Raw genomic sequence first — 66581 nt, 5'->3', positions numbered from 1 at the left:
TAGGGTTAGGGTGAGGGTTAGGGTTAGCGTTAGGTTTAGGTTGAGGGCTAGGGTGAGGGTGAGAGTTAGGGTGAGGGTGAGCTTTAGGGTGAGGGTGAGGGTGAGGGTGAGGTTTAGGGTTAGGGTGTGGGTGAGGATTACTGTTAGTGTTAGGGTGAGGGTTAGATTGAGGGCTAGGGTAGGGTGAGGGTTAGGGTGAGGGTGAGGGTTCGGGTGAGGGTAAGGGTTAGGGTGAGGGTGAGGTTTTGGGTTAGTGTTAGGGTTAGAGGGAGGGTTAGGGTGAGGGTTAGGTTTAGGGTTAGGGTTAGGGTGAGAGTTAGGTATAGGGTGATGTTTCGCGTGAGGGTGAGTGTTAGGTTGAGGGTGAGGGTTCAGCAGAGGGTGAGATTTAGGGTGTAGGTGAGGGTAAGTGTGACGGTAAGGGTTAGTGTGAGGGTGAGGTTAGGGGTGAGGGTGAGGATTAGGGGTAAGGTTAGGGTGAGGGTTAGTGTTAGGGTTAGGGTTACGGAGACAGTTAGGGAGAGGGGTAGGGTTATTGTTAGGGGTAGGGTGAGGGTGAGGGTTAGGTTTAGGGTGAGGGTTAGCGTTAGTGTGAGGGTTAGGGTTAGGATTAGGTTTAGGGTGAGGGTAAGGGTTAGGGTGAGGGTTAGGGTGAGGGTGAGGCTGAGATTTAGGGTTTGGGTTAGGGTGAGTTTTAGGGTGAGGTTTAGGGTTAGTGTTAGGTTTAGGGTTAGGGTGAGGTGAGGGTGAGGGTTAGGGTTAGGCTGAGGGTGAGGATGAGGTTGAGGGAAAGGTTTAGTGTTTGGGTGAGTGTTAGGGATTCAGTGAGTGTTAGGGTGAGGTGAGGGTTAGGGTGAGGTTGAGGGTTAGGTTTAAGGTTAGGGTGAGGTTAACGGTTAGGGTTAGGGTGAGAGGTAAGGACAGGAGTAGTGGTTGTGTAAGAGTGAGGGTTAGGGTTCTTGTTAGGGTTAGGGTTAGGCTGAGGATTAGGGTGATGGTTAGATGAGGGTTTGGGTTAGGGTGAGGGTTAGGGTTAGGGTAAGGGTTAGGCTTAGCGTTAGGGTGAGTGCTAGGGTGAGCGTTAGTGTTAGGTTGAGGGTGCGCTTCAGGGTGTTAGGGTGAGGGTTAGGTTTAGGGTTAGGTTGAGGGTTAGTGTCAGTGTGATATTTCGGCTGAGGGTGTGGGTTAGGGTGAGGGTTAGGGTGAGGGCTAGGGTTAGGTTTAGGGTGAGGGTTAGGGTTAGTGTGAGGTTAACTGTTAGGGTTAGGGGGAGGGTTAGTGTTAGGGATAGGGTTAAGGTTAGGGTGATGTTTAGGGTGAGGGTTAAGGTTAGGTCGAGGGTGAGGGTTAGGGTGAGGGTGAGGGATAGGCGGAGGGTGAGTATGAGGGTGAGGGTTAGTTTTATGGTGAGGCTTAGGGTAAGTGGTAGGGCGAGGGTGAGGGGTAGGGTGAGGGTGAGGGTTAGTTTTAGGGTTAGTGTGAGGGTGAGTTTGAGGGTTAGGGTTAGGTTTAAGGTTAGGGTTAGTGTTAGGATTAGGCTGACGGTGAGGGTTAGGGTTAGGATTAGGGTTAGGGTGAGGGTGAGGGTGAGTATGAGGGTTAGGGTTAGGGTAAGGATTAGGGTTACGGTGATGTTTATGGTGAGAGTGAGGGTTAAGGTGAGGGTTAGGGTTAGGATTATGGTTAGGGTGAGGCCTAGGGTTAGGTTGAGGGTTAGGGTTAGGGTGAAGGGTAGGGTTAGGGTTAAGGTTAGGGTGAGGGTTAGGGTGAGGGTTAGGGTTAGGGTTAAGGTGAGGATTAGGGTTATTGTGAGGGTTACGGTTAGGTTTAGTGTTAGCGTGAGGGTTAGGGTGAGAAATATTTTTAGGGTTAGGCTGAGGGTTAGGGTTATTGTGAGGGTTAGGGTTAGGTTTAGGGTTAGCAGTAGGGTGAGGCTGAGGGGTAGGGTTAGGGTTAGGTTTAGGGTTAGGGTTACGGTTAGGCTGAGGGTGAGGGTTAGGTTTAGGGTTAGGGTTATGGTTAGTGTGAGAGTGAGGATCAGGTTGAGGGCGAGGATGAGGGTTGGGGTTAGGGTTAGGGTTAGGATGAGGGTGTGGTTGAGGGTTAGGGTTAGGATTAGGGATAGGTTGAGGGTTAGGCTGAGGGTGAGGGTTAGTTTTAGGGTGAGGCTTAGGATGAGTGCTAGGGAGAGGGTGAGGGGTAAGGTGAGGGTGATGGGTAGGGTTAGGATTAGTGTTAGTGTTATGGTTAGGTTGAGGTTGAGGGTTAGGGTGAGGGTTAGGCTCCCCCTAAAGACTCGGGTTAGGGTTAGGCTGAGGGTTAATTTTAGTGTGAGGTTTAGTGTTAGGGTTAGCGTGAGGGTTAGAGTCAGGGGTAGGCTTAGGGTTAGGGTTAGGGTGAGGGCTAGGGTGAGGGTAAGGGATAGAGTTAGGTTTAGGGGTAGGGTTAGGGTAAGGGTTACTGTGAGTGTTAGGGTTAGGGTTAGGGTTAGGGTGAGGTAAAGGTTTAAGTAGAGGTTTAGGGTGAGGGTGAGGGTTAAGGTTAGCGTTAGAGTTAGGGTGAGGGTTAGGTTGAAGGTTAGGGTGAGGGGTAGGGTTAGGGTAAGTGTGAGGGATAGGGTTATTGTGAGTGTTAGGGTTAACGTTGGGGTGAGGGGTAGAGTTAGGGGTATTGTTAGGGTTAGGGTGAGGGTTAGGGTTAAGGTGAGGGTATGGGTGAGGGTTAGGGTTAGGGTTAGGGCAATAGTTATAGTTAGGGTTAGGGTTAGAGTGAGGGTTAGGGTTAGTGTTAGGGTGAGGGTGAGGGTTAGGTTTAGCATTAGGGTTAGGTTGAGGGCTAGGCTGAGGGTGAGAGTGAGGGTGAGGGTGAACTAAAGGGTGAGGGTGAGGGTTCGGGTGAGGGTTATGGTTAGGTTCTGGGTGAGGGTTATGGTTAGCGTTAGGGTGAGGGTTAGGTTCAGGGGTAGGGTAGGGTGAAGGTTAGGGTGAGGGTGAGGGTGAGGGTGATCGTGAGTGTTAAGGTGTGAGTGAGGGTTAGGGTGAGGGTGAGGATTAGGGTGAGAGTTAGGTTTAGGGTGAGGGTTAGGCTTACAGTTAGGGTTAGGGTAAGGGTAAGGATTAGGGTGAGGGTGAGGTTTAGGTTATGGTTAGGGTTAGGGTGAGGGTGAGGTTTAGGGTTAGGGTGAGAGTTAGGATTAGGGTTAGGGTAGGGGTGAGGTTGAGGGTTAGGGGTAAGTTTAAATTAGGATTAGGTTTAGAGTTAGAGACTGTTAGGGAGAGGGGTAGGGTTAGTGTTAGGGTTAGGGTGAGGGTTAGGTTTAGGGTGAGGGTTAAGGTTAGTGTGAGGGTTATGGTTAGGATTAGGTTTAGGGTGAGGGTAAGGGTTAGGGTGAGGGTGAGGGTGAGAGTTGGGGTTTGGTTTAGGGTTTGTGTTACGTTTAGGGTTAGGGTGAGGTGAGGGTAAGGGTTAGGGTATGAGCTAGGGTGAGGATGAGCGTTAGGGTTAGGGTGAGGGTGAGGGTTAGGGTGAGGGTTAGGGTTAGGGTTTGGGTTAGGGTTAGGGTTAGGGTGAGGATGAAGGCGAGGTTGAAGATTAGGGTTAGGGTTAGGGATAAGTTTAAGTTTAGGGTGAGGGTGAGGTTGAGGGTTAGGGCTAGGATTAGGGTTAGGGTTAGGGTCAGGGTGAGGGTGAGGTTGAAGTTTAGGGTTAGGGTTAGGGTTATGTTTAAGTTTAGGGTGAGGGTGAGGTTGAGGTTTAGGGCTAGGGTTAGGGTTAGGTTTAGGGTGAGGGTGAGGTTGAAGGTTAGTGTTAGGGTTAGGTTTAATTTTAGGGTGAGGGTGAGGTTGAGGATTAGGCTTAGGGTTAGGTTGAGGGTTAGGGTTAGGCTGAGGTTGAGGATGAGGGTCAGGATGAGGGTTAGGGTGTGGGTGAGGGTTAGGGTTCGGGTGAGGGTTCGGGTGAGGTTGAGTGTTTGGGTTAGGTTTAGGGTAAGTTTGAGGGTTAGGGTCAGGGTGAGGGTGAGGGTTAGTGTGAGGCGTAGCATTAGGTTTAGGGTTATGGTGAGGGTGGGGATGAGGGTTAGGGTTAGGATTAGGTTTAGGGTTAGGGTTAGGCTGAGGGTGAGGATGAGGGTGAGGGAGAGGTTTAGGGTGTTGGTGAGGTTTATGGTGACAGTGAGGGTTAGGGTGATGTGAGGGTTAGGGTGAGGGTGTGTGTTAGGGTTAAGTTTAGGGTGAGGTTAAGGGTTAGAGTGAGGGTGAGGGTTAGGGCAGAGGTAGGGCTTGTGTTAGGGTTAAGGTGAGGGTTAGGGTATGGGTTAGGCTGAGGATTTGGGTGATGGTGAGATGAGGGTTAGGGTTAGGGTGAGGGTTAGGGTTAGGGTGAGGGTTAGGCTTAGAGTTAGGGTGAGTGCTAGGGTGAATGTTAGGTTGAGTGTGCGTGTGAGGGTTAGTGTTAGAGTGAGGGTTCGGTTTAGGGTTAGGGTGAGGGTTAGTGTTAGGGTGATGTTTAGGGTGAGGGTTAGGTTTAGGGTGAGGGTTAGGGTGAGGGCTAGGTTTAGGGTTAGGGTGAGGGTTTGAGTTAGTGCTAGGTTTAGGGTTAGGATTAGGGTGAGGGTTAGGGTTAGGGTAAGGGTGATATTTAGGGTGAGGGTTTGGGTTAGGTCCAGGGTGAGGGTTAGGGTTAGGGTTAGGGTGAGGGTGAGGGCGAGGGTGATGTTTGGGGTTAGGGTTGGGGTTAGGTTGAGGGTGAGTCTGAGTGTTAGTTTTAGGATTAGGGTTAGGCTGAGTGTGAGGATGAGGGTGAGGGTTAGGGTAAGGGTGAGGGTTAGAGTTAGGTTTAGGTGTAGGTTTAGGGTTAGTGTTACTCTCAGGTTTAGGGTTAGTGTTAGGGTTAGAGTGAGGGTTAGGGTGAGGGTGAGGGTGTGGGGTAGGGTTAGGGTTAGGGTTATTGTGAGGGTTAGGGTTAGGGTTAGGGTTAGGGTGAGGGTTAGGGTGAGGGGTATTTTTAGGGTTCGGGTGAGGGTTAGGGTTAGGGTGAGGGTGAGGGTTAGGGCTAGTGGTAGGGTGAGGGTGAGGGGTAGGTTAGGGTTAGGGTGAGGGTTAGTGTTAGTGTGAGCTTTAGGGTTAGGTTTAGCGTTAGGGTGAGGGTTAGGTTGAGGGGTAGAGTATGGTTAGGGTGAGGGTTAGGGTTGGTGTGAAGTTTAGGGTTAGGGTTAGCGTTAGGGTGAGGGTGTAGTTTAGGGTTAGGGTTAGTGTGAGGTTTGGGGATTGTGTGACGTTTAAGGTTAGGGTTATTTTTAGGGTTAGGATGAGGGTAAGAGTTAGGGTGAGAGCTAGGGTTAAGATGAAGTTTCACATTAGGGTGAGGGTTAGTGTGAGGGTGAGGGTTCAAGAGACGGTGAAGTTTAGGGTGTGGGTAAGGGTTTGGGTGAGGGTTAGGGTGAGGTTTAGGGTTAGTGTTAGGGTTAGGGTTAGGGTGAGGGTTAGGGTTAGGGTTAAGTTTACAGTTATGGTGAGGGTGAGGGTTAGGTTTGGGGTGAGGGATAAGTTTAGGGTTAGCGTGAGGGTGAGGGTTAGGCTTAGGATCAATGTTAGCGTTAGGGTTAGGCTCAGGGTGAGGGTTAGGCTGAGGGTTAGGCTTAGGTTTAGGGTTAGGGTGAGGGCTAAGGTGAGGGTAAGAGTTAGTGTGTGGGTGAGGTTTAGTGTTAGGATTAGGGTTAGGGTTAGGGTTAGGCTAAGGGGAAGGGGGAGCGTTATGTTTAGGGTTAGGGTGAGAGCTAGTGTGAGTGTGAGAGTTAGTGTGAGTGTGAGGTTGAGGGTTAGGTTTAGGATTAGGGTTAGGTTTAGGGTTAGGCTGAGGGTGAGGGTTAGGCTTAGGTTTTGGGTGAGGGTGAGGGTGAGGTTTAGGGTTAGGTTGTGGATTATGGTTACAGTGATGTTTAGGGTGAGAGTGAGGGTTAGGGTGAGGGTTATGGTTAGGGTTAGTGTTAGCTAGTGAGAGCTAGAGTGAGGAAAATGGTTAGAGTTATGTTTAGGGGTAGGGTTAGGGTTAGGGTTACTGTGAGGGTTAGGGTTAGTGTTAGGGTTAGGGTGAGGTAAAGGATTAGCTTGAGGGTGAGTGTGAGCATGAGGGTTAGGTTAGCTTTAGGGTTAGGGTGAGGGTTAGCTTGAATGTTAGGGTCATGGGTAGTGTTAGGGTTAGTGTGAAGGTTAGGGTTATTGTGAGGGTTAAGGTTAGGGTGAGGGTGAGGTGTAGAGTGAGGGGCATTGTTAGGGTTAGGGTGAGAGTTAGGGTTAGGGAGAGGGTGAGGGTTAGGTTTAGGGTTAGGGTAATGGTTTGGGTTAGGGTTAGGGTTAGACTGAGGGTTAGGGAGAGGTTGAGAGTTAAGGTGAGGGTGAGCTTTAGTGTGAGGGTTCGGGTGAGGGTTACGGTTAGGGTGTGGGTGAGGGTTATGGTTAGCGTTTGGGTTAGGGTTAGGTTGAGGGGTCGGGTAGGGTGAGGGTTAGGGTGAGGTTGAGGGTTCGGGTGAGGGCGAGTGTTAAGGTGTGGGTGAGGATTAGGGTGAGGGTGTGGATTACGGTGTGGGTTAGGTTTATGGTGAAGGTGAGAGTTAGGGTGTGGGTGTGGGTGTGGGTGAGGGGTAATGTTAGGTTTAGGGTGAGTATTAGGATTAGTGTGAGGGTTAGGGTTAGGTTTAGGGTGAGGTTTAGGGTGAGGGTTAGGGTTAGGGTTAGGGTGAGTGTTAGGGTTGGTGTGAGGGTTAGGGTTAGGGTTAGGGTAATGGTAAGGGTTAGGGTGAGGGTGGGGATGAGGGTTGGGTTAAGATTAGGGTTAGGGTTAGGGTTAGGCTGAGGGTGAGGTTGAGGGTGAGCGAGAGGTTTAGGGTGTGGGTGAGGGTTAGGGTGACGGTGAGTGTTAGCGTGAGGTGAGGGTTAGGATGAGGTTGAGGGTTAGGTTAAAGATTAGGGTGAGGTTAAGGATTAGGGTTAGGGTGAGGGTTAGTGTTTGGGTGATGTTTAGGGTGAGGGTGAGGGTTGGGGTGAAGTTGAGAGTTCGGGTTCAGGTGAGGGTTAGAGTGTGGGTGAGGGTTAGGGTTAGGGTGAAGGTTAGGGTGAGGGTGAGTGTTAGGGTTAGGTTTAGTGTGAGGTTAAGGTTGAAGGTTAGGGCTAGGGTAAGCGTGAGGGTTTGAGTTGGGTTTAGGGGTAGGGTTAGGGTTACTGTCAGGGTTAGGGTTAGTGGTAGGGTTAGGGTGAGGTATAGGGTTAGGTTGAGGGTTAAGGTGAGGGTGAGAGTGTTAGCGTTAGAGTTAGGGTGAGGGTTAGGGTGAGGGGTAGGGTCAGGGTTAGGGTTATTGTGAGGGTTAGGGTTAGGGTGAGGGTTAGGGTGAGGGGTATTTTTAGGGTTAGGGTGAGGCTTAGGGTTAGGGTGAGGATTAGGGTGAAGGTGAGTGTTCGGGAGAGGGTGAAGTTAGGGTGTGGGTAAGGTTTACGGTTAGTGTTAGGGTTAGTGTTAGGGTGAGGGTTAGGGTTAGGGTTAAGTTTACGGTTAGGGTGAGGGTAAGGGTTAGGGTTGGGGTGAGGGATAAGGTTAGAGTTAGCTTGAAGGTGAGGGTTAGGCTTAGGATCAATGTTAGTGTTAGGGTTAGGCTGAGGGTGAGGGTTAATGTTAGGTTTAGGGTTAGGGTGAGGGCTAGGGTGAGGGTAAGAGTTAGTGTGAGGGTGAGGGTTAGGTTTAGGGTGAGGGTTAGGGTTAGTGTGAGGGTTAAGGTTAGGATTATGTTTAGGGTGAGGGTAAGGGTTAGGGTGAGGTTTAGGGTGAGGGTGAGGGGGAGATTTAGGGTTTGGGTTAGGCTGAGGTTTAGGGTGAGTTTTAGGGTTAGTATTAGGTTTAGGGTTTGTGTGAGGTGAGGGTGAGTGTTAGGGTTAGGGTTAGGGTGAGGGTTAGAGTTAGGCTGAGGGTGAGGGTTAGGGTTAGGGTGAGTGTGGGGATGAGGGTTAGGGTTAGGATTAGGATTAGGGTTAGGGTTAGGCTGAGGGTGAGGATGCGGGTGAGGGTGAGGTTTAGGGTGTGGCTGAGGGTTTGGGTGACAGTGAGTGTTAGGGTGAGTTGAGGGTTAAGGTGATGTTGAGGGTTAGGTTTATGGTTAGCGTGAGGTTAAGGGTTAGGGTTAGGGTGAGGGTTAGGGACAGGGGTAGTGTTTGTGTTAGGGTTAGGGTGAGGTTTAGGGACAGGGGTAGTGGTTGTGTTAGGGTTAGGGTGAGGTTTAGGGTTAGTGTTAGAGTTAGGGTTAGGCTGAGGATTAGGGTGATGTTAAATGAGGGTTAGGGTTAGGGTGAGGGTTAGGGTTAGGGTAAGGGTTAGGCTTAGAATTAGGGTGAGTGCTAGGGTGAGAGTTAGTTTTAAGTTGAGGGTGCATTTGAGGGTGTTATGGTGAGGGATAGGTTTAGGGTTAGGTTGAGGGTTAGTGTTACGGTGATGTTTCCGGCTGAGGTTGAGGGTTAGGGTGAGGGTTAGGGTGAGGGATAGGGTTAGGGTTAGCTGAGGGTTAGGGTTAGTGTGAGGTTAAGGGTTAGGGTTAGGAGGAGGGTTAGGGTTAGGGATAAGGGTTAAGGTTAGTGTGATGTTTAGGGTGAGGGTTAGGGTTAGGTCGAGGGTGAGGGTTAGGGTTAGGTTGAGGGTGAGGGTGAGGGCGAGCCTGAGGGTTGGGATTAGGGTTAGGGTTAGGGTAAAGGTTAGGCTTAGAGTTAGGGTTAGTGCTAGGGTGAGGTTTAGTGTGAGGTTGAGGGTGCGTGTGAGGGTTAGTGTTAGGGTGAGTGTTAGGTTTAGGGTTAGCTTGAGGGTTAGTGTTAAGGTGATGTTTAGGGTGAGGGTAAGGGTTAGGGTGAGCTATAGGGTTAGGGTTAGGGTGAGGGTTAGGGCTAGTGTGAGGTTTAGTGTTAGGGTTATGGGGAGGGGGAGGTTTAGGGTTAATGATAGGGTTAGGGTTAGGGTGATGTTTAGGGTGAGGGTTAGGGTTAGGTCGAGGGTGAGGTTTAGGGTTAGGGTGAGGGTGAGTTGGAGGGCGAGTGTGAGAGTTGGGGTTAGGGTAAGGGTTAGAATGAGGGCGAGGTTGAGGTTGAGGTTTAGGATTAGGGTTAGGGTGAGGGTTAGGTTGAGGGTGAGGATGAGGGTTAGGGTTAGTTTTATTGTGAGGCTTAGGGTGAGTGCTAGGGTGAGTGTGAGGGGTAGGGTGAGGGTGAGGGGTAGGGTTAGGATTAGTGTTAGGGTTATGGTTAGGTGAGGTTGAGGGTGTGGGTGACGGTTAGGGTGAGGGTTAGGGTGAGGGCTCGGGTTAGGGTTAGGGTGAGGGTTAGGTTTAGTGTGAGGTTTATTGTTAAGGTTATGGTGAGGGGTAGTGTGAGGGGTAGGGATAGGGTTAGAATGAGGGTAAGGGTTAGGGTTAGGTTCCAGGTGAGGGTTAGGGCTTGGGTGAGGGTTAGTTTTAGGGTTAGGGTGATTCTGATTATGAGAGTTAGGTTTAGCGTTAGGGTTAATTTGAGGGTGAAGTTGAGGGTTATGGTTAGGTTTAGGTTTAGGGTTAGGGTTAGGGCTAGGCTGACGTTGAGGGTTAGGGTTAGGGTTAGGGTGAGGGTGAGGGTGAGGGTGAGGGTGAGGGTTAGGGTAAGGATTAGAGTTACAGTGAGGTTTAGGGTGAGAGTGAGGGTTAAGGTGATGGTTAGGGTGAGGCCTAGGTTTAGGTTGAGGGTTAGGGTTAGGGTGAAGGTTAGCGTTAGCCTTAGGGTTAGGGTGAGGGTTAGGGTTAGGGTTAAGGTGAGGATTAGGGTTATTGTGAGGGTTAGGATTAGGTTGAGTGTTATCGTGAGGGTTAGGGTGAGGAATATTTTTAGCGTTAGGGTGAGGGTTTGGTTTATTGTGAGGGTTAGGGTTAGGTTTAGGGTTAGCAGTAGGGTGAGGGTGAGGGGTAGGTTTAGGGTTAGGGTTAGGGTTAGGTTTAGGCTGAGGGTGATGTTTAGGTTTAGGTTTAGGGTTAGGGTTAGGGTGAGGGTGAGGTTTAGGGCTAAGGTAAGGGGGAGGTTTAGAGTTACGTTTAGGGGTAGGGGTAGGGTTAGGGTTACTGTCAGGGTTAGGGTTAGGTTTAGGGTTAGGGTGAGTGTCAGTATGATAGTTAGGTTTAGCGTTAGGGTTAGTGTGAGGGTGAAGTTGAGGGTTAGGATTAGATTTAGGGTGAGGGGTACGGTAAGAGTTAGGCTGACGATTAGGGTTATTGTGAGGGTTAGGGTTAGGTTTAGGTTTAGGATGAGGGTTAGGGTAAGGGTTAAGGTTATTGTGAGGGTTAGGTTTAGGGTGAGGGTTAGGGTGAGGGGTATGTTTAGGGTTAGGTTTAGTGTTAGTATGAGGGATAGGGATAGTGGTAGGGTGAGGGTGAGTGTTAGGGTTAAGTTGAGTGTTAGGGTTAGGGTTAGGGTGAGGTTGAGGGTGAGGGCGAGGATGAGTGTTGGGGTTAGGGTTAAGGTTAGGATGAGGCTGTGGTTGAGGGTTAGGGTTAGGATTAGGGTTAGGTTTAGGGTTAGGCTCAGGGTGAGTGTTAGTTTTAGGGTGAGGCTTAGGGTGAGTGCTAGGGTGAGGGTGAGTGGTAGGGTTAGCATTAGTGTTATGGTTATGGTTAGGCTGAGGCTGAGGGTGAGGGTGAGGTTTAGGCTCACCCTAACGGCTCGGGTTAGGGTTAGGTTGAGGGTTAATTTTGGTGTGAGGTTTAGTGTTAGGGTTAAGTTGAGCGTTTGGGTGAGGGGTAGGCTTAGGGTTAGGGTTAGGGTGAGGGCTAGGGTGACGGTAAGGGTTAGAGTTAGGTTTAGGGGTAGGGTTAGGGTTAGGGTTACTGTGAGGTTTAGGGTTAGGGTTAGGGTTAGGGTGGGGTAAAGGTTTAGGTTCAGATTTAGGGTGATTGTGAGGGTTAGGGATAGCTTTAGAGTTAGGGTGAGGGTTAGGTTGAAGGTTAGGGTGAGGGGTATTGTTAGGGTTAGTGTGAGGGATAGGGTTATTGTGAGTGTTAGGCTTAGCATTAGGGTGAGGGGTAAGGTGAGGTGTATTGTTAGGGTTAGGGTGAGTGTTAGGGTTAAGGTGAGGGTGAGGGTTAGGTTTAGGGTTAGGGCAATGTTTAGGGTTAGTGTTAGGGTTAGGCTGAGGGTTAGGGAGAGAGTAGGGTTAGGGTTAGGGTTAGTGTGAGGGTTAGGGTTAGGGTGAGGTTTAGGTTTAGCATTAGGGGTAGGTTGAGGGCTAGGGTGAGGGTGAGAGTTCGGTTGATTGTGAGCTTTAGGGTGAGGGTGAGGTTTCGGGTGAGGGTTAGGGTTAGGGTTAAGTTTTGGATGAGGGTGAGGGGTAAGGTTAGGTTTAGGGTGAGTGTGAGGGTTAGTGTGAGGGTTATTGTTAGGGTTAGGGTTAGGTGAGGCTTAGGGTGAGGGGTAAGTTTAGGATTGGGGTGAGGGTTAGGGTTGGTGTGAGGGTTAGGGTTAGATTTTGGATTAGGGTTGGGGTTCGGGTGAGGAGGAGGGTGAGGTTGAAGATTAGGTTTAGGATTAGGGTTAGGGTTAGGGTTAGGGTTAGGGTGAGGTTGAAGGTTAGGGTTAGGGTTAGGATTAGGTTTAAGTTTAGGGTGAGGGTGAGGTTGAGGTTTAGGGTTAGGTTTAGGTTGAGGGTTAGGGTTAGGCTATGTTTGAGGGTGAGGGTGAGGGTTAGTGTTAGGTTGAGGTTTAGGCTGAGGGTTAGTGTTTGGGTGATGTTTAGGGTTAGGCTGAGGTTGCGGGTGAGGTTTCGGGACAGGGGTAGGGCTTGTGTTAGGGTTAAGTTGAGTGTTAGGGTTAGTGTTAGGGTTAGGGTTAGGCTGAGGTTTAGGGTGATGGTGAGATGAAGGTTAGGGTTCGGGTGAGGGTTAGGGTTAGGGTGATGTTTCGGGTGAGGGTTAGGTTTAGGGTGAAGGTTAGGGTGAGGGCTAGGGTTAGTGTTAGGGTGTGGGTTTGGGTTAGTGTGAGGTTTAGGGTTAGGGCTAGGGTGAGGGTTAGGGTTAGGGTTAGGGTAAGTGTGATGTTTAGGGTGAGGGTTAGGGTTAGGTTGAGGGTGAGGGTTAGGGTTAGGGTTAGGGTGAGGGTGATGGTGAAAGTGAGGTATGGGGTTAGGGTTAGGGTTAAGGTTGGGGTGAGTTTGAGGGTTAGGTTTAGGATTAGGTTTACGGTGAGGTTTAGGTTGAGGATTAGGGTTAGGGTGAGGGTTAGGGTGAGGGTGAGGATGAGGGTGAGGGTTAGTTTTAGGGTGAGGCTTAGGGTGAGTGCTAGGGTGAGGGTGATGGGTAGGGTGAGGGTGAGGGTTAGGGTTAGGATTAGTTTTAGGGTTATGGTTAGCCTCAGGTTGAGGGTGAGGGTGAGTGTTAGGGTGAGGTTTATGGTGAGGGCTCAGGTTAGGGTTAGAGTGACGGTTAGGTTTAGTGTGAGGTTTAGTGTTAGGGTTAGGGTGAGGGGTAAGGTTAGGGTTAGGATGAGGGTTAGGGCTAGGATGAGGGTGAGGGTTAGGGTTAGGTTCCAGGTGTGGGTTAGGGCTTGGGTGAGGGTTAGGTTTTGGGTTAGTGTGAGTGTGAGTGTGAGGGATAGGGTTAGCATTACGGTTAGTGTGAGGGTAAGGTTGAAGGTTAGGGTTAGGTTTCTGGTTAAGGTTAGGGTTAGGCTGAGGGTGAGGGTTAGGGTTAGGGTTAGGGTGATGGTGACGGTGAAGGTGACGGTTAGGGTTAGGATGAGAATTAGGGTTACGGTGATGTTTAGGGTGAGAGGGAGTGTTAGGGTGACGGATAGGGTTAGGGTTTGGGTTAGGGTGAGGGATAGGGTTAGGTTGAGGGTTACGTTTAGGGTGAGGATTAGCGTTATTGTGAGGGTTAGGTTTAAGTTTAGGGTTATGGTGAGGGTTAGAGTGAGGGGTATTTAGAGCGTTAGGGTGAGCGTTAGGGTTACTGTGAGGGTTAGGGTTACGTTTAGGGTTAGGTGTAGGGTGAGGGTGAGGGGTAAGGTTAGGGTTAGTGTTAGGGTTAAGCTGAGGGTGAGGGTTAGGGTTAGGGTAAGGGTGAGGGTTAGAGTTAGCTTTAGGTGTAGGTTTAGGGTTAGTGTTACTGTCAGGTTTAGGGTTAGTGTTAGGGTTAGGGTGAGGTATAGGTTTAGGTTGAGGTTTAGAGTGAGGGTGAGGTTTAGGGTTAGCATTACAGTTAGGGTGAGGGGTAAGGGTTAGGGTTAGGTTTATTGTGAGGGTTAGGTTTAGGTTTAGGGTTAGGGTGAGGGGTATTTTTAGGGTTCGGGTGAGGGTTAGGTTTAGGGTTAGGGTTCGGGTGAGGTTTAGGGCTAGTGGTAGGGTGAGGGTGAGGGGTAGGTTTAGGGTTAGGGTGAGGGTTAGTGTTAGTGTGAGCGTTAGGGTTAGGTTTAGCATTAGGGTGAGGGTTAGGTTGAGAGGTAGGGTAGGGTTAGGGTGAGGGTTAGGGTTGGTGTGAAGTTTAAGGTTAGGGTTAGCATTAGGGTGAGGGTAAAGTTTAGGGTTAGGGTAAGTGTGAGGTTTGGGGTTTGTCTGAGGGTTAGGGTTAGGGATATTTTTAGGGTTAGTGTGAGGGTAAGGTTTAGGTTGAAAGTTAGGGTTAGGATGATATTTCGCATTAGGGTGAGGGTTAGGTGAGAGTGAGGGTTCGGGAGAGGGTGACGTGTAGGGTGTGGGTAAGGGTTTGGGTGAGGGTTAGGATGAGGTTTAGGGTTAGTGTTAGGGTTTGGGTTAGGGTGATGGTTAGGTTTAGGGTTAAGTTTACGGTTATGGTGAGGGTGAGGGTTAGGGTTGGGGTGAGGGATAAGGTTAGGGTTAGCGTGAGAGTGAGGGTTAGGCTTAGGATCAATGTTAGGGTTAGGGTTAGGCTGAGGGTGAGGGTGAGGGTGAGGGTTAGGCTTAGGTTTAGGGTTAAGGTGAGGGCTAGGGTGAGAGTAAGAGTTAGTGTGAGGGTGAGGGTTAGGGTTAGGGTTAGGCTGAGGGGGAGGGGGAAGGGTTTTGTTTAGGTTTATGGTGAGGGCTAAGGTGAGTGTGAGAGTTAGTGTGAGTGTGAGGTTGAGGGTTATGTTTAGGATTAGGGTTATGTTTAGGGTTAGGCTGAGTGTGAGGGTGAGGGTTAGGGTTAGGGTTAGGGTGAGGTTGAGGGTGATGGTTAGGGTTAAGTTGTGGATTAGGGTTACAGTGATGTTTAGGGTGAGAGTGAGTGTTAGGGTGAGGGTTATGGTTAGGGTTAGTGTTAGCGTGAGAGCTATGGTGAGGGTAAGGTTTAGAGTTTGTTTTAGGGGTAGGGTTAGTGTTAGGGTTACTGTGAGGGTTAGGGTTAGGGTTAGAGTTAGCATGAGGTAAAGTATTAGCTTGACTGTTAGGGTGAGGGTGAGGGTTAGGTTAGCTTTAGGGTTCGTGTGAGGGTTAGGGTTAGGGTTAGTGTGAAGGTTAGGTTTATTGTGAGGGTTAGGGTTAGGGTGAGGGTGAGGTGTAGGGTGAGGGGCATTGTTAGGGTCAGGGTGAGAGTTAGGGTTAGGGTGAGGTTGAGGGTTAGGGTTAGGGTTAGGATAATGGTTAGGGTTAGGGTTAGGGTTAGGCTGAGGGTTAGGGAGAGGGTGAGAGTTACAGTGAGGGTGAGCTTTAGGGTGAGGTTTCGGGTGAGGGTTACAGTTAGGGTGTTGGTGAGGGTTATGGTTAGCGTTAGGATTAGGTTTAGGTTGAGGGGTCGGGTAGGGTGAGGGTTAGGGTGAGGGTGAGGGTTCAGGTGAGGGTGAGTGTTAAGGTGTAGGTGAAGGTTAGCGTGAGGGTGAGGATTAGGGTGAGGTTTAGGTTTAGTGTGAGGGTTAGGGTGTGGGTGTGGGTGTGGGTGTGGGTGAGGGGTAAGGTTAGGTTTAGGGTGAATGTTAGGATTAGTGTGAGGGTTAGGGTTAGGTTTAGGTTGAGGTTTAGGGTGAGGCGTAGGGTTAGGGTTAGGGTAAGTGTTAGGGTTGGTGTGAGGGTTAGGGTTAGGGTTAGGGTAATGGTAAGGGTTAGGGTGAGGGTGGGGATGAGGGTTGGTTTAGGATTAGGGTTAGGGTTAGGGTTAGGCTGAGGGTGAGGATGAGGGTGAGGGAGAGGTTTAGGGTGTGGGTGAGGGTTAGGGTGACGGTGAGTGTTAGCGTGAGGTGAGGGTTAGGGTGAGGTTGAGGGTTAGGTTTTACGTTACGGTGAGGTTAAGGATTAGGGTTAGGGTGAGGGTTAGGGACAGGGTTAGTGGTTGTGTTAGGGTTAGGGTGAGGGTTAGGGTTGGTGTTAGGGTTCGGGTTAGGCTGAGGATTAGGTTGATGGTTAGATGAGGGTTAGGGTTAGGGTGAGGGTTAGGGTTAGGGTAAGGGTTAGGTTTAGAGTTAGGGTGAGTACTAGTGTGAGGGTTAGTTTTAGGTTGAGGGTGAGCTTGAGGGTGTTAGGGTGAGGGTTAGGGTTAGGGTTAGTTTGAGGGTTAGTGTCAGGGTGATGTTTCCGGCTGAGGGTGAGGGTTAGGGTGAGGTTTAGGGTGAGGGCTAGGGTTAGGGTTAGGGTGAGGTTTAGGGTTAGTGTGAGGTTAAGCGTTAGGGTTAGGGGGAGGGTTGGGGTTAGGGATAGGGTTAAGGTTAGGGTGATGTTTAGGGTGAGGGTTAGGGTTTGGTCGAGGGTGAGGGTTAGGGTTAGGGTGAGGGTAAGGGTGAGGGTGAGGCTGAGGGTTGGGGTTAGATTTAGGGTTAGGGTGAGGGTTAGGCTGAGGGTTAGGATGAGTGTGAGGGTTAGTTTTAGGGTGAGGCTTAGGGTGAGTGCTAGGTTGAGGGTGAGGGGTAGGGTGAGGGTGAGGGGTAGGGTTAAGATTAGTGTTAGGGTTATGGTTAGGTGAGGTTGAGGGTGAGGGTGAGGGTTAGGGTGAGGGTTAGGGTGAGGGCTCGGGTTTGGGTTAGGGTGAGGATTAGGTTTAGTGTTAGGTTAGAATGAGGGTTAGGGTGAAGGGTAGGGTTAGGGTTAGGATGAGGGTGAGGGTTTAGGCTTGGGTGAGGTTTAGGTTTAGGGTTAGGGTGAGTGTGAATATGAGAGTTAGGGTTAGTGTTAGGGTTAGTGTTAGGTTGAAGTTGAGGGTTAGGGTTAGGTTTAGGGTTAGGGTTAGGGTTAGGTTTAGGCTGATGGTGAGGTTTAGGGTTAGGGTTACGGTTAGAGTTAGGGTGAGGGTGAGGGTGAGCGTTAGGGTTAGGGTAAGGATTAGGGTTATGGTGATGTTTAGGGTGAGAGTGAGGGTTAAGGTGAGGGTTAGGGTTAGGGTGCGGCCTAGGGTTAGGTTGAGGGTTAGGGTTAGGGTGAAGTTTAGGGTTAGCCTTAGGGTTAGGGTGAGGGTTAGGCTTAGGTTTAAGGTGAGGATTAGGGTTATTGTGAGGGTTAAGTTTAGTGTTAGCTTGAGGGATAGAGTGAGGAATATTTTTAGGGTTAGGATGAGCGTTAGGTTTATTGTGAGGGTTAGGGTTAGGTTTAGGGTTTGTGGTAGGGTGAGAGTGAGTGGTAGGGTTAGGATTAGGCTTAGGGTTAGGGTTAGGCTGAGGGTGAGGGTTAGGTTTAGCCTTAGGGTTAGGGTGAGGGTGAGGGTGAGGTTTAGTTCTAGGGTAAGGGGGAGGATTAGAGTTACGTTTAGTGTCGCTACAGCCTGGACCACCAAGGAAGATGCGACACCGAACTCTTCTCTCTGCAGTTTATTCAGGACCCTTGAGTAATCTTCTGACCCCAACCTCGGGGAGAATTCCCCACAGCATTAAGTACCCGCTGGGTAGCCAACCCTGATACGCCACGTGGGAACCACCAATAGGTCCAGGTATGCGGAAGCAAGCCAGATTCTTTGCCTTAGCCATATAAGGAGTTGTGTACCACAGAGAGCACTCGCCATCAGGAAGGCGGAGGGCAGAAGCCGGCGCCATCTTCCAGGTGTGGCCTCTCGCAGCTCTCTACTGTTCCCCCTTTTTTGTTTAAAGAACACAGATGAGAACAGAGGTCTGATCCCTGTTGTGCAATGCAAGGACTGCATACAAGCCTTCTCCCAGAGGGTGCCTTCTCTAGGGATGACTCAGCCTGTCCATTGATTCGTTTTTCACAAGGACGGGAAAAGGCGAATCGAACCCGTGTGCAATCAAACATGCTCTCCTCGAGGGCAAAACGCATGCCTCTCGACTGCAGTACTTTGGCTTTGCAATCTGTGTTCATTGTTTTAGGGTGGCAAGCCACGCTTGGGGGGACTGACCTGCTCCAATGCCTGTAAAGGCTTGGATAATCATGGCTGCACTGCGACGCTGAGAACCTCTAATTTGGCAAATGCACTGCAGACATACCAAGGAGGTTAACACCAGGAGGCCTGTCAGGGCTCCCAAACCCGCCCATTCCTTAAGATGATTCATAGCAGGGGATATCCATGAAGATAACCCCTCCACCAATCGGGCATCCACTCGGGTCGAGTTCACCATGACGATGGCACCCCTGAGCTGTTCCATCAGGCTGTCGAACTCCCCAGTTCAATTACCTAAAAGATAACTAGACAACTGTTTAGACAAATTTGCAGCATTTTTTGAATAGGTTTTTTTCCTGGGCCTGAACTCTGGGCCTGGGCGCTGTCCCTCAGCTCTTTAGCTCAAGGCCAGCGCTCTACCACTTGAGTCACAGCGTCACTTCCGGCTTTTTTCATTTTGCTTATATGGTGCTGAGGAATCGAACCCAGGGCCTCATGAATGCAAGGCAAGCGCTCTACCACTGAGCCACCTTCCCAGCCCCCCTCCTTAAGATGATTGGGTCATAGCATTAGGAGCATCCACAGGCACAGGCACCCAATGAGGCATGCGGGTAACTAAAGCATATTTAAACTTTGAGGCATTCCAGCATTGGGTATAAAAGCAGGTTTCATTACTGCACGAGGTAAGTTCTTCCATACTCACAATGAACAAAAATGGGGGATACACGCACACAGAGGTAGGCCTGTGAGTAACAGAAGATTTAGGTTTAACACTTTGGCCGACACAACCCGTAGCAGTTGCCACAACACCAGTCACGGTACCAGAACCCGAAGAGACTGTGATCAAGGAAACAGTTATGCATCATGTCGTACGGGCATCGGTCTCGGGAACACGGACAGGGTTCCCCATCTCGGTACTGTCTTCCTGGTTGCACTATCGCAAGGATGAGCAGGAAGACCATCACCCCCCGCATCTCGTGCCTCTTCACACTGGGCTTTTCTAGTGTTCAGGCACCCACACTGGATCTTGTTGGTCCTGAGGAAAAACACAAATAGAGCCTTGTGCCCATGTCAGCACGGGATCGGGCCCACGCCAGAGCCCTGTCAAGACATCCTTCCATTTTACCATCCCTTTTGCTGGGCCATAAGGTTCATTATGTCTATCTGCTGCGGATTGACTCTGAGCATCCAAATTTAAAAAATTAATAGTAAATAAAGCAAGAGAAAGTCTTTCCTTTGGGGTACGGCCATGGCCAATTCCCCCCTTTTGTTTTTGTAGGCACTCTTTTATTGTGCAGTGAGCACGTTCCACAATGCCTTGGATTTGGGGATTGTAGGACAAACCATGTATAAGTTGCACCTCCATTTGATGACAAAAGGAGGGAAACTGTTGTCCTGTGTACGCAGGTCCATTGTCAGTCTTAAGTTGATAAGGTTTTCCCCAGGCTGCCCAGGCCTCCAAACAATGGGCAATAACATTGCGTGCCTTTTCTCCAGCTGAGGGCGTGGCATGTATAACACCTGAGCAGGTGTCCACAGACACATGTACATATTTTTGGTGTCCAAACTCAGAGATGTGAGTCACATCCATCTGCCAAACTTTTAGCTGGAGCAAACCCCGGGGATTAACCCCAACACTAGGTGGATGCTGATAAATTACACATCGAGGACAGTCTAATATCACCTGTCTCACATCGGCTCAAGAAATTTGAAATTTTTGTTGTAGTGCTTTTGCATTAACATGAAATGTTTTATGAAAGGTTTTGGCTCTGTCTAAGACAGAGCTAATAAATACCCATTCTTGTCGGGTCCATTGATCCACTACATCATTTCCTTTGCCCAGGGGTCCTGGCAGGCCAGTATGAGCCCGAATATGCAAGGGATAAAAGCAGGATTTTCTCTGCCAAATCAACTGTTGTAATTGTTGAAATAATGGACCAACCGGACTGGAACTCTTAATAGGTCCGGCAACCTCTAAAACCTTGAGGGCATTAATAACATAAGCAGAATCAGATATTAAATTAAAAGGAAACGGGCATGCTTCAAAAACTTTTATAACAATTTTTAACTCTACCATCTGAGGAGCACCGGGCTGAAACTGGTGTTGTACCGGTCGTTGTGCCTCAACCATGTATAAACCACATCCCGTTTTTGAGCCATCAGTAAATACATTAGGGGCACTTACAATAGGTTGAGAAGTCGTTACCTTAGGAAAGATAATTGGGTGTTCCTTAAAAAAACCCAAAAGGAGATGTTTTGGAAAGTGGTTGTCTATTTGTCCAGTAAAGCTACACTGTAAAATAGCCCAATCATCTATAGTAGCACACAAGGTTTGAACTTGATGGCTGGTGTAAGGAACTATAATGATAGACGGGGCAATTCCAAAATACTGTAAGCATTGTTGAATTCCAGATAGTGCAACACCAGCCACAGCAGTAGGGTAATATTCAATGGACTTGGCCGGTGATATTTTCAGGTGAATCCAAAACAATGGGCCTTCTTGCCACAACAACCCAGTAGGTTGAGAAAAGGTAGGGAGTATACACAGGGTAATACTCTTGTCTTCCTGTATTCTCTGTAAGCAGGCATTTTGTAATCTCTCTTCTGCCTTATGTAAAGTCTCTCTTGCCTCTTTGGTTAACTGTCTAGGAGAATCCAAAGCGGAGTCTCCTTGTAACATAGCATAAAGAGGTCTCAACTCATAATTTGGTAGCTTTAAATAGCTTCTAACCCAATTAATATCTCCTAACAATTTTTGAAAATCATTTAAGGTTTTTAGATTATCTTTTCTCAACTCTACCTTTTGTGGAGTAACGCAATTTTTACATATTTTTGCTCCTAAGTAATCAATAACCTGGTCCTGCTGTACCTTTTCAGGAGCTATAAACAGTCCTCTGTGCTTTAGCATCTCAATCAAATCCACATATGCCTTTTCCAGCATATGTTTACTCTTTGCTGTTAGTAAAATATCATCCATATAATGAATGCACCTTAATTTGGGATATTTTTGTCTAAGAGGGGCAAGAGTTTCGTCCACATAAAGTTGGCACATAGCAGGACTATTGGCCATCCCCTGAGACAAAACTACCCACTCATATCTTTTATCTGGCTCCTCATGATTGCAGGAGGGAATAGTAAAAGCAAACCTCACACTGTCTTGATCATGTAGGGGAATGGAAAAAAAACAATCCTTTATATCAATCACAATAATGGGCCAAAAGGCCGGCAGGGAAGAAAGCAAAGGTAGGCCTCGTTGTACGGGGCCCATAATTTGCATCTGGTTATTGATGGCTCGTAAATCGTGTAACAAATGCCATTTTCCAGACTTCTTTTTAATAACAAAAATAGGTGTATTCCACGGGGATACTGATGGTTTAATGTGTCCTTGGGTTAACTGTTGTACTAATGTCCTGGCGGCAGTTAATTTTTCAGAGGAAAGTGGCCACTGAGGCACCCACACCCGCTCCTCCGTTTTCCAGGATATGGGAATCCCTCCCCCAGTGGCCCCTAGGAAAAACCCAAGCCCTGCCTGTGGTTTCTCTGGTACACTTTAATAGGCTCCTTGTCCCCTCGTAGAAATTTACCTAGTCCAAAACTGGGGTGATAACCCATACGCACCATCATGTCCTGTGATGCAGGGGAATAGTCATTACTTAATTTAAATCCCATTTCTTTCATAAGGTCTCTGCCCCATAAGGAAACCGGGAGTTCTAACACATAAGGCTGTATTATACCGGGATATCCTTCTTCATCACTCCAGTGTAGCTGTCTCGCACTCATGTCAGGGGCCTTAGCATATCCCAGACCTTGTAAGATTTGGGAGGACGCTTGTACAGGCCATCCCGATGGCCAATCTTTTCTGGCAATAATGCTCCTGTCTGCCCCAGTACCCAAAAGGCCCAAAATTTTCTTATTATCAACATTGAGTTCAAGAACTGGTCTTTGGTCCAAATCAAGAGACAGGAATGTTAAGTCTGTTCCTGTGGATCCAAACCCCCCCTTTCCTCTTAGCTTGGGCTGAGCCACAAAATGGTCATGTAAACTGGGTAAAATCAAAAGCTGAGCAATTCTATCTCCTGGGGAGATGGCTAAAATTCCTTTAGGAGATTCAACCATAATCTTTACAATTCCAGTATAGTCTGGGTCAATCATACTAGGATGCACCTTAAGGCCCCGCAGAATTGTGGATGACCTCCCTATCAACAATCCCACCGTGCCAGGCTCAAGGGGTCCTTGGAAGTCTGTGTCAACTAACTGGACCCCCATTCAGGGAGTTAATATGAGTCTGGTGGTGGCACGGAGGTCCAGTCCTGCTGAGCCCGCAGTGGCTCTCCACGGTCCTTGGGGTGCCAGAGGGTCGGCCACTGTTCTGGGTAGTAGCTCCTGTCCTGGTTCTCGACTGCCCCATGTATTTGCGGGCCCTGAGGGCGGGGGCCCCGCTGCCCGTTTTTTGAATGGGTTCTTTCCTCCTGGGCCTGCGTTAAGGTTCGACTGTTGATGTCTTTCACAGATCGTCATTCAACTGCCCAGTGCTTCCCCCTTTTACATCTAGGACATAGCCCAGGCTGCTTAGGCTGTTGTCCCTTTCCTGTTTCTATCACACTTCCTCTTTCAGGGAAACTACGCTTTATGTGTCCCATCTTGCCGCATCTAAAGCACGCACCTGAGCCTCCCCCTTTCTTCTGGGTTAATTGCACCACAGCAGCAGCTAATCCAGCATTAGTGGTCCGCCCAGCTCTCTGCAAACTTTCATCCATGCTTCTAGTCCTCTATTCTTATATGGGGTTATGGCGGCTCTGCATTCCTTAGTGCACTGCTTGTAAACAAGCTGTTTAATTAATGGCATGGCTGCATCTGGGTCACCAAAAATTCTGCCAGTGGCCTCGACCATATGGGCAACAAAGTCCGAAAACGGCTCCTTAGAGCCCTGGAGGATTTTGGTGAGATTGCCACTCACCTCGCCTTTATTTGGTAAGGCCTTCCATGCCTTTATGCCAGTTTTATTGATTTGTTCATAAACTTGAACCGGGTAGCCTATCTGCTGATTGGCGAATCTCCCCTGTCCAAGCAGCATATCTCTGTCCCAAGCTGGGTTTCCCGCAGCCTGATTGGCTGCAGCCTCTTCACTAGCAAATTCAATCAAAAAGGCCTTCCAATCTAAATACTGACCTGGGCTCAAACAAGCTCGTGCGAGCCCATTCCAATCACCGGGTGTCATGCAGTGTCTGTTTAGGGCTTTCACCTGGGCTACAGTAAAGGAGGCTGTGATTCCGTATGTCCGCACAGACTCAGCTAAAGATTTTATAACCTTAAAATCTAAGGGTTCATGATACCGCTGTCCCTGTGGATCCTGAAATATTGGACAGGCTAGATGTAACTCGCTTCTGACCGTTTTCCACACATCTGGGCTGAAAGAACAGCCAGGGCTGCCACTTCCGGGGTCCTCCGCAGAGAGCGGAGGGGCCGAAGGTGTGGCGCGGTACAGGGAGGGCATGCATTCATCTTTGTCTGGGTCCTCTCTCTCCTTCCCTTTCCTCCTCTTTCTTATCTTTGTTTTTTCTATTCGTTCTATGAGTGATTGTAGTTCCTGTAAGTCTGTAGACTCAGAGGTCTCTAGTTCGGCAAAATCGGGGTATAACCCCCCCCTCTCCTCCTTTTCGCTGTCTGCCCTTTCCGATCTTTCTTCCTGCAGCACTTCTAGGGCGGCCTGACCATTCTCTACCACCTCACTGCAACGCTGGTCCTCGAGACAGCCTCTTATCAGTTTCCATATTGGTCTCACCCCGCTCTTAAGCGTTCCTTGTTCAGAGGCAAAATCTAGGTCCCTCCCTAGTTTCTCCCAAGAGGCCACCGTGAGGCTTCCAGAGACAGCGAACCACGGGGCAATGATGTCACTTTCATCCAAAAATCTCTCTAAAGTACTCTTTTTTATTTTTAACTTTTTTGAGTGCAGTAGCTCATTGAGAGCCAAAAAAATTGGGTGCAAAGAAGAAGCGCCCATGTTTTAAACATTTAAAGCTGGTAAACAAACTTTTACTTTTACTTTTAGCTACTCTATTGACTAGCCCCGGGTTCTCGCTCTGTCTTTATCTACAGAGAAGAGCAAAAATCCTCCCCGCTCTTGACGCGGATTCCCCTTTTACCTGGGAACTTATCCCCTGCTCTTGTCGCGGATTCCCCTTTTACCTGGGAACTTATCCCCTGCTCTTGTCGCAGATTCCCCTTTTACCTGGAAACTTATCCCCCGCTCTTGTCGTGGATTCCCCTTTTACCTGGGGACTTACCAGTGCACCACCCTCACTGCAGAGAGTTCTGAGTCCTCATTGGGGTTATGGCTGAGTCCCCATACAGGCCACCACGTGTCACTACCGCCTCGACCACCAAGGAAGATGCGACACCGAACTCTTCTCTCTGCAGTTTATTCAGGACCTTTGAGTAATCTTCTGACCCCAACCCCAGGGAGAATTCCCCACAGCCTTAAGTACCCGCTGGGTAGCCAACCCTGATACTCCACATGGGAACCAACAATAGGTTCAGGTACGCGGAAGCAAGCCAGATTCTCTGCCTTAGCCATATAAGGAGCTGTTTACCACAGAGTGCACTCGCCATCGGGAATGCGGAGGGCAGAAGCCGGCGCCATCTTCCAGGTGCAGCCTCTTGCAGCTCTCTACAGTTTAGGGGTAGGGATAGGGTTAGTGTTAATGTCAGGGTTACGGTTAGGGTTAGGGTGAGGGTGAGGTGTAGGGTTAGGTTGAGGGTTAGGGTGAGGGTGAGGATTAGCATTAACGTTTGGGTAAGGGTGAGGGTTAGGTTGAGGGTTAGGGTGAGGGATAGGGTTAGGGTTAGGGTGACGGTTAGGGTAATTGTGAGGGTGATGGTTAGTGTGAGGGTTAAGGTGAGGGGTATTTTTAGGGTTAGGGTGAGGGTTAGGGTAATTGTGAGGGTTAGGGTTAGGGTGAGGGTTAAGGTGAGGGGTATTTTTAGGGTTAGGGTGAGGGTTAGGGTTAGGGTTAGGGTGAGGGTTAGGCTTAGAGTTAAGGTGAGTGCTAGGGTGAGGTTTAGTGTTATGTTGAGGGTGCACGTGAGGGTTAGTGTTAGGGTGAGGGTTAGGTTTAGGGTTAGGTTGAGGGTTAGTGTTAGGGTGATGTTTAGGGTGAGGGTGAGGGCTAGGGTTAGGGTTAGGGTGAGGGTTAGGGCTAGTGTGAGGTTTAGGGTTAGGGTTAGGGGGAGGGTTAGGGTGAGGAATAGGGTTAGGGTTAGGGTGATGTTTAGGGTGAGGGTTAGGGTTAGGTCGAAGGTGAGGGTTAGGGTTAGGATTAGGGTGAGGGTGAGGGTGAGGGCGAGGGTGAGGGTTGGGGTTAGGGTAAGGGTTAGGATGAAGGTGAGGTTGAGGTTTAGGGTTAGGATGAGGGTTAGAGTGAGGGTTAGGCTGAGGGTGAGGATGATGGTGAGGGTTAGTTTTATTGTGAGGCTTAGGGTGAGTGCTAGGGTGAGGGTGAGGGGTAGGGTGAGGGTGAGGGGTAGGGTTTGGATTAGTGTTAGGGTTATGGTTAGGTGAGGTTGAGGGTGTGGGTGACGGTTAGGGTGAGGGTTAGGGTTAGGGCTCGGGTTAGGGTTAGGGTGAGGGTCAGGTTTAGTGTGAGGTTTAGTTTTAGGGTTATGGTGAGGAGTAGTGTGAGGGGTAGGGATAGGGTTAGAATGAGGGTGAGGGTTAGGGTTAGGTTCCAGGTGAGGGTTAGGGCTTGGGTGAGGGTTAGGTTTAGGGTTAGGGTGAGTGTGAGTATGAGAGTTAAGTTTAGCGTTAGGGTTAGTGTGAGGGTGAGGTTGAGGGTTAGGGTTAGATTTAGGGTTAGGGTTAGGGTTAGGGTTAGGCTGACAGTGAGGGTTAGGGTTAGGGTTAGGGTTAAGGTGAGGGTGAGGGTGAGAGTGAGGGCTAATGTAAGGGTGATGTTTAGGGTGAGAGTGAGGGTTAAGGTGAGGGGTAGGGTTCGGGTTAGGGTTAGGGTGAGGCTTAGGGTTAGGTTAAGGGTTAGGGTTAGGGTGAAGGGTAGGGTTAGCGTTAGGGTTAGGGTGAGGGTTAGGGTGAGGGTCAGGGTTAGGGTTAAGGTGAGGATTAGGGTTATTGTGAGGGTTAGGGTTAGGTTTAGTGTTAGTGTGAGGGATAGGGTGAGGAATATTTTTAGGGTTAGGGTGAGGGTTAGGTTTATTGTGAGGGTTAGGGTTAGGTTTAGGGTTAGCGGTAGGGTGAGGGTGAGGGGTAGGGTTAGGGTTAGGTTTAGGGTTAGAGTTAGGCTGAGAGTGAGGGTTATGTTTAGGCTTATGGATAGGGTGAGGGTGAGGGTGAGGTTTAGGGCTAGGGTAAGGGGGAGACTTAGAGTTACGTTTAGGGGTAGGGTTAGGGTTATTGTTACTGTCAGGGTTACGGTTAGGGTTGGGGTTAGGGTGAGGTGAAGGTTTAGGTTGAGGGTTAGGGTGTGGGTTAGGGTTAGGTTTAGGCTTAGGGTTAGGGTGAGGGTGAGGGTGAGGTTTAGGGCTAGGGTAAGGGGGAGGATTAGAGTTACGCTTAGGGGTAGGGTTAGGGTTAGTGTTAATGTCAGGGTTACGTTTAGGGTTAGGGTTAGGGTGAGGTGAAGGGTTAGGTTGAGGGTTAGGGTGAGGGTGAGGGTTAGTGTTAACGTTTGGGTAAGGCTGAAGTTTAGGTTGAGGGTTAGTGTGAGGGGTAGGGTTAGGGTTAGGGTGGCGATTAGGGTTATTGTGAGGGTTAGGGTTAGGGTGACGGTTAGGGTGAGGGTTAGGGTGAGGGGTATTTTTAGGGTTAGGGTGAGGGTTAGGGTTATTGTGAGGGTTAGGGTTAGGGGGAGGGTTAGGGTGAGGGGTATTTTAGGGTTAGGGATAGGGTTAGGGTTAGGGTTAGGGTGAGGGTTAGGGTGAGGGGTATATTTAGGGTTAGCTTAGGGTTAGGGATAGTGTTAGAGTGAGGGTTAGGGCTAGTGGTAGGGTGAGGCTGAGGGGTAAGGTTAGGTCGAGGGTGAGGGTTAGTTTTAGGGTGAGGCTTAGGGTTAGTGCTAGCGTGAGGGTGAGGGGTAGGGTGAGGGTGAGGGGTAGGGTTAGGATTAGTGTTAGGGTTATGGTTAGGCTGAGGTTGAGGCTGAGTGTGAGGGTTAGGCTCACCTTAATGGCTCGGGTTAGGGTTAGGGTGAGGGTTAGGTTTAGTGTGAGGTTTAGTGTTAGGGTTAGGGTGAGGGTTAGGTTGAGGCGTAGGGTTAGGGTTAGGGTTAGGGTGAGGGCTAGGGTGAGGGTAAGGGTTAGATTTAGGTTTAGGGGTAGGGTTAGGGTTAGGGTTACTGTGAGGATTTGGGTTAGGGTTAGGGTTACGGTGAGGTAAAGGTTTAGGTTGAGGGTTAGCGTGAGGGTGAGTGTTAGGGTTAGCGTTAGAAGTAGGGTGAGGGTTAGGTTGAAGGTTAGGGTGAGGGGTACGGTTAGGGTTAGGTTGAAGGTTTGGGTTATTGTGAGCGTTAGTGTTAGGGTGAGGGGTATTTTTAGGGTTAGGGTGAGGGTTAGGATTAAGGTGAGGATGAGAGTGAGGGTTACGGTAAGGGTTAGGGCAATGGTTAGGGGTAGGTTTAGGGTTAGGCTGAGGGTTAGGGAGAGGGTAGGGTTAGGGTTAGGTTTAGTGTGAGGGTTAAGGTTCAGGTTAGGGTTAGGGTGAGGGTTAGGTTTAGCTTTAGGGTTAGATTGAGGGCTAGGCTGAGGGTGAGAGTTAGGGTGAGGGTGAGGTTTAGGGTGAGGGTGAGGGTGAGGGTGAGGGTTAGGGTTAGGGTGTGGGTGAGGGTTATGGTTAGCGTTAGTGTGAGTGTTAGGTTGAGGTGTAGGGTAGGGTGAGGGTTAGCGTGAGGGTGAGGTTTCAGGTGATGGTGAGTGTTAAGGTGTGGGTGAGGGTTAGGGTGAGGGTGAGGATTAGGGTGAGGGTTAGGTTTAGGGTGAGGGTTAGGGTTAGGGTTATGTTTTGGATGACGGTGAGGGTAAGGTTAGGTTTAGGGTGAGTGTTAGGGTTAGTGTGAGGGTTACTGTTAGGGTTAGGGTTAGGGTGAGTTTTAGGGTGAAAGATAGGGTTAAGGTTAATATGAGTGTTAGGGTTCAGGAGAGGGTGAGGGTTATGGTGTGTGTGAGGGTTAGTGTGACAGTTAAGTTTAGGGTGAGGGTGAGGGTAGGGGTGAGGGAGAGGGTAAGAGGTAAGGTTAGGGTGAGGGTTAGTGTTAGGGTTAGTGTTACGGATACAATTAGGGAGGGGGGTAGGGTTAGTGTTAGGGTTAGTGTGAGGGTGAGGGTTAGGTTTAGGGTGAGGTTTAGGGTTAGTGTGAGAGTTAGGGTTAGGATTAAGTTTAGGGTGAGGGTAAGGGTTAGGGTGAGGGTTACGGTGAGACTGAGGGTGAGATTTAGGATTTGGGATAGGGTGAGGGTTAGGGTGATGTTGAGGGTTAGTGTTAGGTTTAGGGTTAGGGTGAGGTGAGGGTGAGGGTTAGGGTTAGGTTTAGGGTGAGGGTGAGGGTTAGGGTTAGGGTGAGTGTTAGGGTTAGGGTGAGGGTGAGGTTTAGTGTGATGGTGAGGGTTAGGTTTAGGGTGAGGGTTAGGGTTAGAATTTGGGTTAGGGTTAGGGTTAGGGTGAGGGTGAGGGTGAGGTTGAAGGTTAGGGTTAGGGATATATTTAGGTTTAAGATTAGAGTGAGGGTGAGGTTGAGGGTTAGGGTTAGGGTGAGGGTTAGTGTTTGGGTGATGTTTAGGGTGAGGGTGAGGGTTGGGTGAGTTGAGGGTGAGGGTGAGGGTTCGGGTTAGGTTGTGGGTGAGGGTTAGGTTAGGGTGAGGGTTAAGGTGAAGTAGGGTTAGTGTTAGGTTTAGGGTTAGGGTGAGGTGAGGGTGAGGGTCAGGGTTAGGGTGAGGGTGAGTTTTAGGGTTATTGTCAGGTTTAGGGTTAGGGTGAGAGTTACGGTGAGGGATATTTTTAGGGTTAGGGTGAGGGTTAGGTTTAGGGTGATGTTTCACATGAGGGTGAGGGTTAGGGTGAAGGTGAGGGTTCACGAGGGGGTGAAGTTAGGGTGTGGGTAAGGGTTAAGGTGAGGGTTAGGGTGAGGGTTAGGGTTAGTGTTACGTGTGGGTGAGGGTTAGGGTGAGGTTGAGTGTTAGGGTTCAATTTAGTGTAAGGGTGAGGTTTAGGGTTAAGGCTAGGGTAAGGGTGAGGTTTTGAGTTAGGTTTAGGGTTAAGTTAAGGGTTAGGGTTACTGTTAGGGTTAGGGATAGGGGTAGCGTTAAGGTGAGGTATAGGGTTAGGTTGAGGGTTAGGGTTAGCGTTAGGGTTAGGGTGAGAGTTAGGGTGAGGGGTAGGGTTAGGGTTAGGCTGAAGGTTAGGGTTATTGTGAGGGTTAGGGGTAGGGTGAGGTTTAGGGTGAGGGGTATTTTTCGGGGTAGGGTGAGGGTTAGGGTTAGGGTGATGTTTTGCGTGAGGGTGAGGGTTAGGGTGAAGGTGAGTTTCAGGAGGGGGTGAAGTTAGGGTGTGGGTAAGGGTTAGGGTGAGTGTTAGGGTGAGGGTTTGGTTTAGTGTTAGGCTTAGGGTTAGGGTGAGGGTTAGGGTTAGGGTTAAGTTTAGGGTTAGGGTGAGGGTGAGGGTTTGGGTTAGTGTGAGGGATAGGGTTAGGGTTAGGATCAATGTTAGGGTTAGGGTTAGGCTGAGGGTGAGGGTGAGGGTGAGGTTTAGGGTTAAGATTAAGGTTCGGGTGAGGGCTAGGGAGAGGGTAAGAGTTAGTGTGAGGGTCAGGGTTAGGTAGGATTAGGGTTAGGGTTAGGCTGAGGGGGAGGGGGGATGGTTATGTTAAGGGTTAGGGTGAGGGCTAGGGTGAGTGTGAGAGTTAGTGTGAGGGTGAGGTGAGGGTTGGGTTTAGGATTAGGTTGAGGTTTAGGGTTGGGCTGAGGGTGAGGGTGAGGTTTAGGGTTAGGGGAAGGGTGAGGGTGAGGGTTCGGGTTCGGTTTAGGATTAGGGTGAGCTTTAGGGTTGGGCTGAGGATGAGGGTGAGGTTAGGGTTAGGGGAAGGGTGAGGGTGAGGGCTAGGGTTAGGGTGAGGATTAGCGATTCAGTGATGTTTAGGGTGAGAGTGAGGGTCAGGGTGAGGGTTAGGGTTAGGGTTAGGGTGAGGGTGAGGGCTAGGGTGAGGGTAAGGGTTAGAGTTAGGTTAAGGGGTAGGGTTAGATTTAGGGTTACTGTGAGGGTTAGGGTTTGGGTTAGGGTTATGGTTCGGTGAAGGGTTAGGTTGAGTGTTAGCGTGAGGGTGAGGGTTAGGGTTAGTGTTAGGGTTAGGGTGAAGGTTAGAGTGAAGGTTAGGTGAGGGATAAGGTTAAGGTTAGAGTGAGGGTTAGTGTTATTGTGAGGGTTAGGGTTAGGGTGAGGGTGAGGGGTAGGGTGAGGGGTATGGTTACGGTTAGGGTTAGGGTTAGTGTGAAGGTGAGGGTTAAGGTTAGGGCAATGGTTATGGTTAGGGTTAGGGTTAGGCTGAGCGTTAGGGAGAAGGTAGGGTTAGGGTTAGGGTTAGTGTGAGGGTTAGGGTTAGGGTTAGGGTGAGGGTTAGCGTTAGGGTTAGGTTGAGGGCTAGGGTGAGGGTGAGGGTTTGGGTGAGGGTGAATGTTAAGGTGTGGGTGAGGGTTTGGGTGAGGGTGAGGATTAGGGTGAGGGTTAGGTTTAGTGTGAATGTTAGGGTTTCGGTTAGGGTTAGGGTGAGAATGAGGGGTAAGGTTAGGTTTAAGACGAGTTTTAGGTTTAGTGTGAGGTTTAGGGTTTGGGTTAGGGTGAGGGTTAGGGTTGGTGTGAGGGTTACAGTTATGTTTAGGGTTAGGGTATGGGTAAGGGTTAGGGTGAGGGTGAGATTTAGGGTTAGGGTTAGGGTTAGGGTAAGGGTTAGGTTTAGGGTTAGGTTAAGGTTAGGATGAGGGTTAGGGTAAGGGTGAGTGTTAGGGTTAGGCTTAGGTTGAGAGTTAGGGTCAGGGTGATATTTCGCGTGAGGGTGAGTGTTAGGTTGAGGGTGAGGGTTCAGGAGAGGGTCAGATTTAGGATTAGGGGTAAGGTTAGGGTGAGGGTTAGTGTTAGGGTTAGGGTTACGGAGACGGTTAGGGAGAGGGGTAGGGTTAGTGTTAGGGTTAGGGTGAGGGTGACGGTTAGGTTTAGTGTGAGGGTTAGCGTTAGTTTGAGGGTTAGGGTTAGGATTAGGTTTGGGTGCCGTTAAGGGATAGGGTGAGTGTTAGGGTGAGGGTGAGGGTGAGATTTAGGGTTTGGTTAGGGTGAGGGTTAGGGTTAGGCTGAAGGTGAGGGTGAGGGTGAGGTTTAGTGTTAGCGTGAGGGTTAGGGTGAGGGTTAGTGTTTGGGTGATGTTTAGGGTGAGGGTGAGGGTTAGGGTGAGGTTGAGGTTTCGGGTGAGCGTGAGGGTTAGGGTGTGTGTTAGGGTAATGGTTAGGGTTAGGGTGAGGGTTAGGGTTTGGCGTAGGGTTAGGTTTAGTGTTAGGGTGAGGGTGGGGATGAGGGTTAGGGTTAGGATTAGGGTTAGGGTGAGGATTAGGCTGAGGGTGAGGATGAGGTTGAGGGAGAAGTTTAGGGTGTGGGTTTGGGTTAGGGTGAGGTGAGGGTTTGGGTGAGCGTGTGTGTTAGGGTTAAGGTTAGGGTGAGGTTAAGGGTTAGGGTGAGGGTGAGGGTTAGGGACAGGGGTAGGGCTTGTGTAATGGTGAGGGTGAGGGTTAGGGTTAGTGTTAGGGTTAGGTTTAGGCTGAGAATTAGGATGATGGTTAGATGAGTGTTAGTGTTAGGGTGAGCGTGAGGGTTAGGCTTAGACTTAGGGTGAGTGCTAGGGTGAGGGTGTTAGGTTGAGGGTGCGATTGAGGGTGTTAGGGTGAGGGTTAGGTTTAGGGTTCGCTTGAGGGTTAGTGTTACGGTGATGTTTCAGGTGATGGTGAGGGTTAGTGTGAGGGTTAGGGTTAGGGCTAGGTTTAGGGTTAGGGTGATTGTTAGGGTTAGTTTGAGGTGTAGGGTTAGGTTTGGGGGGAGGGATAGGGTTAGGGATAGGGATAAGGTTAGGGTAATATTTAGGGTGAGGGTTTGCGACGGACCAGCTCGGCTGGAGCACTGGGACCGACGGGACAGGGATCTCGGGATAGGTGGGCAAAGGAGTCGGCGAAGTGACAAACAGACACAGACTCAAAAGAGTTGCATCTGAGTGTATCTTTATTGAGGAGAATTAACATTTTTATACAGTGTGTGATTGTGACATAGATTCTTTGTTTATTTAAGCACGTAATCAATTTTTTAAAAGGCAAAGCATTGATGAATTACATGAAAATTAATGACTATCCCACCAACTGTTTAAGCTAAGTGGTGCGAAACAAGTCTAGCATATTGTTTAATAGAATACGTCATCTATTCAGCCTTTTTTATGTTTAATAATTAACAAACCTAAGACAGGGCTGTACTTACATTATACTCTTTTTAATTTTATCCAACTAATTTCATCTTTATAAGCTCCTGTATAAGGAAATGGTTCTTGGTTGGTTCAGGAAATATGTTACTAACTTTATATTTTGTGTGAAAACACCATCTATTCCCTATAATGTAAGTTGGACTAAACTTAATCATAACTGTTGGGAGAATCTTTCTTTTTCTTTTATAATCAGAGGTCCCTTCTTTTTAGAACTCTCTAAACTACTGGGATAACTCTTTCTAACTTAGTTTAGTTTATTGATTTTGTCTATTAGACATATCTAGAAATTTTAAGTCTTTATATCTACTATTTATGAGCTGTAAAACCACTTGTGAAATTGTAGGAGTTTTTGGAGGCAACGTCACATCAGATGATAGATTGATTGGGGGATTGCCCACATTTAATCTTTGGCCTTAGTCTTTATTACTTTAGAGAAGCCATCTCTATTGGACTGGAAAAATACAACATGCTCTGTTCACGGATCAATGGAAAAATAGCCAAAATGAGAATAAAGACAACGAATGTACAGCCAAGAAGAATATAGTAAGAATAAAGGTAGAGGCTATAAAGGTGTAGCCAAGTGTATGGGAAGCCTTGAACCAACACCCCCTTCCTGGGGGCATGCTTCCTTGAAGCTCTTTGTCCAACACAATCTTTCACGCAGACTCCGCAGAAGGTGGCGTGGCACCCATTGGTCACAGAAAGATGTCCACTCAGCTGGAAATACCAGGAACCACTGGAAATGAAGAAACTTAAGTGTTTGACCTTGTTTCTCTGGCCAGAGACTATTCATTGAACTTGCAGTCCCTTATTTTGTTGTCGAGGTCAAATCAGTCCATCTGTCCACCACAGGCAGCTTTATGGAAGTGCTCCGCCCACCTGCGCTGGCCTCTCTTTGCTGAACCCAGCTAAGGACTCCTTGCAGACACATCTTCATGGCTGCTTTGCTTGCTGTGATCTCTGTTCCTTTCCAAATGCTTGCTTCAGCAGCTTCCTCTCCATTGTGCCTCTCGGACTGGGTTCCCATAGTGGTTGGATACTGAGCTGCTTGTTAGAGGAGGAAACAAGAGTTGTACACAATGGCAGGCCTGAATTGGCCTGGAGGCAGGACAGACGCTCTCCCAGGTGGGACTTGTCAGGGCACGTGGCAAGGGTTAGGGTTAGGTCGAGGGTGAGGTTTAGGGTTAGGGTGAGGGTGAGGGTGAGTGCGAGGCTGAGAGTTGGGTTTAGGGTTAGGGTTAGGATGAGGGTGAGGTTGAGGTTTAGGGTTAGGATTAGGGCTAGGGTGAGGGTTAGGGTGAGGATGAGGAGGATGGTGAGGGTTAGTTTTAGGGTGAGGCTTAGGGTGAGTGCTAGGGTGAGGGTGAGGGGTAGGGTGAGGGTGAGGTATAGGGTTAGGATTAGTGTTAGGGTTATGGTTTGGCTGAGGCTGAGGGTGAGGGTGATGGTTAGGGTGAGGGTTAGGGTGAGGGCTCGGGTTAGGGTTAGGGTGAGGGTTAGGTTTAGTGTTAGGTTTAGTGTTAGAGTGAGGGTTAGGTTTAGTGTGAGGTTTAGAGTTAGGGTTAGGGTGAGTGTTAGGGTGAGGGGTAGGGTTAGGGTTAGGATGAGGGTGAGTGTTAGGATTAGTTTCCAGGTGAGGTTTAGGGCTTGGGTCAGGGTTAGATTTAGGGTTAGGGTGAGTGTGAGTATGAGGATTAGTGATAGGGTTAGTGTGAGGGTGAGGGTGAGGGTTAGGGTTAGGTTTAGGTTTAGGGTTAGGGTTAGGGTTAGGATGAGGGTGAGGGTTAGTGTTAGGGTTAGGGTGAGGGTGAGGGTTAAGATTACGGTAAGTATTAGAGTTAGGTTTAGGGTTAGGGTGAGGGTTTGGGTGAGGGGTATTTTTAGGGTTAGGTTGAGGGTTAGGGTTATTGTGAGAGTTAGAGTTAGGTTTTGGGTTAGGGTTTGCGTTAGGGTTAGGATGAGGGTGAGGGTTAAGGTTAGGGTAAGGATTAGGGTTAGGTTTAGGGTTAGGGTTAGGGTTAGGGTGAGGGTGAGGGTGAGGGTTAGGGTTAGGGTAAGGATTAAGGTTATAGTGATGTTTAGGGTGAGATTGAGTGTTAGAGTGAGGGTTAGGGTTAGGGTGAGGGGTAGGGTTAGCTTGAGAGTTAGGGTTAGGGTGAGGGTTAGGGTTAGGGTTAGGGTGAGGATTAGGTTTATTGTGAGGGTTAGGGTTTGGTTTAGGGTTAGGGTGATGGTTAGGGTGAGGGTTATTTTTAGGTTTAGGGTGAGTGTTAGGGTTAGGGTTAGGGTTAGGGTGAGGGTTAGGTCTAGTGGTTGGGTGAGGGTGAGGGGTACGGTTAGGGTTAGGGTGAGGGATAGGGTTAGTGTGAGGGTTAGGGTTAGGTTTCGCGTTAAGTTGAGGGTTAGGTTGAGGGGTAGAGTAGGGTTAGCGTGAGGGTTAGGTTTGGTGTGAAGGTTAGGGTTAGGGTTAGGGTTAGGCTGAGGGTAAAGTTTAGGGTAAGGATTAGTGTGAGGTTTGGGTTTTTAGGAGGGTTAGGGTTAGGGTTTTTGTTAGGGTTAGGGTGAGGTTAAGTTTAGGGTGATGTTTTGCGTGAGGGTGAGGACTGGGATGAGGGTGAAGGTTCGGGAGAGGGTGAAGGTTAGGGTTTGGGTAAGGGTTAGGGTGAGGGTTAGGGTTAGTGTTAGTGTTAGGGTTAGGGTTAAGTTTAGGGTTAGAGTCAGGGTGAGGGTTAGGATTAGTGTGAGGGATAGGGTTAGGGTTAGGACCAATGTTAGGGTTATGGTTAGGATGAGGATCAGGGTGAGGGTGAGGGTGAGGGTTATCTTAGGATCAATGTTAGGTTTAGGGTTAGGCTGAGGGTGAGGGGGTGAGGGTGAGGGTCAGGATTAGGATTAGGGTAAGTGTTAGTGTTAGGCTGAGGGGAAGGGGGGAGGGTTATGTTTAGGGTTAGGGTGAGGGCTAGGGTGAGGGTGAGAGTTAGTGTGAGGGTGAGGGTGTGGCTTAGGTTCAGGTTTAGGGTTAGATTTAGGGTTAGGCTGAGGGTGAGTCTGAGGGTTAGGGTTAGCGGTTGGGTGAGGGTGAGGGTGAGGGTTAGGGTGAGGGTGAGGATTAGGATTACAGTGATGTTTAGGGTGAGAGTGAGTGTTAGGGTGACGGTAAGGGTTAGGGTGAGGGCTAGGGTGAGGGTAAGGGTTAGAATTAGCTTTAGGGGTAGGGTTAGGGATAGTGTTACTGTGAGGGTTAGGGTTAGCATTAGGGTTAGGGTTAGGGTTAGGTTGAATGTTAGGGTGAGGGGTAGGGATAAGGTTAGAGTGAGGCTTAGGGGTATTTTGAGGGTTAGGGTTAGGGTGAGGGTGAGGGGTAGAGTGAGGGGTATTATTAGGTTTAGGGTGAGGGTGAGGTTTAGGGTTAGGGTGAGGGTTAGGGTTAGCGTTACGGTTAGGTTGAGGGCTAGGGTGAGCGTGAGACTTAGGTTTAGGTTGAGCTTTATGGTGAGGGTGAGGGTGAGGGTGAGGGTGAGGGTTAAGTTGTGGGTGAGGGTTAATGTTAGCGTTAGGGTGAGGGTTAGGTTGATGGGTAGGGTAGGGTGAGGGTTAGGGTGAGGGTGAGGGTTCAATTGGGGGTGAGGGTTATGGTGAGGGTGAGGATTAGGGTGAGGGTTAGGTTTAGTGTGAGTGTTAGGGTTTGAGTTAGGGTTAGGGTGAGGTTGGGGGTAAGGTTAGGTTTAGGATGAGTGTTAGGTTTAGGGATAGGATTACGGTGGGATTTAGGGTGAGGGTTAGTGTTAGGGTTAGTGTGAGGGTGAGGGATAAGGAGAGGGTGAGATTTAGGGTGTGGGTGAGGGCTAGTGTGACAGTAATGGTTCGGGTGAAGGGTAGGGTTAGAGTTAGGATGAGGATGAGTGTTAGGTTTAGGTTCCAGGTGAGGGTTAGGTTTAGGGTTAGGGTGAGTGTGAGTATGAGGGTTAGGGTTAGTGTTAGGGTTATAGTGATGGTGAGTTTGAGGGTTAGGGTTAGGTTAAGGTTTAGGATTAGGGTTAGGGTTAGGATGAGGGTGAGGGTTAGGGTTAGGGTTATGGTTAAGGTGAGGGTGAGGGTTAGGGTTAGGGTAAGGATTAGGGTTATAGTGATGTTTCGGGTTAGATTGAGGGTTAGGGTGAAGGTTAGGTTTAGGGTTAGGGTTAGGGTTAGGGTGAGTGCTAGGGTTAGCTTGAGGGTTAGGGTTAGGGTGAGGGTTAGGGTTATTGTGATGGTTATGGTTAGGTTTAGGGTTAGGGTGAGGGTTAGGGTGAGGGGTATTTTTAGGGTTAAGGTGAGGGTTAAGTTTATTGTGAGGGTTAGGGTTAGGGTGAGGGGTATTTTTAGGGTTAGGGTGAGGTTTAGGGTTAGGGTTAGGGTTAGAGTGATGGTTAGGACTAGTGGTAGGGTGAGGGTGAGGGGTAGGGTTAGGGTTAGGGTGAGGGTTAGGGTTAGTGTGAGGGTTCGGGTTAGGTTTAGCATTAGGGTGGGGGTTTGGTTGAGGGTAGAGTAGGGTTAGGGTGAGGGTTAGGGTTGGTGTGAAGGTTAGGGTTGGGTTTATGGTTAGGATGAGGGTAAGGTTTAGGGTTAGGGTTAGTGTGAGTTTTGGGGTTTAGTTTGAGGGTTAAGTTAGGGTTATTGCTAGGGTTAGGGTGAGGGTAAGGGTTAGGGTGAGTGTTAGGGTTAGGATGATGTTTCGCGTGAGGTAGAGGATTAGGGTGAGAGTGAGGTTTCGGGAGATGGTGAAGTTTAGGGTGTGGGTAAGGGTTAGGGTAAGGGTTAGGGTTAGTGGTAGGGTTAGGGTGAGGTTTATGGTTAGGGTTAAGTTTAGGGTTAGAGTCAAGGTGAGGGTTAGGATTAGTGTGAGGGATAGGGTTAGGGTTAGCGTGAAGGTGAGGGTTAGGCTTAGGATCAATGTTAGGGTTAGGGTTAGGCTGAGGGTGAGGTTGAGGGTGAGGGTTAGGGTTAGTTTTAGGGTTAGGTGAGGGCTACGGAGAGGGTAAGAGTTAGTGTGAGGGTGAGGGTTAGTGTTAGGATTAGGGTAAGGGTTAGGGTTAGGCTGAGGGAAAAGGGGGAGGATTATGTTTAGCATTAGGGTGAGGGCTAGGGTGAGGGTGAGAGTTAGTGTGAGGGTGAGGGTGAGGGTTAAGTTTAAGATTAGGGTTAGGTTTAGGGTTAGGCTGAGGGTAAGGGTGAGAGTTAGGGTTAGGGGTTGGGTGAGGGTGAAGGTTAGGGTTAGGGTTAGGGTGAGGGCTAGGGTGGGGGTAAGGGTTAGAGTTAGCTTTAGGGTTAGGGTTAGGGCTAGGGTTACTGTGAGGGTTAGGGTTAGGGTGAGGTAAAGGTTTAGGTTGAGGGTTAGGGTGAGTGTGAGGGTTAGGGTTAGGTTGAGGGCTAGGGTGAGGGTTAGGTTGAAGTTTAGGGTGAGGGGTAAGGATAGGGTTAGAGTGAGGGTTAGGGTTAGGGTGAGGGTTAGGGCTAAGGTTAGAGTTAGTGCAATGGTTAGGGTTAGGGTTAGGGTTAGGCTGACGGTTAGGGAGAGGGTAGGGTTAGGGTTAGTGTTAGTGTGAGGGTTAGGGTGAAGTTTATGGTTAGCGTTAGGGTTAGGTTGAGGGCTAGGGTGAGGGTGAGAGGGTGAGGGTGAGGTTTAGTGTGAGGGTGAGGGTTCAGGTGAGGGTTAGGTTTAGAGTGTGAGTGAGGGTTAGGGAAAGGGGTAGGGCTTGTGTTAGGTTTAGGGTGAGGGTTATGATTAGTGTCAGGGTTAAGGTTAGGCTGAGGATTAGGGTTATGGTGAGATGAGTGTTAGGGTTAGGGTGAGGGTTAGGGTTAGGTTGAGGGTTAGGCTTAGAGTTAGGGTGAGTGCTAGGGTGAGGGTTAGTGTTAGGTTGAGGGTGCGCATGAGGGTTAGTGTTAGGGTGAGGGTTAGGTTTAGGGTTAGGTTGAGGGTTAGTGTTAGGGTGATGTTTCTGGTGAGGGTGAGGGCCAAGGTTAGGGTTAGGGAGAGGGTTAGGGTTAGTGTGAGGTTTAGGTTTAGGGTTAGGGGGAGGGTAATGGTTAGGGATAGGGTTAGGTTTAGGGTGATGTTTAGGGTGAGGGTTATGGTGAGGTCGAGGGTGAGTGTTGGGGTTAGGGTGAGGGTGAGGGTGAGGGCGAGAGTGAGGGTTGGGGTTAGTGTTAGGGTTAGGATGAGGGTGAGGTTGAGGGTTAGGGTTAGGATTAGGGTTAGATTGAGGGTTAGGCTCAGGGTGAGGATGAGGGTGAGGGTTAGTTTTAGGGTAAGGCTTAGGGTGAGTGCTAGGATGAAGGTCAGGGGTAGAGTGAGGGTGAGGGGTATGGTTAGGATTAGTGTTAGGGTTATGGTTAGGCTGAGGTTGAGTGTGAGGGTGAGGGTTAGGGTGAGGGTTACAGTGATGGCTCGAGTTATGGTTAGGGTGAGGTTTAGGTTTAGTGTTAGGTTTAGTGTTAGGGTTAGGGTGAGGTTTAGGGTTAGGGATAGGATGAGGGTGAGGGTTAGGGTTAGGATCCAGGTGAGGGTTAGGGCTTGGGTGAGGGTTAGGTTTAGGTTTAGGGTGAGTGTGAGTATGAAGGTTACGGTTAACTTTAGGGTTAGTGTGAGGGTGAGGTTGAGGTTTATGGGTAGATTTAGGGTTAGGGTTAGGGTTAGGGTTAGGCTGAGGGTGAGGGTTAGGGTTAGGGTTAGGGTGAGGGAGAGGGTTAGGGATAGGGTTAAGGTAAGGATTAGGGTTAGGTTTAGGGTGACGGCTAGAGTTAGGTTGAGGGTTAGGTTTAGGGTTAGTGTTAGGGTTAGGGTGAGGGTTTGGGTGAGGGTTAGGGTTAGGTTTAGGGTGAGGATTAGGGTTATTGTGAGGGTTAGAGTTAGGTTTAGGGTTAGGGTGAGGGTTAGGTTGAGGGGTATTTTTAGGGTTAGGATGAGGGTTAGGGTTATTGTGAGGGTTAAGTTTAGGTTTAGGGTTAGGGGCATGGTGAGGGTGAGGGGTAGGGTTAGGGTTAGGTTTATGGTTAGGCTGAGGGTGAGTGTTAGGTTTAGGGTTAGGGTTAGGGTGAGGGTGAGGGTGAGGTTTAGGGCTAGGGTAAGGGTGAGGGTTTGAGTTACGTGTAGGGGGAGGGTTAGGGTTAGGCTTACTGTCAGAGTTAGTGTTAGGGTTAGTGTTAGGGTGAGGTATAGGGTGAGGGTGAGGGTGAGGGTTAGCGTAAGCGTTAGGGTTAGGGTGAGGGTTATGGTGAGGGTTAGGGTTAGAGGTTGGGTTAGGGTTAGGGTGAGGGTTAGGGGTTATTGTGAGGGTTAAGTTTAGGTTTTGGGTTAGGGTGAGGGTTAGGGTGTGGGGTATTTTTAGGTTTAGGGTGAGGGTTAGGCTTAGGGTTAGGGTTAGGATGAGGTTTAGGGCTAGTGGTAGGGTGAGGCTGAGGGGTAGGGTTAGGGTTAGGTTGAGGGTTAGGGTTAGTCTGAGGGTTAGGGTTAGGTGTAGCATTATGGTGAGGGTTACGTTGATGGGTAGGCTAGGGTTAGGGTGAGGGCTAGGGTTGATGTGAAGGTTAGCGTTAGGGTTAGGGTGAGGGTAAGGTTTCTGATTAGGGTTAGTGTGAGGTTTGGGGTTTGTGTGAGGGTTAGGTTTAGGGTTATTGTTAGGGTTAGGTTGGGGGTAAGGTTAAGGTGAGGGTTAGGGTTAGGGTGATGTTTCCCGTGAGGGTGAGGGAGAGGGTTAGGGTTAGGGTTAGGGAGAGGGTGAAGGTTAGGGTGTGGGTAAGGGTTAGGGTTAGGCTGAGGGTTAGGGTTAGGGTTAAGTTTAGGGTTAGGGTGAGGGTGAGGGTGAGGGTTAGCGTGAAGGATAGGGTTAGGGTTAGCGTGAGGGTGAAGGTTCGACTTAGGATCAATGTTAGGGTTGGGATTAGGCTGAGGGTGAGGGTTAGGGTTAGGTTTAGGGTTAGAGTGAGGGATATGGTGACAGTAAGAGTTAGTGTGAGGGTGAGTGTTAGGGTTAGGATTAGGGTTAGGGTTTGGGTTAGGCTGAGGAGGCGGGGGGGAGGCTTATGTTAAGGGTTAGGGTGAGTGATAGGGTGAGGGTGAGAGTTAGTGTGAGGTTGAGGGTGAGGGTTAGTTTTAGGAATAGTGTGAGGTTTAGGGTTGTGCTGAGGGTGAGGGTGAGGTTTAGGGTTAGGGGAAGGGTGAGGGTAAGGGTTAGGGTTAGGGTGAGGATTAGGGTTACAGTGGTGTTTAGGGTGAGAGTGAGAGGGTGAGGGTTAGATTTAGGGTTAGGGTGAGGGTGAGGCCTAGGGTGAGGGGAAGGGTTAGTGTTAGGTTTAGGGGTAGGGTTAGTATTAGGGTTACTGTGAGGTTTAGGGTTAGGGTTAGGGTGAGGTAAAGGGTTAGGTTGAGGGTTAGGGTGAGGGTGAGGCTTAGGGTTAGCGTTAGGGTTAGGGTGAGGGTTAGTTGGAAGGTTAGGGTGAGGGGTAGGGTTAGGGTTAGGGTGAGGGATAGGGTTATTGTGAGGGTTAGGGTTAGGTTGAGGCTGAGGGGTAGGGTGAGAGGTATTGTTAGGGTTAGGGTGAGGGTTCGGGTTAGGGTGAGTTTGAGGTTTAGGGTTAGGGTTAGGGCAATGGTTAGGGTTTGGGTTAGGGTTAGGCTGAGGGATAGGGAGAGGGTAGGGTTAGGGTTCGTGTGAGGGTTAGCGTAAGGGTTAGGGTTAGGGTGAGGTTTAGGGTTACCTTAATGGTTAGTTTGGGGGCTAGGGTGAGGGTGAGAGTTAGGGTTAGGGTGAGCTTTAGGGTGAGGTTTAGGTTTCGGGTTAGGGTTTGGGTTAGGGTGTGGGTGAGGGTTAAGGTTAGCTTTAGGGTAAGGGTTAGGTTGAGGGTTAGGGTAGGGTGAGGTTTAGGGTGAGGGTGAGGGTGAGGGTGAGGGTTAGGGTGAGTTTGAAGGATAGGGTTAGGATTAGTGTGAGGGTGAGGGTTAGGCTGAGGGTGAGGATGAGGATGAGGCTTAGTTTTAGGGTGAGGCTTAGGGTGAATGCTAGCGTCAGGGTGAGGACTAGGGTGAGGGTGAGGGGTAGGGTTAGGATTAGTGTTAGGTTTATGTTAAGGCTGAGGTTGAGGCTGAAGGTGAGGGTTAGGGTGAAGTTTTGGGTGAGGGCTAGGATTAGGGATAGGGTGAGGGTTAGGTTTAGTGGTGGTTTAGTGTTAGGGTTTGGGTGGGGGGTAGGGTTAGGGTTAGGATGAGGGTTAGAGTTAGGATGAGGGTGAGGGTTAGGGTTTGGTTCCAGGTGAGGGTTAGGTGTATGTTTAGGGTTAGGGTTGGTTTCGGGTTAGGCTGTAGGTGAAGGTTAGTGTTAGGATTAGTGTGAGGGTGAGGGTGAGGGTTAGGGTTAGGGTGAGGGTTAGGGGTAGTGGTAGGGAGAGGGTGAGCGGTAGGGTTAGGGTTAGGGTGAGGGTTACGTTTAGTGTGAGGGTTAGGGTTAGGTTTAGCGTTAGGGTGAGTGTTAGGTTGAGGGTTAGGGTTAGGGTTAGGGTGAGGGGTATTTTTAGGGTTAGTTTGAGGGTTAGGCTTAGGTTTAGGGTGAGGGTGAGGGTGAGGGCTAGTGGTAGGGTGATTGTGAGGGGTAGAGTTATGGTTAGGGTGAGGGTTACCGTTAGTGTGAGGGTTAGGTTTAGGTTTAGCATTAGGGTGAGGGTTAGGTTGAGGGGTAGGGTAGGGTTAGGTTGAGGGTTAGTGTTGGTGTGAAGTTTAGGGTTAGGGTGAGGGTAAGTTTTAGGGTTAGGGCTAGTGTGAGTTTTGGGGTTTGTGTGAGGGTTAGTATTAGGGTTATTGTTAGGGTTAGGTTGAGGGTAAGGGTTAGGGTGAGGGTTAGGTTTATGGTGATGTTTCGTGTGAGGGTGAGGGTTAGGGAGAGGGTGAAGGTTAGGGTGTGGTTAAGGTTTAGGTTGAGTGTTAAGGTTAGTGTTAGGGGTAGGGGTAGGGTGAGGGTTAGGGTTATGGTTAAGTTTAGGGTTAGAGTGAGGTTGACGGTTAGAGTTAGGGTGAGGGATAAGGTTAGGGTTAGCGTGAAGGTCAGGGTTAGGCTTAGGATCAATGTTAGGTTTAGGGTTAGGCTGAGGTTGAGGGTGAGGGTGAGGGTTAGGGTTAGGTTTAGGGTTAGGGTGAGGGCTAGGGTGACGGTGAGTGTTAGTGTAAGGGTGAGGGTGAGGGTTAGGTTTAGGATTAGGGTTAGGTTTAGGATTTGGCTGAGGGTGAGGGTGAGGGTTAGGGTTAGGGGTAGAGGGAGGGTCAGGGTGAGGGTTAGGGTTAGGGTGAGGATTAGGGTTACAGTGATGTTTAGGGTGAGAGTGAGGGTTAGGGTGAGGGTTAGGGTTAGCTTTAGGCTGAGCACTAGGGTGAGGGTAAGGTTAGAGTTAGATTAAGGGGTAGGGTTAGGGATAGCTTTAATGTGAGGGTTAGGGTTACGGTTAGGGTGAGTTAAAGGGTGAGGTTGAAGTTTAGGGTGAGGGTGAGGGTTAGGGTTAGCGTTAGGGTTAGGGTGAGGGTTAGGTTGAAGTTTAGGCTGAGGGGTAGGTTTAGGGTTAGGTTGAGGGTTAGGGTTATTGTGAGTGTTAGGGTTAGGGTGAGGGTGAGGGTTAGGTTGAGGGGTATTATTAGGGTCATTTTGAGGGTTAGGGTTAGGGTGAGGGTGAGGGTTAGGTTTAGGATTAGGGTTAGGGTTGGGGTGAGGGTGAGGGTGACAGCTAAGGTTAGGTTTAGGTTGAGTGTTAGGGTTAGTGTGAGGGTTAGGGTTAGGTTTAGGATTTGAGTGAGGTTTAGGGTGAGGGGTAGGGTTAGGGTTAGGGTGAGGGTTAGGGTTGGTGTGAGGTTTAGGGTTAGGGTTAGGGTTAGTGTAAGGGTAAGGGTTAGGGTAAGGCTGAGGTTTAGGTTTAGGTTTAGGGTTACGGTGAGGGTTAGGGTGAGGGTTAGCTTTAGAGTTAGGGTTAAGGTTAGAAGGAGAGTTAGGTTAAGGGTGAGAGTTAGGGTTAGGGTGATGTTTAGCGTGAGGGTGAGTGTTAGGGTGAGGGTGAGGGTTCAGAAGAGGGTGAGGGTTAGGGTGTGGGTGAGGATTAGTTTGACGGTAAGGGTTAGGGTGAGGGTGAGGGTAGGAGTGAGGGAGAGTATTAGGGGCAAGGTTAGGGTGAGGGTTAGTGTTAGTGTTAGTGTTACGGAGACGGTTAGGAAGAGGGGTAGAGTTATTGTTAGGGTTAGTGTGAGGGTGAGGGTTAGGTTTAGGGTGAGGGTTAGGATTACTGTGAGGGTTAGGGTTAGGATTAGGTTTATGGTGAGGATAAGGGTTAGTGTGAGGGTTAGGGTGAGGTTGAGCGTTAGTGTTAGGTTTAGGGTTAAGGTGAGGTGAGGGTGAGTGTTAGTGTTAGGGTTAGGGTGAGGGTGAGGGATAGGATTAGGGTGAGGGTTAGGGTTAGGGTGAGGGTTAGTGTGATGGTGAGGGTTAGGGTTAGGTTGAGGGTTAGGCTTAGAGTTTGGGTTAGGTTTAGGGTTAGGTTGAGGGTGAGGGTGAGGTTGAAGTTTAGGGTTAGGGTTAGGTTTGTTTAGGGTGAGGGTGAGGTTGAGGGTTAGGGTTAGGATGAGGGATAGGGTTAGGGTTAGGCTGAGGTTGAGGGTGAGGGTGAGGGTTAGTGTTAGGGTGAGGGTTAGGGTGAGATTAGTGTTTGGGAGATGTTTCGGGTGAGGGTGCTGGTTAGGGGAGTGTTAGGGTGAGGGCTTGGGTTATGGTTTGGGTGAGGGTTAGGGTTAGTGTGAGTTTTAGGGTTAGGGTTAGGGTGAGGGTTAGGTTTAGTGTTAGGGTGAGGATTAGTGTTAGGGTGATGTTTCGGGTGAGGGTGAAGTTTAGGGTGAGGGTTAGGTTGAGGGCTAGGTTTAGGCTTTGGGTGAGGGTTAGGGTTAGTGTGAGGTTTAGGTTTAGGGTGAGGGTGAGGGTTAGGCTTAGGGTTAGGGTTAGGAATAGGATGATGTTTAGGGTGAGGGTTAGGGTTAGGGTGAGGGTGAGGGTGAGGGCGAGGGTGAGGATTGGGGTGAGGATTAGGGTTAGGATGAGGGTGAGGTTGAGGGTTAGGGTTAGGATTAGGGATAGGGTGAGGTGTAGGCTGAGGGTGAGGATGATGGTTGGGGTTAGTTTTAGGGTGAGGATTAGGGTTAGGTTCCAGGTGAGGGTTAGGACTTGGGTGAGGGTTAGGTTTAGGGTTAGGGTGAGTGTGAGGGAGAGGTTTAGGGTTAGCATTAGGGTTAGTGTGAGGGTGAGGTTGAGGGTTAGGGTTAGGCTTAGCGTTAGGGTTTGGCTGAGGGTGAAGTTTAGGATTTGGGTTAGGTTTAGGGTGAGGGTGAGGGTGAGGGTTAGGGTGAGGATTAGGGTTACGGTGATATTTAGGGTGAGAGTGAGGGTTAGGGTGAGGGTTAGGGTTAGGATTAGTGTTAGGGTTATGGTTAAGCTGAGGTTGAGGTTGAGGGTGAGTGTGAGGGTTAGGGTGAGAATTAGGGTGAGGGCTAGGTTTAGGGTTAGGGTGAGGGTTAGGTTTTGTGTGAGGTTTAGTGTTAGGGTTAGCGTGAGGATTATGGTGATGGGTTGGCTTAGGGTTAGGTTTAGGATGAGGGTGAGGGTTAGGGTTAGATTCCAGGTGAGGGTTAGGACTTGGGTGAGGGTTAGGTTTAGGGTTAGGATGAGTGTGAGTGAGAGGGTTAGGCTTAGCATTAGGTTTAGTGTGAGGGTGAGGTTTAAGGTTAGGGTTAGGTTTAGGTTTAGAGTTAGGGTTAGGGTTAGGGTTAGGCTGAGGGTGAAATTTAGGGTTTGGGTTAGGGTTAGGGTGAGGGTGAGGGTGAGGGTTGGGGTTAGGGTGAGGATTATGGTTATGGTGATGTTTAAGGTGAGAGTGAGGGTTAGGTTGAGGGTTAGGTTTAGGGTTAGGTTGAGGGATAGGGTTAGGTTGACGGTTAGGGTTAGGTTGAGGGTTAGGGTTAGCGTTAGGGTTAGGGTGAGTTTTAGTGTGAGGGTTTGCGTGAGGAGTAGTGTCAGGGTTAGGGTGAGGATTAGGGTTATTGTGAGGGTTAGGGTTAGGTTTAGGGTTTGGGTGAGGGTTAGGGTGAGAGGTATTTTTAGGGATAGTGTGAGGGTTAGGGTTATTGTGTGGGTTAGGTTTAGGTTTAGGGTTAGGGCTAGGATAAGGTTGAGGGGTAGAGTTAGGTTTAGGGTTAGGGTTAGGCTTAGGGTGAGGGTGAGGTTTAGGGTATGGTTAGGGTTAGGGTGAGGGTGAGGGTGAGGGTGAGGGCTAGGGTAAGGCTGAGGGTTAGAGTTAGGTTTAGGGGTAGTGTTAGGGTTAGGTTTACTGTCAGGGTTAGGGTGAGGTTTAGGGTTAGGTTGAGGTATAGCGTTAGGTTGAGGGTTAGGGTGAGGGTGAGGGTTAGGGTTAGCGTTAGAGTTAGGATGAGGATTAGGGTGAGGGGTAGGGTTAGGGTTAGGGTGAGCGTTAGTGTTATTGTGAGGGATAGGGTTAGGTTTAGGGTTAGGGTGAGGGTTAGGGTTAGGGTTAGGGTTAGGGTGAGGGTTAGGTTTAATGTGAGATTTAGGGTTAGGGTTCGGTTTAGGGTGAGGGTAATATTTGGGTTAGGTTTAGTGTGAGGTTTGGGGTTTGTGTGAGGTTAGGGTTAGGGTTATTTTTAGGGTTAGGGTGAGGGTAAGGGTTAGGTTGAGGGTTAGTGTTAGGGTGATGTTTCGCGTGAGGGTGAGGATTAGGGTGAGGTTGAGGGTTCGGGAGAGGGTGAAGGTTAGGGTGTGGATAAGTGTTAGGGTGAGGGTTAGGGTGAAGTTTTGGGTTAGTATTAGGGTTAGGGTTAGGGTTAGGATTAAGTTTAGGGTTAGGGTGAGGGTGAGGGTTAGGGTTAGGGTGAGAGATAGGGTTAGGGTTAGCGTTAGGGTTAGTTTGAGTGCTAGGTTGAGGATGAGAATTAGGGTGAGGGTGAGCTTTAGGGTGAGGGTGAGGATTTGGGTGAAGGTTAGGATTAGGGTGTGGGTGAGGGTTAGGATGATAGTGAGAATTAGGGTGAGGGTTAGGTTTAGGTTTAGGGTTATGGTTAGGGTGATGGTGAGTTGTAAGGTTAGGTTTAGTTTGAGTGTTAGGGTTAGTGTGAGGGTTAGGGTTAGAGTTAGGGTTAGGGTGAGGTTTAGAGTGAGGGGTAGGGCTAGGGTTAGTGTGAGGGTTAGGGCTGCAGTGAGGGTTAGAATTAGGGTGAGGGTAAGAGTAAGGGTTAGGGTGAGGGTGAGGTTTAGATTTAGGGTTAGGGTTAGGGTGAGGGTTAGGGTGAGGGTTAGGTTTAGGGATAGGGTTAAAGTTAGGATGAGGGTTAGGGTAAGGGTGAGTGTTAGGTTTAGGGTTAGGGTGAGAGTTAGGTTTACGGTGATGTTTACGTGAGAGTGAGTTTTAGGGTGAGCGTGAGGGTTCAGGAGAGGGTGAGGGTTAGGTTGTGGATGAGGCTTGGTGTTACGGTAAGGGTTAGTGTGAGGGTGAGGGTTAGATTTAGGGTGAGGGTTAGGGTTAGTGTGAGGTTTATGGTTAGGATATGTTTAGGGTGAGGGTAAGGGTTAGGGTGAGGTTTAGGGTGAGTGTGAGGGTGAAATTTGGGGTTTGGATTAGGGGGAGGGTTAGGGTGAGGTTTAGGGTTAGTGTTAGGTTTAGTGATAGGGTGAGGTGAGGGTGAGGGTTAGGTTAGGGTGAGGGTGAGGGTTAGGGTGAGGGTTAGGATTAGGGTTAGGGTGAGGGTGAGGGTGAGTTTAAAGGATAGGGTTAGGGTTAGGTTGAAGTTTATGGTGAGGGTGAGTTTGAGGGTTAGGGTTAGGATTAGGGTTAGGGTTAGGGTTAGGGTTAGGCTGAGGGTGAGGGTGAGGGTGAGGGCTAGTTTTAGGGTGAGGGTTAGGGTGAGGGTTAGTGTTTGGGTGATGTTTAGGATGAGGGTGAGGGTTAGGGTGAGGTTGAGGGTTCGGGTGAGGGTTAGGGTTAGGGTGAGGGTTAGGGTGAGGTTGAGTGTTAGGGTTAGGTTTAGGGTAAAGGTGAGGGTTTGGGTTAGGGTGAGGGTTCGGGTGAGGCTTTGGGTCAGGCGTAGGGTTAGGTTTAGTGTTAGGGTGACGGTGAGGATGAATGTGAGGGAGAGGTTTATTGTGTGGGTGAGGGTTAGGCTGACATTGAGGGTTAGTGTCAGGTGAGGTTAGGGTGAGGGTGAGGGTTAGGGTTAAGTTTAGGGTTGCATTAAGGGTTAGGGTTAGGGTGAGGGTAAGAGTTAGGGACAGGGTTAGGGCTTGTGTTAGGGTTAGGGTGAGGGTTAGGGTTATTATTAGGGTTAGGTTTGGAAGGAGGATTGGGGTGATGGTGAGAACAGGGTTAGGATTAGGGTGAGGGTTAGGGTTAGGTTGAGGGTTAGGCTTAGAATCAGGCTGAGTGGTAGGGTGAGAGTGAGTGTTAGGTTGAGGGTGCGCGTGTTAGGGTGAGTGTTAGGTTTAGTGTCAGGCTGAGGGTTACTGTTAGGGTGACGGTTAGGGTGAGGGCGTGGGTGAGGGTGAGGATTTGGGTGAGGGTTAGGTTTAGGGTGAGGGTTAGGGTTAGAGTTAGGGTTAGGGTGAGGGTGAGGGCTAAGATTAGGTTTAGGGTGAGTGTTAGGGTTAGTGTGAGGGTTAGGGTTAGGTTTAGATTTAGGTGAGGTTTAGGGTGAGGGGTAGGGTTAGGGTTAGGGTGAGGTTTAGGGTTGGTGTGAGGGTTAGACTTACGGTAGGGTTAGGGTAAGGGTAAGGGTTAGGGTGAGGGTGAGGGTGAGGTTTAGGGTTGGGTATAGGGTGAGGGTTAGCGTGAGGGTTAGGTTTAGGGATAGGGTTAAAGTTGGGATGAGGGTTAGGGTAAGGGTGAGTGTTAAGGTTAGGGTTAGGTTTAGAGTTAGGCTTAGAGTGATATTTAGCATGAGGGTGAGTGTTAGGGTGTGGGTGATGGTTCAGGAGAGTGTGAGGTTTAGGGTGTGTGTGAGGATTAGTGTGACAGTAAGGGTTAGGGTGAGAGTAGAGTAGGGGTGAGTGTGAGGGTTAGGTTTAAGGTTAGGGTAAGGTTTAGTGTTAGGGTTAGGGTTACGGAGACATTTAGGGGGTGTGTTAGGCTTAGTGTTAGGGTGGGGGTGAGGGTGAGGGTTAGGTTTAGGGTGAGGGTTAGGGTTAATGTGAGGGTTAGGGTTAGGATTAGGTTTATGGTGAGGGTAAGGGTTAGGGTGAGGCTTAGAGTGAGTGTGAGGGTGAGATTTAGGGTTTGGGTTAAGGTGAGGGTTACGCTGAGGTTTAGAGTTTGTGTTAGGTTAAGGGTTAGGGGGAGGTGAGGCTGAGGGTGAGGTATAGGGTTAGGTTTAGGGAGAGGGTGAGGGTTAGGGTGAGTATTACGGTTACGGTGATGTTTAGGGTGAGACTGAGGGTTAGGATTAGGTTAGGTTTAGGATGAGGGCGAGGTTTAGGTTGATGTTTAGGGTTAGGCTTAGTGTTAGGTTTAACCTTAGGGTTAGGGTGATGGTTAGTGTGAGGGTTAGGCTGAGGGTTAGGGTGAGGATTAGGATTATTGTGAGGGTTAGGGTTAGGTTTAGGTTTAGGGTTAGGGTGAGGGTAAGGTTTAGGGTTAGGGTTAATATTGGTGTGAAGGTTAGGTTTAGGGTTAGGGTTAGGGTGAGGGTAAGGTTTAGGGTTAGGGTTAGTGTGAGGTTTGGGGTTTGTGTTTGGGTAAGGGTTAGGGTTACTGTTAGGTTTAGGGTGACAGTAAGGGTTAGGGTGAAGGTTAGAGTTAGGGTGAAGTTTCGCGTGAGGGTGAGGGTTCGAGAGAGGGTGAAGGTTAGGATGTGGTTAACGGTTAGTTTGAGGGTTAGGGTGAGGGTGAGGGTTATTGTTAGGGTGAGAGGTAGGATTATGGTTAGCGTGAGGGTGAGGGTTAAGCTTAGGATCAATGTTAGGGTTAGGGTTAGGCTGAGTGTGAGGGTGGGTGTGAGGCTTAATGTTAGGTTCAGGTTTAGGGTGAGGGTTAGTGTGAGGGCTATGGTGAGGTAGAGAGTTAGGGTGAGGGTGAGCTTTAGGGTGAGGATGAGTGTTAGGGTTCGGGTGTGGGTGAGGGTTACGGTTAGCGTTAGGATGAGTCTTAGGTTGAGGGGTAGGGTAGGGTAAGGTTAGGGTGAGGGTGAGGGATCTGGTGATGGTTAGGTTCAGAGTGAGCATTAGGGTTAGGGTTAGGGTTAGAGTGAGGCTGAGGGGTAAGGTTAGGTTTAGGGTGAGTGTTAGGTTTAATGTGAGGGTTAGGTTTAGGGTTAGGGTTAGGGTGAGGTTTAGTGTGAGGGGTAGAGTTAGGGTTAGGGTGAGGGTTATGGTTGGTATGAGGGTTAGGGTTAGGCTTATGGTGAGAGGTAGGGTTAGGATGATGCTTAGCGTGAGGATGAGTGTTAGGGTGAGGGTGAGGGTTCAGGAGAGGGTGAGGGTTATGGTGTGGGTGAGGGTTAGTGTGACATTAAGGGTTAGGGTGACGGTCAGGGTAGGGGTGAGGGTGAGGGTTAGCGATAAGGTTATGGTGAGGGTTAGTGTTAGGGTTAGGGTTATGGAGAAGGTTAGGGAGAGTGGTAGGGTTAGTGTTAGGTTTAGGGTGAGGGTGAAGGTTAGGTTTAGGGTGAGGGTTAGGATTAGTGTGAGGGTTAGGTTTAGGATAAGGTTTAGGGAGAGGGTAAGGGTTAGGGTGAGGGTTAGGGTGAGGGTGAGTATTTGGGTTTGGGTTAGGGTGAGGGTTAGGGTGAGGTTTAATGTTAGTGTTAGGTTTAGGGTTAGGGTGAGGTGAGGGTGAGAGTTAGGGTTAGGGTTAGGGTGAGGGTGAGGGTTATAGTTAGGGTGAGGGTTAGGGTTAGGGTGAGGGTTAGAGTTAGAATTTGGGTTAGGGTTAGGGTTAGGGTGAGTGTTAGGATGAGGTTGAAGGTTAGGGGTAGGGTTAGGTTTAATTTTAGAGTGAGGGTGAGTTTGAAGGTTAAGATTAGGATTAGGGTTAGGGGAAGGGTTAGGCTGAGGGTGAGGGTGAGGATGAGGGTTAGTGTTAGGGTGAATTTTAGGGTGAGGGTTAGTGTTTGGGTGATGTTTAGGTTGAGGGTTAGGGTGAGGTTGAGGGTTCGAGTTCGGGTTCGGGTTAGAGTGCGTGTGAGGGCTAGGGTTAGGGTAAGGGTTAGGGTGAGGTTGAGTATTAGGATTAGGGATAGGGTTAGAGTGAGGGTTAGGGTGACGCGTAGGGTTAGGTTTAGGTTTAGGGTGAGGGTGGGGATGAGGGTTAGGTTTATGATTAGGGTTAGGGTTAGGGTTAGGAAGGGTGAGGGACAGGTTTAGGTTGTGGGTGAGGGTTAGGGTGATGGTGAGGGTTAGGGTGAGTTGACGGTTAGGATGAGAGTGAGGGTTAGGGTTAGGGTGAGGGTGAGGTTTAGGGACAGTGGTAGGGCTTGTGTTAGGGTTAGGGTTAGGGTTAGGGTTACGGTTAGGGTTAGGGTTAGGGTTAGGCTTATGATTAGGGTGATGATGAGTTGAGGTTTAGGGTTAGGGTGAGGGTTAGGGTTAGGGTGAGGGTTAGGCTTAGAGTTAGGGTGAGTGCTATGGTGAGGGTGAGTGTTAGGTTGAGGGTGCGTGTGAGGGTTAGTGTTAGGGTGAGGGTTCGGTTTAGGGTTAGGGTGAGGGTTAGTGTTAGGGTGATGTTTCGGGTGAGGGTGAGGGTGATGGTTAGGATGAGGGAGAGGTTGAGAGTTAGATTTAGTATTAGGGTTAGGGTGAGGGTTAGGCTGAGGGTGAGGATGATGGTGAGGGTTAGTTTTAGGCTGAGGCTTAGGGTGAGTGCTAGGGTGAGGTTGAGCGGTAGGCTGAATGTGAGGGGTAGGGTTAGGACTAGTGTTAGCGTTATGGTTAGGCTGAGGGTGAGGGTGAGGTTTAGGGTGAGTGTTATGGTGAGGGCTAGGGTTATGGTTAAGTTGAGGGTTCGGTTTAGTGTGAGGTTTAGTGTTAGGGTTAGGGTGAGGTTTAGGGTGAGGGGTAGGGTTAGGTTTAGGATGAGGGTGAGGGTTAGGATGAGGGTGAGGGTTAGGGTTAGGTTCCAGGTGAGGGTTAGGGCTTGGGTGAGGGTTAGGTTTAGGGTTAGGGTGAGTGTGAGTGTGATGGTTAGGGTTAGCGTTAGGGTTAGTGTTAGGGTGAGGTTGAGGGCTAGGGTTAGGTTTCGGGTTAGGGTTAGGGTTAGGCTGAGGGTGAGGGTTAGGGTTACGGTAAGGTTTAGGGTGAGGATGAGGGTGAGGGATAGGGTTAGGGTGAGGATTAGGGCTACGGTCATGTTTAAGGTGAGAGTGAGGGTTAGGGTGAGGCTGAGGGTTAGGGTTAGGTTTAGGGTTAGTATGAGGCTAGGGTTAGGTTGAGTGTTAGGGTTTGGGTGAGGGTTAGGATTAGGGTTAGGGTTAGGGTGAGGGTAGGGTTAAGGTTAGGGTGAGGATTAGGGTTATTTTGAGGGTTAGGTTTAGTTTTAGGGTTAGGATGAGGGTTAGGGTGATTGGTATATTTAGGGTTACGGTGAGGTTTAGGGTTATTGTGATGGTTAGTCTTATGTTTAGGGTTAGGGGTAGGGTGAGGGTGAGGGGTAGGGTTAGGGTGAGGATGATGGTGAGGGTGAGGGTTAGGGCTACGGTAAGGGTGAGGGTTAGAATTAGGTTTAGGGGTAGTGTTAGGGTTAGGGTTGCTGTCAGGGTTAGGTTTAGGGTTAGGTTTAGGGTGAGGTATAGGTTTAGGTTGAGGGTTAGGGTGAGGGTGAGGGTTAGGGTTAGGGTGAGGGTTAGGGTGAGGGGTAGGGTGAGGGGTAGGGTTAGGGTTAGGATAAGTGTTAGGGTTATTTTGAAGGTTACGGTTAGGTTTAGGTTTAGGGTGAGGTTTAGGGTGAGGGTTAGGACTAGTTGTAGGGTGAGGGTGAGGGTTAGGTTTAGGGTTAGGGTGAGGGTTACGGTTAGTGTGAGGGTTAGGGTTAGGTTTAGCGTTAGGGTGAGGGTTAGGTTGTGGGGTATGGTAGGGTTACTGTGAGGGTTAGGGTTAGGGTGAGCGATAGGGTTAGGGTTAGCCTGAGGGTGAGGGTTAGGTTTAGGGTTAGGGTGAGGGCTAGGATGAGGGTAAGTGTTAGTGTGAGGGTGATGGTTAGGGTTCGGTTTAGCGTTAGAGTTAGGGTTAGGCTGAAGTGGAGGGGGGCAAGGTTATGTTTAGGGTTAGGGTGAGGGCTAGGGTGAGGGTGAGAGATAGTGTGAGGGTGATGATGAAGTTTAGGTTTAGGATTTGGGTTAGCTTTAGGGTTAGGATGAGGGTGAGGGTGAGGGTTAGGATTAGGGGTAGTGTGAGGGTGAGGGTTAGGGTTAGGGTGAGGATTAGATTTACAGTTATGTTTAGGGTGAGAGTGAGGGTTAGGGTGAGGGTTAGGTTTAGGGTGAGGGCTAGGATGAGGGTAAGGGTTAGAGTTAGGTTTAGGTGTAAGGTTAGGTTTAGGGTTACTGTGAGGGTTACCGTTAGGGTTAGGGTTAGGGTGAGGTAATGGGTTAGGTTGAGGGTTAGGGTGAGGGGAAGTGTTAGGGTTAGCATTAGGGTTAGGGAGTGGGTTAGGTTGAAGGTTAGGGTGAGGGTTAGGTTAGGGTTAGGGTGAGGGGTAGGGTTATTGTGAGGGTTAGGGTGAGGGTAAGGGTTAGGATTAGGTTGAGGGTTAGGGTTTGGGTTAGTGTGAGGGTTACGGTTAGGGTAAGGTTTAGGGTGAGGGTTAGGGTTAGCGTTAGGTTCAGTTTGAGGGCTAGGGTGAGGGTGAGAGTTAGGATGAGGGTGAGCTTTAGGGTGAGGGTGAGGATTTGGGTGATGGTTAGGGTTAGTTTGTGGGTGAGGGTAATGGTTATGCTTAGGGTGAGGATTAGTTTGAGGGATAGGGTAGGGTAAGGGTTAGGTGAGGGTGAGAATTAGGGTGAGGGTTAGGTTTAGGTTTAGGGTTAGGGTTTAGGTGAGGGTGAGTTGAAAGTTTAGGCTTAGGGTGAGTGTTAGGGTTAGTGTGAGGGTTAGGGTTAGGGTTAGGGTGAGGTTTAGGGTGAGGGGTAGGGTTAGGCTTAGGGTGAGGGTTAGGGTTGGTGTGAGGTTTAGGTTTAGGGTTAGGGTAAGGGTAAAGATTAGGGTTAGGGTGAGGTTTAGGGTTAGAGTTAGGGTTAGGTTGAGGGTTTTTTAGGGTTAGGGTTAAGGTTAGGATGAGGGTTAGGGTAATGGTGAGTGTTAGGTTTAGGGTTAGGGTGAGAGTTAGGGATAGGGTAATGTTTCGCGTGAGGGTGAGTTTTAGGGTGAGCGTGAGGGTTCAGGAGAGGGTGAGGATTAGGGTGTGGGTTAGGGTTAGTGTGACTTTAAGTGTTAATGTGTGGATGAGGCTAGGGGTGATGGTGAGGATTAGGGGTAAGTTTAGTGTGAGGGTTATCGTTGCGGTTCGGGTTACAGAGACTGTTAGGGAGAGGGGTAGGGTTAGTGTTAGGGTTAGGGTGAGGGTGAGGGTTAGGTTTAGGGTGAGGGTTAGGGTTATTGTGAGAGTTAGGGTTAGGATTAGGTTTAGAGCGAGGGTTTGGGTGAGGGGTAGGGTTAGGGTTAGGATGAGGGTTAGGGTTAGGATGAGCGTGAGGGTTAGGTTTAGGTTCCAGGTGAGGGTTAGGGCTTGGGTGACGGTTAGGTATAGGGTTAGGGTGCGTGTGAGTGTGAGGGTTAGTTTTAGCATTAAGGTTAGTGTTAGGATAAGGTTGAGGGTTAGGGTTAGGTTTAGGGTTAGGGTTTGGGTTAGGGTGAGGATGAGGGTGAGGGTTAGTGTGAGGATTAGGGTTTCGGTGATGTTTAGGATGAGAGCAAGGGATAGGGTGAGAGTGAGGGTTAGGTTAGGGTTAGGGTGACGGCTAGGGTTAGGGTGAGAGTTAGGGTGAGGGGTAGGGTTAAGGTTAGGGTGAGGGTTAGGGTTATTGTGAGGGTTAGGGATAGGTTTAGGTTTCGGGTGAGTGTTAGGGTGAGGGGTATTTTTAGGGTTAGGGTGAGGGTGAGGGTTCAGGAGAGGGTGAGGGTTAGGGTGTGGGTGAGGGTTAGTGTGACAGTAAGGGTTAGGGTGACGGTCAGAGTAGGGGTGAGGGTGAGGGTTAGAGGTAAGGTTATGGTGAGGGTTAGTGTTAGGGTTATGGAGAAGGTTAGGGAGAGTGGTAGGGTTAGTGTTAGGGTTAAGGTGAGGGTGAGGGTTAGGTTTAGGGTGAGGGTTAGGATTAGTGTGAGGGTTAAGTTTAGGATTATGTTTAGGGTGAGGGTAAGGGTTAGGGTGAGGGTGAGGGTGAGAATTAGGGTTTGGGTTAGGGTGAGGTTTACGGTTAGTGTTAGGTTTAGGGTTAGGGTGAGGTGAGGGTGAGGGTTAGGGTTAGGGTTAGGGTGAGGGTGAGGGTTAGGGTTAGGGTGAGGGTTAGGGTTAGGGTGAGGGTTAGTGTGATGGTGAGGGTTAGGTTTAGGGTGAGGGTTAGGGTTAGAGTTTGGGTTAGGGTTAGGTTTAGGGTGAGGGTGAGGATGAGGTTGAAGGTTAGGGTTAGGGTTAGGTTTAATTTTAGGGTGAGGGTGAGTTTGAGGGTTAAGGTTTGGATTACGTTTAGGGGTAGGGTTAGGCTGAGGATGAGGGTGAGGATGAGGGTTACTGTTAGGGTGAGGTTTAGGGTGAGGGTTAGTGTTTGCGTGATGTTTATGGTGAGGGTGAGTGTTAGGGTTAGGTTGAGGGTTCGTGTGAGGGTGAGGGTTAGGGTGCGTGTGAGGGTTAGGGTTAGGATAAGGGTTAGGGTGTGGTTGAGTATTAGGCTTAGGGATAGGGTTAGGGTGAGGTTTAGGGTGAGGGTTGGGTTAAGGTGAGGGTGGGGATTAGGGTTAGGGTTAGGATTAGGGTTAGGGTTAGGGTTAGACTGAGGGTGAGGAGGAGGGTGAGGGAGAGGTTTAGGGTGTGGGTGAGGGTTAGGGTGAGTGTGAGGGTTAGAGTGAGGTGAATGTTAGGGTGAGGGTGAGGGTTAGGGTTAGGGTGAGGGTGAGGGTTAGGGACAGGGGTAGGGCTTGTTTTAGGGTTAGGGTGAGGGTTACGGTTAGTGTTAGCGTTATGGTTAGGCTGAGGATTGGGGTGATGGTGAGTTGAGGGTTAAAGTTAGGGTGAGGGTTAGGCTTAGGGTAAGGGTTAGGCTTAGAGTTAGGGTAAGTGCCAGGGTGAGGGTGAGGGTTAGGTTGAGGGTGCGCGTGAGGTTTAGTGTTAGGGTGAGGGTTAGGTTTAGGGTTAGGGTGAGGGTTAGTATTAGGGTGATGTTTCGGGTGAGGTTGAGGGTTAGGGTCAGGATTAGAGTGAGGGCTAGGGTTAGGATTAGGTTTAGGGTAAGGGTGAGGGTTGGTGTTAGGTTGAGGGTGAGGGTTAATGTTAGGGTTAGGGTGAGGGTGAGGGTAAGGGTGAGGGTTGGGGTTAGGGTTAGGGTTAGGATGAGAGTGAGGTTGAGGGTTAGGGTTACGATTAGGGTTAGGGTGAGGGTTAGGGTGAGGGTGAGGATGAGGGTGAGGGTTAGTTTTAGGGTGAGGCTTAGGGTGAGTGCTAGGGTGAGGGTGAGGGCTAGGCTAAATGTGAGGGTTAGGGTTAGGATTAATGTTAGGGTAATGGTTAGGCTGAGTTTGAGGGTGAGGGTGAGGGTTACAGTGAGGGTTAGGGTGAGGGGTAGGGTTAGCATTAGTGTGAGGGTTAGGGTTAGCTTCCAAGTGAGGGTTAGGGCTTGGGTCAGGGTTAGGTTTAGGGTTAGGGTGAGTGTGAGGGTTAGAGTTAGCTCTAGGGTTAGTGTGAAGGTTAGGTTGAGGATTAGTGTTAGGTTTAGGGTTAGGGTTAGTGTTCGGGTTAGGCTGAGGGTGAGGTTTAGGGTTAGGGTAAGGATTAGGGTTATGGTGATGTTTAGGGTGAGTGTGAAGGTTAGGGAGGCGTAGTGTTAGGGTTAGGGTTAAGGTGAAGGCTAGGGTTAGGTTGAGGGTTAGGGTTAGGGTTAGGGTGTGGGTTAGGGTTAGCGTTAGGGTTAGGGTGAGGGTTAGGGTGAGGGGTGTTTTTAGGGTTAGCGTGAGGGTTAGGGTTGTTGTGGTGGTTAGGGTTAGGTTTAGGGTTAGGGGTAGGGTGAGGGTGAGGGATAGGGTTAGGGTTAGTGTTAGGGTTAGGCTGAGGGTGAAGTTTAGTTTTAGGGTTAGGGTTAGGGTGAGGGTGAGGGTAAGGGTTAGGGCTAGTGTAAGGGTGAGGGTTAGAGTTAGGTTTAGGGGTAGGGTTAGCGTTAGGGTTACTCTAAGGGTTAGAGTAAGTGTTAGGTTTAGGGTGAGGTATAGGGTTAGGTTGAGGTTTAGGGTGAGGGTCAGGGTTAGGGTTAGGGGTAGGGTTAGGGTTAGAGTGAGGGTTAGGGTTATTGTGAGGGATAGGGATAGGTTTAACGTTAGGGTGAGGGTTAGGGTGAGTGGTATTTTTAGGGTTAGGGTGAGGGTTAGAGTTAGGGTTAGGTTTAGGGTGAGGGTTAGGGCTAGTGGTAGGGTGAGGGTGAGGGGTAGGTTTAAGGTTAGGGTGAGCGTTAGGGTTAGTGTGAGGGTTAGGGTTAGGTTTAGCGTTAGGGTGAGGGTTAGTTTGAGGGGTAGGGTAGGGTTAGGATGAGGGTTTGGGTTGGTGTGAAGGTTAGTGTTAGTTTTAGCGTTAGAGTGAGTGTTAGGTTTAGGGTTAGGGTTAGTGTGAGGTTTGGGGTTTGTGTGAGTGTTAGGTTTAGGGTTATTGTTAGGGTTAGGGTGAGGGTAAGGTTTATGGTGAGGTTTAGGGTTAGGTTGAGGGTGAGGGTGAGGTTGAAGGTTAGGGTTAGGGTTTGGTTTAAGTTTAGGGTGAGGGTGAGTTTGAGGGTTAAGGTTAGGATTACGGTTAGGGTTAGGGTTAGGCTGAGGGTGATCGTGAGCGTGAAGGTTAGTGTTAGGGTGAGGTTTAGGGTGAGGGTTAGTGTTTCTGTGATGTTTAGGGTGAGGGTGAGTGTTAGGGTGAGGTTGAGGTTTCGGGTAAGGGTGAGGGTTAGTGTGTGTGTGAGGGTTAGGGTTAGGGTAAGGTTTAGGGTGAGGTTGAGTATTAGGCTTAGGGATAGGGTTAGGGTGAGCGTTAGGGTGAGGCATAGGGTTAGGTTTAGGGTTAGGGTGAGGGTGGGGATGAGGGTTAGGGTAAGGATGAGGGTGAGTGAGAGATTTAGGGTGTGGGTGAGGGTTAGGGTGAGGGAGAGGTTTAGGGTGTGTATGAGGGTTTGGGTGAGGGTGAGGGTTAGGTTGAGATGAGGGTTAGGGTGAGGGTGAGGGTGAGGGTTAGGGACAGGAGTAGGTCTTGTGTTAGGGTTAGGGTGAGGGTTATGGTTAGTGTTAGGGTTAGGTTTAGGCTGAGGATTGGGGTGATGGAGAGATGATGGTTAAAGTTAGGGTGAGGGCTAGGTTTAGGTTGAGGTTTAGGCTTAGAGTTAGGGTGAGTGCCAGGGTGAGGGTGAGTGTTAGGTTGAGGGTGCGTGTGATGTTTAGTGTTAGGGTGTGGGTTAGGTTTAGGGTTAGGGTGAGGGTTAGTGTTAGGGTGATGTTTCGGGTGAGGGTGAGGGTTAAGGTCAGGGTTAGGGTGAGGGCTAGGGTTAGGTTTTAGGGTTAGGGTGAGGGTTAGGGTTATTGTGAGGTTTAGGTTTAGGGTTATGGTGAGGGTTATGGTTAGGTTTACGGTGGTGTTTAGGGTGAGGGTTAGGGTTAGGTCGAGGTTGAGGTTTAGTGTTAGGGTTAGTGTGAGGGTTATGGTGAGGGGTAGGGTTAAGGTTAGGATGAGGGTTAGGGTTAGGATGACGGTGAGGGTTCGGTTTAGGTTCCAGGTGAGGTTTTTGGCTTGGGTGAGGGTTAGGTTTAGGGTTAGGGTGAGTGTGAGTGTGAAGGTTAGGTTTAGCGTTAGGTTTAGTGTGAGGGTGAGGTTGAGGGTAAGGGGCAGATTTAGGGTTAGGGTTAAGGTTAGGGTGAGGGCAAGGATTAGGGTGAGTGTGAGGATTAGGGTTACAGTGAGGTTTAGGGTGAGATTGAGTGTTAGGGTCAGGGTTAGTCCTAAGTTGAGGGTGAGGGGTAGGGTTAGGTTGAGGGTTAGGGTTAGCGTGTGGGTTGGGTTAGCGTTAGGGTTAGGTTTAGGGTTAGGGTGAGGATGAGGGAAGGGGTAGGGTTATGGTTAGGGTGAGGATTAGGGTTATTGTGAGCTTTAGGTTTAGGTTTAGGGTTAGGGTGAGGTTTAGGGTGATGGGTATTTTTAGAGTTAGGGTGAGGTTTAGGGTTATTGTGAGGATTAGGGTTAGGTTTAGGGTTAGGGGTAGGGTGAGGGTGAGGTGTAGGGTTAGCTTTAGGGTTAGGGTTAGGATGAGGGTGAGGGTTAGGGTTAGGGTGAGGTTGAGGGTGAGGGTTAGGGGTAGGGTAAGAGTGAGGGTTACTGTTAGGTTTAGGGGTACTGTTATATTTACGGTTGCTGTCAGGATTAGGGTTATGGTTAGGGTGAGGTATAGGGTTAGGTTGAGGGTAAGGGTGAGGGTGAGCATTAGGGTTTCCATCAGGGTTAGGGTGAGGGTTAGGGTGAGGGTTAGGGTGAGGGTTATTTTTAGGGTTAGGTTGAGGGTTAGGGTTAGGGTTAGGGTTAGGTTGAGGGTTAGGGCTAATGGTAGGTTGAGGGTGAGTGGTAGGGGTAGGGTGAGGGTGAGGGTTAGGGATAGTGTGAGCGTTAGGTTAGTGTTAGGGTTAGGGTTAGGTTGAAGTTTAGGGTTAGGGTTAATTTAGGGTTAGGGTTAGGGTTATGTTTAGGCTTATTGTGAGGGTTAAGGTTAGGTTTAGGTTTACTGTTAGGGTGAGGGTGAGGGGTAGGGTTAGGGTTAGGGTTAGGCTGAGGGTGAGGGTTAGGGTTAGGGTTAGGGTAAGGGTTAGGCTGAGGGTGAGAATGAGGGTGAGGGTTAGTTTTTGGGTGAGGCTTAGGGTGAGTTGTAGGGTGAGGGTGAGGGGTAGTGTGAGGGTGAGGGGTAGGGTTAGGATTAGTTTTAGGGTTATGGTTAGGCTGAGGTTGAGGGTGAGTGTGATTGTTAGGGTGAGGGTTAGTGTGAGGGCCAGGGTTAGGGTTAAGGTGAGGGTTAGGATTAGTGTGAAGTTTAGTGTTAGGGTTAGGGTGAGGGTTAGGGTGAGGGGTAGGGTTAGGGTTAGGATGAGGTTTAGGGTTATAATGAGGGTGAGGGTTAGGGTTGGGTTCCAGGTGAGGGTTAGGGCTTGGGTGAGGGTTAGGTTTAGGGTGAATGTGAGTGTGAGGCTTAGGGTTAGCATTAAGGTTATTGTTAGGGTGAGGTTGAGGGTTAGGATTAGGTTTAGGGCTAGGGTTAGGGTTAGGGTAAGGCTGAGGGTGAGGGTTAGGGTTAGGGTGAGGGTGAGGCTGAGGGTTAGGGTTAGGTTGAGGATTAGGGTTACAGTGATGTTTAGGGTCAGAATGAGGGTTAGCGTGAGGTTAGTGGTAAGGTTAGGGTGAGGGCTAGGGTTAGGTTGAGGGTTAGGGTTAGGGTGAGGGTTACTGTTAGGGTTAGGGTGAGGGTTAGGGTCAGGGTTAGTTTTAGGGGTAACGTTAGGGTGAGGATTAGGGTTATTGTGAAGGTTAGGTTAGGTTTAGGGTTAGGGTGAGGGGTAATTTTAGGGTTAGGGTGAGGTTTAGGCTTATTGTGAGGGTTAGGGCTAAGTTTAGGGTTACGGTTAAGGTGAGGGTGAGGGGTAGGGTTAGGGTTAGGGTGAGGGTGAGGGTGAGGGTTAGGGTTAGGGTGAGGGTGAGGGTGAGGGTGAGTGTTAGGGTGAGGTTTAGGTTGATGGTTAGGTTCAGGGTTAGGGTTAAGGTGAGCGTGAAGGTTAGGGTGAGAGTTAAGGTTAGGGCTAGTGTAAGGTTGAGGGTTAGATTTAGTTTTAGGGGTAGGGTTAGGATTAAGGTTACTGTCAGGGTTAGAGTTAGGGTTAGGGTGAGGTATAGGTTTAGGTTGAGGGTTAGGGTGAGGGTGATGGTTTGTGTTAGTGTTAGGGTTAAGGTGAGGGTTAGGGTGAGGGGTAGGGTTAGGGTTAGGTTCAAGGTTGGTTTATTGTGAGGGTTAGGTTTATGTTTAGGGATAGGGTGAGGATTAGGTTGAGGGGTATTTTTAGTGTTAGGGTGAGGGTTAGGGTGAGGGGTAGTGTTAGCGTTAGGGTGAGGGTTAGGGTGAGGGGTAGTGTTAGCGTTAGGGTGAGGGTTAAGGTTAGTATGAGGGTTAGTGTTAGGTTTAGCATTAGGGTGAGGACTAGGTTGAGGGGTAGGGTAGGGTTAGGGTGAAGGTTAGTGTTGGTGTGAAGGTTAGGTTTAGGGTTAGGTTGAGGGTGAGGGTTAGGGTGAGGGTTAGGGTTAGTGTTAAGGTTAGGGTTAGGGTGAGGGTTATGGTTAGGGTTACTGTTAGGGTTAGGGTGAGGGTGACGTTATTGTTTGAGTGAGGGATAGGGTTATGGTTAGCGTGAGGGTGATGGTTAGGCTTAGGATCAATGTAAGGGTTAGGGTTAGGCTGATTGTGAGTGTAAGGGTGAGGGTTAATATGAGGTTTAGGGTTAGGGTGAGGGCTAGGGTGAGGGTGAGAGTTAGTGTGAGGGTGAGGGTTAGGTTTTGGATTAGGGTTAGTTTAGGGTTAGGCTGAGGAGGAGGGTAAGGGTTAGGGTTAGGGGTAGGGTGAGGGTAAGGGTGAGGGTTAGGGTTAGGGTGAGGATTAGGGTTACATTGATGGTTAGGTTGAGAGTGAGGGTTAGGGTGAGGGTTAGGGTTAGGATTAGGGTTAGGGTGAGGGCTAGGGTGAGGGTAAGGGTTAGAGTTAGGATTAGGGTGAGGGTTAGGTTGAAGGTTAGGGTTAGGTTTAGGGTGAGGGTTAGGGTTACTGTGAGCGTTAGGGGTAGGGTTAGGGCAAGGGTGAGGTAAAGGGTTAGGTTGAGGTTTAGGGTGAGGTTGAGGGTGAGGGTTAGTTTTAGCCTTAGGGTTAGGGTGAGGGATATGTTGAAGGTTAGGGTGAGGGGTAGTGTTAGGTTTAGGGTGAGGGTTAGGGTTATTGTGAGGGTTAGGGTTAGGGTGAGGGTGAGGGTAGGGTGAGGGGTATTGTTATGGTTAAGTTGAGAGTAAGGGTTAGGGCGATGGTGAGGGTTAGGGTTAGGGTTAGGGCAATGGTTAGCGTTAGGGTTAGGGTTTGGCTGAGGGTTAGGTTTAGGGTTAGAGTGAAGGTTACGGTTAGAGTTAGGGTTAGGGTGAGGGTTAGGTTTAGCGTTATGGTTACGTTGAGGGCTAGGCTGAGGGTGAGAATTCGGGTGAGGGTGAGCTTTAGGGTGAGGGTGAGGGTGAGGGTTAGTGTTAGGGTTCGGGTGTAGGTTAAGGTTACAGTTAGCGTTAGGGTGAGGCTTAGGTTGAGGGGTAGGGTAGGGTGAGGGTTAGGGTGAGGGTGAGGGATCTGGTGATGGTTAGGTTTAGGGTGAGCGTTAGGGTTAGGGTTAGGGTGAGGGTGAGCGGTAAGGTTAGGTTTAGGTTGAGTGTTAGGGTTAATGTGAGGGTTAGGGTTAATGTATGGTTAGGGTGAGGTTTAGTGTGAGGGGTAGGGTTAGGGTTAGGGTGAGGGTTAGGGGTGGTCTGAGGGTTAGAGTTAGGGTTAGGGTAAGGGTAAGGGTTAGGATGAGGGTGAGGTTTAGGGTTAGGGTTAGGGTTAGGGTGAGGGTTAGTGTGAAGGTTAGGTTTAGGGTTAGGGTTAAGTTTAGGATGAGAGTTAGGGTAAGGGTGAGTGTTAGGGTTAGGCTTAGGGTGAGAGTTAGGGTTAGGGTTATGTTTAGTGTGAGGATGAGTGTTAGGTTGAGGGTTAGGGTGAGGGCTAGGTTTAGGGTTAGGGTGAGGATTAGGGTTAGTGTTAGGTTTAGGGTGATATTTAGGGTGAGGGTTAGGGTTATGTCGATGGTGAGTGTTAGGGTTAGGGTGAGGGTAAGGGTGAGGGCGAGGGTGAGTGTTGGGGTTAGGGTTAGGGTTAGGATGGGGGTGAGGTTGAGCGTTAGGGTTAGGATTAGAGTTAGGGTGGGGGTTAGACTGAGGTTGAGGATGAGGGTGAGGGTTAGTTTTAGGGTGAGGCTTAGGGTGAGTGCTAGGGTGAGGGTGAATATGAGGTGTAGGGTTAGGATTAGTGTTAGTGTTATGGTTAGGCTGAGGTTGAGGGTGAGGGTGAGGGTTAGGGTAAGGATTAGGGTGAGGGCTAGGGTGAGGGTTAGTGTTAGGGTTAGGGTGAGGGGTAGGGTTAGGGTTAGGGTGAGGGTTAGGGTTATTGTGAGGGTAAGGGTTAGGTTGAGGATTAGGGTGAGGGTTAGGGTGACGGGTATTTTTAGGGTTAGGTTTAGGGTTAGGGTGAGGGTTAGTTTTAGTGTGAGGTTTAGTGTTCGGGTTATGGTGAGGATCAGGCTGAGGGGTTGGTTTAGGATTAGGATGAGGGTTAGGGTTAGGGTGAGGGTGAGTGTTAGGGTTAGGTTCCAGGTAAGGATTAGGGCTTGGGTGAAGGTTAGGTTTAGGGTTAGGGTGAGTGTGAGTGTCAGGTTTAGGGTTAGCGTTAGGGTTAGTGTGAGGGTGAGGTTGAGGGTTAGGGATAGGGTTAGGGTTAGGCTGAGGTTGAGAGTTAGGGTTAGGGTTAGGGTTAGGGTGAGGGTGAGGGTGAGGGTTAGGGTTAGGGTGAGGATTGGGTTTATGGTGATGTTTCGGGTAGAGTGAGGGTTAGGGTGAGGGTTAGGGTTAGGGTTAGGATTAGGGTGAGGACTAGGGTTAGTTTGAGTTTTAGGGTTAGGTTGAGGGTTAGTGTGAGGGTTAGGGTGAGGGTTAGGGTTAGGGTTAGGGTTAGGTTTAGTGTTAGGGTGAGGCTTATGGTGAGGGGTATTTTTAGCATTAGGGTGAGGGATAGGGTTATTGTGAGGGTTAGGGTTAGGTTTACTGTTAGGGGTACGGTGAGGGTGAGGCATAGGGTTAGGGTTAGGTTTAGGGTTAGGGTTAGGCTGAGGGTGAGTGTTAGGGTTAGGGTTAGGCTTAGGATGAGGTTGAGGTTGAGGATTATGTCTAGGATAAGGGTACGGGTGAAAGTTAGGTTTAGGGGTAGGGTTAGGTTTAGGGTTACTGTCAGGTTTAGGGTTAGGGTTAGAGTGAGGTATAGGGTTAGGTTGAGGGTTCGGGTTCGGGTTCGGGTTAGGGTTAGTGTTAGGGTTAGGGTGAGGGTTAGAGTGAGGCGTCGGGTGAGTGGTAGGGTTAGGGTGATGGTGAGGCTTAGGGTTATTGTGACGGTTAGGGTTAGGTTAGGGTTAGGGTGAGGGTTAGGGTGAGGGGTATTTTTAGGATTAGGGTGAGTGTTAGGGTTAGGGTTAGGTTAGAGTGAGGTTTAGGGCTAGTGGTAGGGTGAGGGTGAGGGGTAGGGTTAGGGTTAGGGTGAGGGTGAGGGTAACTGTGAGGGGTAGGGTTAGGTTTAGCATTAGGGTGAGGCTTAGGTTGAGGGGTAGGGTAGGGTTAGGGTGAGGGTTAGGGTTGGTGTGAAGGTTATGGTTAGGGTCAGGGTTAGGGTGAGGGTAAGGTTTAGGGTTAGGGTTAGTGTGAGGTTTGGGGTTTGTGTTAGGGTTAGGGTTACGGTTATTGTTAGGTTTATGGTGAGGGAAAGGGTTAGAGTTAGGGTTAGGGGTAGGGTTATGGTTAGGGTCACTGTGAGGGTTACGGTTAGGGTTAGGGTTAGGGTGATGTAAAGGGTTAGGTTGAGGGTGAGGGTGAGGCTGAGAGTTAGGGTTAGCGTTAGGGTTAGGGTGAGGCTTAGGTTGAAGGTTAGGGTGAGGAGTAGGGTTATGGTTAGGGTGAGGGTTAGGGTTATTGTGAGGGTTAGGGTTAGGTTGAGGGTGAGGGGTAGGGTGAGGAGTATTGTTAGGTTTAGGGTGAGGGTTAGGGTTAGGGTGAGGGTGAGGTTGAGGGTTAGGGTTAAGTTTAGGGCAATGGTTAGGGTTAGGGTTAGGGTTAGGCTGAGGGTTAGTGGAGGTTAGGGTTAGTATGAGGGTGAGGATTAGTGTATGGGTGATGTTTAGGGTGAGGGTGAGGGTTATGGTGAGGTTTAGGGTGAGGACTAGGGTTAGGGTTAGTGTGAGGTTTAGGGTTAGGGTTAGGGTGAGGGTTAGGGTTAGAGTTAGGGTGAGGGTTAGTGTTAGAGTGATATTTCAGGTTAGGGTGAGGGCTAGGGTCAGGGTTAGGGTGAGGGTTGGGTTAGTGTGAGGTTTAGGGGTAGGGTTAGGGTGAGGGTTAGCATTAGGGTTAGGGTTAGGATTAGGGTGAGGTTTAGGGTGAGAGTTAGGGTTCGGTCGAGGGTGAGGGTTAGGGATAGGATGAGGGTGAAGGTGAGGGTGAGGGTTAGGGCTAGGGTAAGGGTGAGGGTTAGAGTTAGGTTTAGGGGTAGGTTTAGGGGTAGGGTTACTGTCGGGGTTAGGGTTAGGGTTAGTATTAGGTTTATTGTGAGGGTTAGGCTGAGGGTCAGGATGAGGGTGAGTGTTAGTTTTAGGGTGAGGCTTAGGGTGAGGGCTAGGGTGAGCGTGTGGGGTAGGGTGAGGGTGAGGGATAGGGTTAGGATTAGTGTTAGGGTTATCGTTAGGCTGAGGTTGAGGGTGAGGGTGAGCGTTAGGGTGAGGGCTAGAGTTAGGGTTAGGGTTAGGGTGAGGGTTAGGTTTAGTGTGAGGTTTAGTGTTAGCGTTAGGTTGAGGTTTAGGTTGAGGGGTAGGGTAGGGTTAGGATGAGGGTTAGGGTTAGGATGAGGGTAAGGGTTAGGGTTATTGTTAGAGTTAGTGTTAGGTTTAGGGTTAGGGTGAGGGTTAGGGTGAGGGGTATTTTTAGGTTTAGGGTGAGGGTTAGGGTTAGTGTTAGGGTTAGGGTTAGGGTTAGGGTGAGTGTGAGGGTGAGGGTGAAGGTTAGGGCTAGGGTAAGTGTGAGAGTTAGAGTTAGGTTTAGGGGTAAGGTTAAGGTTATGCTTACTGTCATGGTTAGGGTTAGGGTTAGGTTGAGGTATATGGTTAGGTTGAGGGTTAGGCTGAGGGTGAGGGTGAGGTTTAGGATGAGGGGTAGCGGTAGGGTTAGGGTGAGGGTTAGTGTTATTGTGAGGGTTAGGGTTAGTGTTAGTGTGAGGGTTAGGGTGAGGGTTAGTGTTTGGGTGATGCTTAGGGTGAGGTTGAGTGTTAGGTTGAGGTTGAGGGTTAGGTTTAGGGTGAGGTTTAGGGTGAGTTTGAGTGTTAGGGTTAGGTTTAGGGTAAGGGTGAGGGTTAGGGTTAGGGTTAGGGTTAGGGTGAAGTTTAGGGTGAGGCATAGGGTTAGGTTTAGGGTTAGGGTGAGTGTGGGGATGATGGTTAGGGTTAGGATTAGGGTTAGGGTTAGGGTTAGGCTGAGGGTGAGGATGAGGGTGAGGGAGAAGCAGAGTTATAGGGTGTTGGTCAGGATTAGGGTGACGGTGAAATTTAGGGTGAGGTGAGGGTCAGGGTGAGGGTGATGGTTAGGGTTAACGTTAGGGTGATGTAAAGGTTTAGGGTTAAGGTGAGGTTGAGGGATAGGTAGAGGTGTAGGTCTTGTGTTAGGGTTAGGGTGAGGGTTAGGGTTAATGTTAGGGTTAGGGTTAGGATGAGGATTAGGGTGTTGGTGAGATGAGGGTTAGGGTTAGGGTGAGGATTAGGGTTAGGGTGAGGGGTAGGCTTAGAGTTAGGGTGAGTGCTAGGGTGAGGGTGTTAGGTTGAGGGTGCGCATGAGGGTTAGTGTTAGGGTGAGTGTTTGGGTTAGGGTGAGGGTTAGTGTTAGGGTGATGTTTTGGGTGAGGGTGAGGTTTAGGGTGAAGGTTAGGGTTAGTGTGAGGTTTAGGGTTAGGGTTAGGGTGAGGGTTACGTTTAGGATTAGGGTTAGGCTTATGGTGATGTTTTGGGTGAGGTTTAGGTTTAGGTCGAGGGTGAGGTTTAGGGTTAGGGTGATGGTGTAGGTGAGGGCGAGGGTGAGGGTTGGGGTTAGGGCTAGTAATAGGATGAGGGTTAGGTTGAGGGTTAGGGTTAGGGTGAGGGTGAGGGTGAGGGGTAGGCTGAGGTTGAGGATGATGGTGAAGGTTAGTTTTAGGGTGAGGCTTAGGGTGAGTTGTAGGGTGAGGGTGAGGGGTAGGGTGAGGGTGAGGGGTAGGGTGAGGGTGAGGGGTAGGGTTAGGATTAGTTTTAGGGTTATGGTTAGGCTGATGTTGAGGGTGAGGGTAAGTGTTAGGGTGAGGTTAGGGTGAGGGCCAGGGTTAGGGTTAGGGTGAGGGTTAGGTTTAGTGTGAGTTTTAGTGTTAGAGTTAGGGTGAGGGTTAGGGTGAGGGGTAGGGTTAGGGATAGGATGAGGGTTAGGGTTAGGATGAGGGTGAGGGTTAGGGTTAGGTTCCAGGTGAGGGTTAGGGCTTGGGTGAGGGTTAGGTTTAGGGTGAGTGTGAGTGTGAGGCTTAGGGTTAGCGTTACGGTTAGTGTGAGGGTGAGGTTGAGGGTTAGGGTTAGGTTTAGGGTTAGGGTTAGGGTTAGGGTTAGGCTGAGGGTGAGGGTTAGGGTTAGGGTTAGGGGTAG

Source organism: Dipodomys merriami, unplaced genomic scaffold (assembly GCF_024711535.1).
Source record: "Dipodomys merriami isolate MVZ:Mamm:240054 unplaced genomic scaffold, mDipMer1.0.p SCAF_22, whole genome shotgun sequence".
NCBI classification, from domain to species: Eukaryota; Metazoa; Chordata; class Mammalia; order Rodentia; family Heteromyidae; genus Dipodomys; species Dipodomys merriami.
The sequence above is the reverse complement of the archived record's forward strand: the minus strand, read 5'-3'. Positions refer to the sequence as shown.